The sequence below is a fragment of the Hibiscus syriacus genome, unplaced genomic scaffold, assembly GCF_006381635.1.
Source record: "Hibiscus syriacus cultivar Baekdansim isolate YM2019G1 unplaced genomic scaffold, ASM638163v2 tig00000329_pilon, whole genome shotgun sequence".
Taxonomy (NCBI): Eukaryota; Viridiplantae; Streptophyta; class Magnoliopsida; order Malvales; family Malvaceae; genus Hibiscus; species Hibiscus syriacus.
The window spans coordinates 1,709,770-1,774,987 of NW_024061782.1; the positions used below are offsets into that span (position 1 = coordinate 1,709,770).

The 65,218-nt window shown below is 35.8% G+C and overlaps 1 long non-coding RNA gene and 3 pseudogenes across 1 annotated transcript; 2 read left to right on the forward strand and 2 right to left on the reverse strand.

Annotated features, from left to right (window-relative positions):
• Nucleotides 1-9,618: 9,618 nt before the first annotated feature.
• Nucleotides 9,619-9,891, reverse strand: LOC120167925. Its single transcript, XR_005520087.1, has 2 exons — nt 9,759-9,891; nt 9,619-9,662 (listed from the first exon to the last, which is right to left on the reverse strand). It is a non-coding gene; the product is annotated as an uncharacterized LOC120167925 (long non-coding RNA).
• Nucleotides 9,892-17,185: 7,294 nt separating this feature from the next.
• On the forward strand, nt 17,186-27,205 carry LOC120171592 (annotated as a pseudogene).
• Nucleotides 27,206-27,900: 695 nt separating this feature from the next.
• Nucleotides 27,901-46,265, reverse strand: LOC120176322 (annotated as a pseudogene).
• Nucleotides 46,266-48,097: 1,832 nt separating this feature from the next.
• On the forward strand, nt 48,098-57,037 carry LOC120176421 (annotated as a pseudogene).
• Nucleotides 57,038-65,218: the final 8,181 nt, after the last annotated feature.

Below are 65,218 nucleotides of genomic sequence, written 5' to 3' on the forward strand. Positions count from 1 at the left end.
TAATAAAATTTATATTTTTATATAAAAACACAAAAAAGTGATTCAACTCATTTACCTCTAAGATTACTATGCACCCTTTGAGGTATCTCTGGCTGCCCTTTTTAAAGGTGATTATTGATTCAATAAATCTCGAATGGATATATTCAGCCCAATTGAATTCACCCTTCAAGCCTTCATCGCAAATGAGCTTCATATATTCCTTGTTCGTTGACGTATCACCCGTTGGACAAAGAAATATCCCGACAAGGTACAATAGAACTCGGGCCTTCAGCTCATCCCCCCAGTAAGATCCACTTTGATATCCTCTTCAACTTCAGCATATGTCACCTTATGATTCAAACCATATTTGGAGGCAAGTGCTTTCCAGTTCTTACTCCTACAGACTTCTATAACACTTTTGCCTTTGTTTTGTACCCCCAAGTCGGCTGCAGCAGTCGATACCCCCAGAGGGAATGAATAATCACCATACTTAGCCATACATTGACTGACGTCAAATTGTGCCATCAAGGATCGACACAATTCCCTCCGAATAGGTCGATCCCTTACTCCGATCAACGATCCAAAACCTATTTCTCCCAGCACATTCAACTGACCCTTCTCCTTAAGGTGTTTAATTAATAAATTCACCCTTTTAATGCTGCATCTTGTCGACACTTCCTACATTTTTTAACAATATATAATGTTATAGTTCTTATATATTTTGTATCAACGTATTTACAAGTTTAATGAATACCTTATTTTCATGTGCTTTCCTCCGTTCTTTGTATTCTTTACTATCATTCCTTGACTGTGTGATGTAAGGTTCCTTTTCAGCATCACTCATTGAATTCCATTTGGACCTCACATCTTTTTTCACCTAATATTAAACATAAACGTTTCTTAATCAATACATTAACACTAAATACTAATACTACTCAATGTCAATTTCATTTTACATACCGAACCGCTCTGTGTGCCATCTCCCTTCATCCTTTTGCATTCGGCCATACTGTTAACATTTAAAATTTGTAATCAATTTAAAGTTTATCGATACTTTAATCCAATTATCATTTCAACAATAATAACAAAAGGACATTGATACTTACTAGAAGTACATATATCCACCCTTTGGTTGCTTTCGAGTCTCGGCCTCAATTTCAAAGTCATCTGCTCCACCAACAATTTTCCAACCCATTGACTCCATTTTTCCTTCATATATCAGTTTACGCAAATCAAATTATTTTGTTACATACACTTTATTCAATATACAAATATAGATAACTACTCTTGTGGTAAAACGGTTTTCTTCAAAAGAATTTGAATGACCACACCAAAATGTGTCGGCACAATTATACAACCTATAATATCATTTTCTACCTATAATATTTAATAAAAGTATCGACATTTATATTTTTCCTTGAATAACTATTTCTACCTGCAATCGGTCCCAAATGCTTCCTTACTCCAAAACCCCAAACAACACATAAAAAACCCTATCGCGATTACTGTAATAATAAAAAAATTAGGGTTTCGACAACATACTTTTTGATTCGACTGCAGCAACAAACAAACAAACTTCGCTTTAGAAACGCCTTCTGAAATGCAGCAACAATTACGCTTCGATTTCAAAAACTCGTCCGTTCTATCTTTTTCAGAGGATATTTAGCTATGGCCTTTATATTTTCATCGGATATGTTATTTATATTTAATCGATACAAATACAAAAGTGTCGATACTTTTATGTCAGGTGTCGATACTTTCGAAAGGATAATTACCTATTTCTTTGAAAGTGTCGATAATTTATTACACGTACTTACGAAAGTATCGACACTTTCAATATATCCGGTATCATTTTACCGGTTTTATCATTTTGATACCGGTTTTATCATATTTTTACTGTTATATCGTTGTGGATCGATATATTTTTTTAAAGTATCGACACATTATAGGCGCTATAACTGCTTCTCTTTTAAATTCACAAAGTGTCGATCCTTATATAAAGTATCGACACTTTTAATATATCCGGTAATGTTTTACCGGTTTTATCATTTTGTTACTGGTTTTATCATATTTTTACCTGGTATATCGTTTTGGATCGATACATTTTTTAAAAGTATCGACACTTTATAGGATTTAAAACTGCTTCTCTTTTAAATTCACGAAGTGTCGATCCTTATATTAAAGTACCGACACTTTAAATGTATCCGGTAGCGCTTGACCGGTTTTATCATTTCTATACCGATTTTGTCATAGTTTTACCTGTTATATCGTTTTGGATCGACACATTTTTAATTTGGATCGACACGAACCGGTAGCACAATTTTTTAATATTTCTTCATGACTTAGACCTACTTTTATAAGTATGGACACTTTTATAAAATGATATATACTTCTTTGAAAGTTATGTAATTTATGTTTCAATTTATTTAATAGTGTTTCATGTTTTCCACCTACAATATTAATTTAATAATTTCATTTACACAAAAAAATTATTTGATTGTTTTGATATTTTATAAAATATTATTTAGATTTTAAATTTAACAATATTAATTAAAGATAATAATAAATATATTTTCACAGTGAAATAAGTATGGACACTTTTATAAAAAGGATAGATAATTTACAATATAACAGGTAAAAATATGACAAAACCAGATTCATTATGACAAAACCGGCAAAATTTACTTGATATGTTAAAAGTATGGACACTTTTATAAAAAGGATAGATACTTACCGATAACCAAAGTTTACCGGTTACCAAATTTTTTAATAGTTTTTCATATTTTCTACCTAAAACATTATTAGTTGTCAACATAATAGGTACCGCTAAACCGAATTTATTAAATACATTTTAATGTATCCGGTAATGCTGTATATTAACCGTATATTAACCCGCCTTTCCTGAGACATTCCCCCATAAATCGCCAAGGAGAGCTTATTAACTACCCAATTTGCAAACCTATCTTGTATCAAAGTAGGTGGATTCTGAAATGTTTTTTAAGGCAGAGATACATATATTAACAACATAAAAAATTTATACATAGAATGAATATAAATAAAATTAAATTTTATACATAGAACGAATATAAATAAAATTAAATTTTATACATATAATGAATATAAATTAAATTTAGATTCTAGAGTAGATAGAACACTGACGTAAATGTGGCTCTGCCATTGTTATGAAGTGTTGAAACATGAACTCTTATAAGATAAGGTGTTAGCATTGGGTCATTAATTGAAAGATATAGAATAAGATATGTAAATGGGACGAAATCAGTTTCCACGTATATAATCGCTACAATATATAAATGATTTTGAAAGTTAATACAGTTCTTTAGATTTTATGCACGTGGGAAATAGAGTCAACATAAATGATTCCGATTGTTCAAAATTTTATATAAAAACATAAAAAGAAAGTTCAATTTTTTTTTCAAAAAATCACGAAAACATTAAAAAAGGGGAGTGTTTTAAAGCAATTATTGTTTATTTGGGATAATATCAAATTAGAAAAATTATTCACTATTTATAAATTAAATAGCGAAGACAAAAAAATATAATTCAATTCCACAATATTAAAGTGCTTTGAATCCGACTGCTTTAAAACCAAGTGCTATCAACACGGGGTGCCTGCCAGCATATCTTTTTCATGGAAACCCTAATATGTTTCCTATATCATCCCCTGTAGTAAGTGAAAAGAAGTAGATCATTTACAAAATATAAATATAAAACTGGAGAGGCCATTACGACAAGGCTCTATAGCTTTCAAGTCTTGGAAATAATGTTGCTCCGAATAGACACTCCATACATTAAAAAAAAAACTAAATAAAAAGATAAAGGGGACTCCCTATCCCAGCCCTCTAGAAGGAATAAAAGCTTCAGTAAGCTCTCCATTACATAACACTATAAAAGAAGTGGATCAAATACAACTTATGATAAGCGAAAGAAGAGTGCTGTTCAAACTTATCTCCAATAAGGTTTCCTCAAAACTTTGATAAAAATGAAATTTCCTTCTCAAAATCCCTCGCCCATTACTTTTAACGTATGCACATCTCTTTTTCTTTGTTCAACAATATGCGTGTTTGTTAACTCAATAATCATCAAACTTATAGTAATTTTATAAAATAAATTCCTAATTAATAAGAGAGAATAATATAATTAGATGATTATTATTTGATACACTTAGAGATTAACAAGCAGACAAGTGTTTTTCTAATATCAACTAAGAGCATATATAAGTAACTTTTTAATTATGCTTGTGAGTAAAAAAAAATCCACCATCGAAATATCAAATATCTATCTCAAATTTAAACATGTTTAATTATTATTGTATTACTTTGATAAATATTTTATTCTAAACTATTTAATTTTATTTAATATTTAAATAAATTGATTTCTCAAAATAAATTATTTTTTTGTTGCCCTCCCAGTTTCACCACGTCGCACACCCAACTTTAGTGGGTGAGTCTCCCAGTAGAGATTTTCTGCATTCACAAAGACTAAAAAGCAATATCAAGTTTTTTACCACTTGAACCAACTAATATTGATTAATATAAATTAATTATCTAAATACTATTTCAAACTAAAATATTTATAATTTATACGTTCGGATTTAACCCTAATATATATTTATAACACTTATCAATTATAAATTTACTTCATAAATTTATTGTGCATGTAAGTTTGACAATTTTTTTTTAAAAAAAGTATTGTCTAATATTTAATTTCATAATTTTTAAAAATAAATATTTATTTATAAAAAGTCATTTGTATTATATGTATCCTAATTGAATTATATATCCACTTTGAAATTAGGTTAACGGGAAAATATATCCATTTTCTTATTATTGTACATAATTTTTTTAATTAATACTTAAAACTCTTTTATATGTCAAAAGATTGGAGACCAATTTAGAATCTAATTTATAGTTCAAAGGCTTTTGACGTAATTAATCTTGTATGTGCATGCTATAACATTTTATTTTATCGAATTAAAAAAATCCTCTATTTAACCCATTTAAAAGGTGTTAAACTGTTAACCCCTTGTACGAACCACCTCATAATATATAAATATTTCTTTGGGTAAATTACATAGTTAATGATCTTGAAGATTATTACAATGAAATGATGCTCATATTACTTATTTACAACCCAAATTCAAGCTATCATCGATTAAATCATATTTAAAATGCCCTTGAAGATTATTACAATGAAATGATGCTCAGTCAACGACTATGAACATCTATGTTTCTGCAGTTAATGTGGGTTCTAAAATGAGAGGTTGAACCTCCACAAGTCCCGGTAGAGAGACCGACATTCATGTTGTCGGCCATTGTTCCTCCAAGATAGCTAGGTTGCTAGTTCACTGGAAGCTGATTTACTTGTACAAAAGAAATTAGATAACTGGAGAATGAAGATTGATATAGTCTGGGATTTGGAAAGCTTCCCGTGAAAGATAGGGTGCTGCGCTGAACGTCCACTTATTTTTCTTTTTGCATATTCGGATAATCCGAGATTGGGATATCCATGATCCGATTATCCTATTTTTATTGGATATGTGATTCGAATTAAAAAAATTCAAATCATATTGTCGAATAAACAAATCAGATTATTCGAATCAAATATTTTTGTACACATAAGAACATTAGCGATCCAGAAATATTTCTCAGGATGAACATATATATTAATAACAAAAGATTTTGTATATAATGGATACAATAAAATTTTAATATAGATACATTGAATAAAATGAATAACTAACATAAAATAATTTAGGTTTCAGAGCGACTACGTGCCACCTGACTCATTCAATTTAGGTTTCCAGTGAAAGATAGGGTGTTGTGACGAAGGTCCACTTATATATATATATATATATATATATATATATATATATATATATGTAATTTGTCCTATTTCTTTTGGTGGGTCATACGTACCCCCACAATGGCGGCAGTGGGGCCAACCTTAAAAAACAATAAAAACAGAGAAGTGAAATGAGAGATACCTCAAAACGACGACTTGGGTCAGATTAGCAAATTCTTACTCGTAATGAAAGCTTGATGGTTGAGGTCACAAAGGGTGAAATAAAATCTTGCATTCAAGGAGAAGCAAGGACAGAAAGAGATAAATAAATACAAGGATAGGTTATCCATCTGCTTGAAGAAGAATATACTACATTTATAATAAGATTATTATTACACATCAATTTGCCTTTACACACAAGCACTTCTTCTACTCTTTGCTCTTCCCATTCATTAAAGTGGAATCATTCTTAACGAATATAAATAAAAGTTTCAATTCCAAATATCAATTCATTTATTTGCTGCGTCAAAATATATGAAATCATACCATGACATACGGAAATTGAATCAAAAATTCAAATCCATTGAATAATGATAAGGGTAATAATCATAAGACAAATGATGAGATAAATCAAGTGAGACAGAGAGTGTATCTGATCAAATGGTTGATTAAATTCGTCTATCCACAACACCCCGTCTCCACCACCCTCCTCATCTCGTTCGGTGACGCTTTTATTACATTATTTCCCAACCAAACCATAAATCCATTGACGACAACCCTCCAACCCCTTCCCATTTTCGACCTGCAACAAATGCATTATGCAAACGTTAAAACATAGAAATGTGCCTTTTAGTTTTAGACAAGATACTTCAAAACATATAATGCCTAAGCTTCATGCATGTACTTATCAACTCGTACTTCCCCTTGCTTAACAAGAATTAGTCTTATGTCCATTGATATATGAAGAAGCATACTATAAAGATAATACGTTCACATAGTTACCCAAGCTGTAGCTCCTATTGCAAAATGTGCAACTTGCTAGGGTGTGTAAGTTCAACCAAATTTGATATTCAAATAAAACGTTTTAGACTTATCAATTATGAAAAAAAACTCCCTTTAATAGTAAGCAAGGAGCTATTAAGCAGCTTTTTAGCCCTAATCTTGTCGGCTAGAGTCGACTTAACCTACAACTATGCTAATAGACTGACATCATCATACAAGCTCAACCTGGTAAACAAAACTCTAAGATCAGATACGGTCTTACGGCTCAAGGCATCGACCACCACATTGGCCTTGCCCGGATGATACTTTATCTCACAATCATATTCTTTCAGAAACACTTTTCTCCATAGAGATAATATCTCCAAATTTTCAGAGTAAAAACCACTGCAGTTAACTACCGGTCAAAATCTTAGCTTACGAGGTTAAGCAACTAAGGAACAAGACTATTCCACTAGTTAAAGTCTTGTGGAGGAATCACAAGATAGAGGAAGCAACATGGGAGCATGAAGAGGACATGAGGAATCAACTATTTGTGTAATGAAAATTCGAGAATGAATTTTCTTAAGGGGGAGATTTGTAATATCCTCGATATAGGGTTAGTGATTAAATTGTAAAGTTTCAGAATTTGGTGATTAATTAGAATAATTGAATATTTTAAGGACTTATACGAGAAATATTGTGTATGATTAAATAGTGAAGAAAGAATAATAGAAGGGGTAGAATGGTCATTTAGTAGAAAAGATAATTAATTTGAAAGGGGATATATATATGATTCCACGTGGGTTGGGGAATGAGATATCAAAATCTCTAGAGTTTTCTTTTTCCTTCTCCCAGCCGTGAACTCCAACTTGTACAGGTAAGATTTCTTATTAGTTGATTATTAGCTGAAATTTAAGTTAGGTTTTGATCATTGGGTGATACTTAAGCTTAAGGAAAGCTTAAGTTGTCTTATAATCAAAAGATGAAGAAGTTATAAGAGATTAAAGAAAAGGGGTGTCTAAATGAATTTCTGGAAAAGAATGTATAAGTTGAATTTGAAACTAAATTTGACTTGTCAATAACTTAATTAAGAGATATGAAGTGATAGAATTGAATTTAGAACGTGTTGAAATTTGAGTATGATTCTTGAATTTCATAAAGAGAAGAGGATATTGAGGTTAAAGATGGGATAAATGGATATTAATGATGCTAAGCATGTGTATGTAAGTTAGGATTATAAAAGGGGATGAAATATGAAGTATTTGAGTTGAATTGAGTGATTTTTTGGGCTCAAGAGGTAATTTCTGGGCAAGATGTATCGGTACACATTCAATATGTACCGATACATCAAGGGTAAAATGCAAAAAAAATATTCAAAGTGTACCGATACATAGGAAGTGTATCGATACACCCCTTGTAACGAAAAACATCGAATGTAATTTGTGTATCGATACATAGGTAGTGTATCGATACACACGTTAAGGGATGTACCGATACACTATAGATGTACCGATACCTACCTTAAATAAAAGATAAAAGTAACATTTCTTTTAGTTTAAGAAATGGAAGATTATAATATATCTATTAGTATATTGATATGTATCAATGTATTATTATGTAGATATAGAACATAATCATGTTCTGGAACAATCAAAGAATTAGGATCAAGTCAAAGCAAGCAAGGCTAAGGTGAGTGCATACCCTAGATAGAATGGTACGGAGATAAGACTTGTGATAAGTCTATCTCTTATAGTGGAATTTATGATTTTATATTCATGTACATGCATATATTTATATATATATATATACTACTGTCATAGTGATTTCATGCATAATTCATTTATGTTTTAACATAACATTATATAAATGAACGCAATTAAAAGAGAATCAATCCAGGTATTTGAAATAATGGAAGTGATTATATGTGTCCATGTAAAGTGAATTTATATGTTTATATGAAAAGTGATAAAAGAGAGACATGAAAATGAGAAATGTATTCATATTTAAGCCCATGTTATATGATATGAGATCTGTAGGTATAATTGGCATGCCAAGAGTCGAGGGTTCTACGTGGTCCTTCGGGACATATATGTAATTCTGTGGAACATATAGGTGATACTTCGGTACACATAATTGGACCATTGTATTATATATATAGTTCTTAAGGAGTGGTCCTTCGAGACATAATGGTCCTTTGGGACATAGTGGTCCTTCGGGACAAATATTCAGTGCCCCTAGTGGGAATTTTTTCGAGCTGTGGTGACAGCATTTGTGCACAATCTCAGTGTACTCACGTACCTCTTGTTCTTAGTAATATACATGGGCATCCAAAGATAAATTGAATGAAAACTCTTATAAGAAGTTAAAGTTTAGTTGTACATACCACATTTATATATGTTATAGTGTAGTATATATATGTACATTGCAATGTCATAAGGGATTAATAATAGTACATGCTCATGATTTATTGTTATATACTCATTTTATGCCTCACTAAGTCTATGAATTAGCGTGTAAGTGATTTACACGTATGTACAAAGAAACAAGAAGAGCAGAAATAGGAGTGGCAATGACAATATCACTACTAGAAAATCATATCAGAAGTAATTGACAAAGTATGTCTTTTGTTGTATATAGAGTGTTGGCATGTAACAAGTTGTTAGTTACGAATACTCTGATCGATTTTGTATTATTTTGGTCAGCTTATGTAAGTTAACAACTTTTATTCTAATGAAAATTTAAAATTTCCTTGATTTTCTTAAGAGACAAAGTTTGAAAAGTCAATGTGACACCTCGGATTAGTATACGGGTCGGGTACGGGTTGGGGGTGTTACATTCCAACAGCCTCATATTTTGATTTCTTGTTAGCCTCATAAACTTCTTGGAAGATATCCTTAAATCTTCATCAAATAAACAAGAATGCCTATAGGAGTCAAAATTTGGAAAATAATGTACTTCCACTAGAAAAAGTTATACGTATTATGCACGTCACATACCTTCCATCATACTTCTTAAGAATAGTATTTTTTGTACTAAGATAAAGAGGACACTTCTTCTAATAAGCAGTGTTCATGGAAGCCTCAGCAAAAGCATGAATGGACTTCATTTCCATGTCAAACATAAAGCAAAATAATTCAACTTGCCCTTGCATCCAAATCTCAACACCTTCTTCAACGGAGATGCCTTCAGAAATACTTTATCTCCAACCTCGAACTCGATATCCTTCCTCTTTTGGTATGCATAAGATTTATGTCTATCAAAGGCCTCTTTCAGGCGATCACGAATCAATCTGACAGGATCCCCAGTCTCCTGACTAAATCTAGACCCAATGTCATCCTTTCATGCAACTCAGTCCAACATATAGGAGTATGACATTGACATCCTTATAGAGCCTCATACGGTGCCATGCCGATGCTAGCCTGGTAACTACTGTTGTAAGCAAACTCGGCTAACGGTAAAAAGTCCTCCCAACTACCACGAAAATCAATCATATAACCCCGTAGCATATTCTCAAGAACCTGAACCACTCTCTCAAACTGACCATCATTTTGCGGATGAAAGGTTGTACTGAGCCTCCTGAAGAATAGTCTACCTTAACTCATAATCCTTAGGAAAACAATAATGACCATGGAAGAACAGAATACCATCATGACCAAGAGTATACTCCAAACTCAATCCCTGATCAACTTGCTTGATAATATTAAGCAATGAGCTATCAAGCAGCTTTTTAGCCCTAATATTGTCGGCTAGGGTTGACTTAACCTACAACTATGCTAATAGACTGACATCACCATACAAGATCAACCTGGTAAACAAAACTCTAAGATCAGATACGGTCTTACGGCTCAAGGCATCGACCACCACATTGGCCTTGTTCGGATGATATTTTTATCTCACAATCATATTCTTTCAGAAACACTTTTCTCCATAGAGATAATATCTCCAAATTTTTAGAGTAAAAACCACTACAGTTAACTCCAGATCCTACGTGGGGTAGTTACGCTCATGCGACTTTAACTGACGAGACGCATAAGCTACAACATTCTCATCCTGCATCAGAACACATCCCAATCCAGAGTTAGAAGTGTTACTGTAAACTGAAAAATTCTTCCCTGACTCAGGTTGAATCAACATTAGGGCTTCAGTGAGAACCGTATTCAATTTTTTAGAGCTAGATTATCGAGCTTCAGACCAGACAAATGGGACATCCTTCCTCAATAGCTTCTTCAATGAGCTGCTATGATGGAGAAACCCTCAACAAAATGATGATAATAACCAACTAAACCTAAAAAACTACAAAATTCTAAAACTTTCTTGGGTTGCTTCCAACTCAGAATAGCCTTTACTATACTCAGATCCACCTAAATACCCTCAGCAGATACGACATGTCCTAGAAAAGTAACCTCGCTGAGCCATAACTCACACTTTCTCAACTTGGCAAACAACCTATGCTCCATCAAGGTCTGCAGAACAATCCTCAAATGCTCATCATGTTCTGCTTCAGTCTGGGAATAAACCGATATGCCCTCTATGAACAGGACCATAAATTGGTCCATATAATGTCAAAACACCCTATTCATCATGTCCACGAAAGAAGCATGGCCATTGGTTAACCTGGATGACATCACCAAGAACTCATAATGCTCATATATAGTATGAAAAATGGTCTTGGGGACGTCAGAATCTTTCACATTGAGTTGGTAATAACCAGATCTCAAGTCTATCTTCGAAAAGATAGTAACGCCCAAAGTTGGTCCAACAAATCATCGATCATAGGCAAAGGATATTTTGTTTTTAACCGTGAGCTTGTTCAACTTTCTATAATCAATACAGAGTCTCAATTTCTTCTTGACAAAGAGAATCATAGCACCTCACGGTGAAACACTGGGATGAATAAATCCCCTATCCAATAACTCCTAGGGTTGAACTTTCAGTTTTTTAAGCTCTTTAAGGGTCATACGGTAAGGAACCATTGATACTGAAGTCGAACATGAATAGACTTCAATATCAAACTCAACTTCTCTATCCGTGGTAAACCAGACAACTCCTCGAGAAAGACACTGTGAAATCTTTTAACAGTCTAGATTCTTTCTAAATCTGATTGGGAACCCCTGGTATCCAAAATATAAGCGAAGAACACCTTAGAACCCTTCCTAATCATCATTTCAGCTACCAAGGCTGATACGACATCCGTTAGAGACCCATAACTTTCCCCAATCATCACTATCCTCATGTTATTAGGAGTCTTCAGAACAACTCTATTAGTCTCATAGTCGAGATCAACTTGATGCTCGTCAAGCCAATCCATGTTGAGAATCAAGCCGAACTCTTCTAATAAAAACTCCATTAGATCCTCCAAAAAAACCTCCCCATGGATCTCTATAGGGCACCATCTAAAAATTCAATCTATGTCAATAGATTATCCTATGAGGCTCAGAACTGTCACATGACTCTTGGTATTCAAAATCGGGATGTCAAGACCCCCATATACAAAATACGATACATAGGAACGAGTAGATCCAGGATCAAATAAAGTAAAGTATGGAATTGAGTGAATAGTAACAATACCTGCAATCACATCAAGTTCATCACAATCCTGTCAACGTCTAGCAGCATTAGGTTGCCTAGCCTCAGTTCGAGTTGAACCCCTGTGTTGAGAAAGTTGACCTCTATTAGAAGACCCAGATCCTCTCGACTGACTACGACCCCTAGTTGGTGTCTGAATTGTACTCTGAGTACGAGTAGGAGTCTGAACTGATATCTGGGAGGTGGGAACCGGCTAGATAATCCATCAAGAAATGCTCGTCGGACCCACACTTGAAATAAGTCCCCATCATATTCCTACACTCTCCAAAATAACAACTCCAACAATATTCACAAATGGGAATCTACGATACTCCTGAAGAACCACCCTGACTAGATGCTGGAACTATCAGAGTGGCTGAAGTTGTAGGGTTAAAACTCGCACCACCTTTATGAGAAGACTCACCCTTACCTCTCTTGCTGGGACGCGCACAAACATCGCTAGAACCAAAAGGTTTATTGAATCAGTCTCTATCTCAATCTTAGTTTGTACCTCTATCTCGGTCCCTCTTACGCTCCAGACCCACTCGCTCTATCTCCTCAGCAGTCTTGGCTATCTCAACCAAGGTACCAAATTTCCTCTCTCGGTGGATAGCAACCCTATAACATCCTCAATATCGGGTTAGTGATTAAAGTATAAGATTTTAAAATTCAATGAACAAATTAGATAAATTGAAAAGTGAAGGAATTAATTGAAATGTATTGTGTAGGATGATTTAACAAATGAAGGAGAAAGAAATGGGCAAAAGGGTCAATAAAAAAAGAAAATAATAAAATAATAATTAATGGGTACTATAATACCCATGTGGAGCATATGTTTGAAAATCAAGTTTCCATACTTATCTTCTTCATCTTCTTCTCTTCTCCAACATGAAGCACCCCAAGCAAATGTGAGTTTCTTAATTAGTTGATTATTTGTTGAATTAAAGGTTGAGTTATGATCCTTAGGTGATACTTAAGCTTAAGGAAAGCTTAAGTTGTCTTATAATAAAAAAATGAAGAAGTTATAAGAGATTAAAGGGAATGGGTTTCTAAATAAATTTCTGGAAAAGAGTTGATAAGTGGAATTGGAAACTAAAATTGACTTGTCATAGGTATGAATAAGAAGTTATAAGTGTTAAATCAAAGTTTGGATTACATGGATAATTTAGTAAGATTTTTGGTTTTAAGAATTTGGATGAGATATGGGAGATAATAAGATGTTGAAATGATAGAAGTTAATTAAGATGGTTGTAGATGAGTTTGGTGGTATAACAGGAGATTTTATGATGAAATTTAATGAAAAGGTGTGGAATTTTTAGGTGAAACCAATTTATTATTGACATGTGCATCGGTACACAATGAATGGGTGCCGATGAACTAAGACCAATTTTGTAAGGTGCATCGATACACACCGACAGGCATCGATGCATGAAAATTTCAAAGCTATTTTGGGTACCGATGCACCCATAGTGCATCGGTACACTCACCCATAGTGCATCGGTACACTCCTAAAGGAAAAATTGAATATGGGTCTATTAAATTCGTTTAAGTTATTAGCATCAAATTATAAGGTGTAGATATATGATAATTACATTAAAAATGTATGATTGTGTAGATATTGAGCACAAGCAAGTTCTAAAACGACTGCAAAGTTAGGATCAATCCAAGGAGATAAATCATAAAAGCGGCTTTGGATATATATAAAGTGTCAAGGTGAGTGCGCATTATTTAGTATATGATGTTTAATGGAAAATAAGACTTGCGATAAGTCTATTTCCAATAGTAAAATGCATGAATTCATAGAAGTATGTGTTTGCTATGATTTATATGTGTGCATAAGTATATTTTAGTGTGATAAGTCATATTGAAACAATATAAATAATCTATAAGATTATATAAGAATATGAAATATGTTATAGAAATTACATGATGACATGTTTGTTCCTTGGTGTAGTGATATATATGTTATTTGATATGAATAAGGTAAGTAAAAACGATTAATGGTGATGATAAGAATAATAATAATAATAAGGATAATGAAATAACATGTATATGTGAATATATGTATATATGAAGACATAAGAATAAGATATAAGCAATGTAATAAGAAGTGTGAAAGGACATGAAAAGTTGATATAAGCTATGCAAAAGTGATCTACGTGACTATATGTATATTGATCCAAGTTATGTGAACATATGAGAATAAAATATGAGATATGTGAATCTAATATATGAGAATACATGCCTATGTTATGAGTTATGTGATGTATATATGAACATATGTGAACAAGATATGACATGCGTACATGAACAAATGAGAAATTATATAAGCCATATGAAACGATCTATGTGATTACATGTAATATGTGATATATGTTATATGATATGAGATATATGCTTACACATACAAGTGGTATGTGACAGAAGAGAAAGAACATGTGATTATAAGAGAAATGATATGAATACAAGAATATTATACAATGATCTATGAGATCATATAAGAATGATACAAGTGATGTGAACTGTTATAAATGATTATGCCATGTTATGTGATATGAGAGCTAGTGGTATAGTTGGCATGCCAAGAGTCGAGGGTTACTTATATCTTTCGGGACACATGGACAGGATTACCTATGTCTTTCGAGACATATGGACAGTATTACCTATGTCTTTCGAGACATATGGACAGTATTACCTATGTCTTTCGAGACATATGGACAGTATTACCTATGTCTTTTGGGACATATGGACAATATTACCTATGTCTTTCGGGACATATGGACAGTTTACCTATGTTCTTTGGGACATATGGACAGTTTAACTATGTTCTTCGGGACATATGAACAGATTATTATACGAGTTGTGGTGACAACATAAGTGTGCACAACCTCTATATACTCACATACCTTAAGTTCTCAACAGTATACATGGGCTTTAAAGATAATAAAGAACTTGATATGATATTATGTGTGTTCCTTTGTGAAATGGTATCTGTGATATATGACGTGCATAAATGATAAGTTTAGGATCATAGGATATTAAAAATGAAGATAATAATATAATTACATAAGTGTATTTATTATATGAGATGATATGTGTTTGTATATGATAAGAGATTGGTAATGGTTTATACATTGGTGTGATTTAGAATTTACATTATATGCTGTTATGGTATAAAAAGAAATTAGTGATGATAAAATAAGTAATGATAAGCATGTTAATGATGGGATTAATTATGTATATACGTATGATGTTAACTTACATGACATGTGCATGTATGCATTCTGTTATATGAAATGTTTTATGGTTTTATTATATGTTTTATATGGCTCACTAAGTCAACGACTTAGCGTGTGATTGTTTCACACGTAGGTTCCGAGAAGAGGAAGACTTATAAAAGTTAAGCAAGACATGTCAGTTTCTCCTTTCCAAAGATCAGATCAGAAAAGAATAGAATAGAATAGGTTGTATTTTGGTAATATTGATTGTGGTTGGCATGTAAATAAAGATTTGAAATCCGATATGTTTTAATCGGTTTTGTAAAATCATATGTTTGAGTTTTGTAATGGTTTAAAAAGCATTTATGTAAATGGTAACTGTATAGCAATGGAAGGTTAAATTTTTATGAGTTTTATTTATTTTTACTGAAGTTACTGTAGCAGTACATCGGTACATTATACCAGTACATCGATACACAATTTATATTCGATGTTTTTGTGCATCAGTATACTGTAGCAGTGTATCGGTACACTATAACAGTGTTCATGGTACTATTCATAAATTCGTTTTTGCCTTAAATTTTTATAACGAACATAATTCAACGGTATATTATTGTATTTTCTTAATATGAGTTCAAATATTTTGTTATTTTGTAAGAATATTGTTTTAAAAAGTCAATGTGACATCTCATACTCGTATCCAGGTCGGGTACGGGTTAGGGTGTTACATTTAATGGTATCAGAGCTACGGTTTAGCCGATTCTAGGCTAAAAACGAAGTAAAAAGTGTTTTAAAAATTATACATGCCAACACAAAGTGAAAATTTTTCTGATCTGATAGTGCAAGGAGTATGATATCTTGTTAATAGAGTTAAAGTGTTATGTTATATTAGATGTTTGATCATGAGAGCTTCCAAAGTGAAGCGGAAGATGGTAGACCTGAAGGTAATAGTAATTCACCTGCCCTGGCCAGGCAGGGAGAAGAGCGAACACCTCAAGGAGTGCCTGTATAAGATTAGATAATGTTTACTGATGTTGAATGATATTATGTTGTGTTTTCAATTTTATACTTCTTTAACTCATAGAATGAATGTATCGAAATAGTTAAAAAGGTTAAGAGCACCCGAGTTCAAGGGTGAATTTGAGGAATGTTCTGTTGTTACAGATCTTTGGTTAAAGGATATAAAGATAATGTTAGACGGTTTTCATTTCTCTAAAGTAGAGAAGTTAAATTGAGTAGTTTCGTTACTACGTTGGCAGGATAAAGTATGGTGGGAAAATGTCACTATAAGAATGTTAAAAAAATCAAGTGATGTGGTTAGAATTTGTAGAAGGGTTCAAGAATAAGTTCATCAGTGACAAGTTTATAAGATTAATGAAACCAGAGTTATGAATTTGAATTAAAGGGATAGTACCGTGTATAAACAAGAGTGTGAATATGATAAGAATCTGTAATTTAAAAGGAAAGAGTTATCGTTGGCTAACAAGATTTCGTGATGAAAATGTATTGGATATAGTTGTATATCCTGATTATGTAAATGTGATGTAGTGAAAAAGATAAGGATTTGCATGTTTAAGAGAAGATAAAGAGTAATAGAAAAGTTTAAGAATGAGTATATCGGTGATCAGTTTATAAGACAAAGAAAGTTACAAAGTTTGATTTTGAAACAGAGGAATAGTACTGTGTATGAGTAAAAGTCTGAGTTTGAAAAGTTGAGTACAATACCGTGGAGGAAAATTTCGACGGAAAAGAAGGTATATGATTGGATGATTCGGGCTTGTGCCCTAGCTTGATCAGTTGATATTTACTAACGGAAAAGTCATGTGCAGTACTGTAGCAGTGCATCGGTGTACTATAGCAGTGCATCGATACACAATTTATATTCGATGTTTTTATGCATTGGTACACTCTAGCAGTACATCAGTACACTGTAGCAGTACATCGGTATACTGTAGCACTGTTCACGGTATTGTTCATAAATACGTTTTTGCCTTAAGTTTTTATAATGAACATAATTCAACGGTATATTATTGTATTTTCCTAATATGAGTTCAAATGTTTTGTTATTTTGTAAGAATGTTGTTTTAAAAAGTCAATGTGACATCTCATACTTGTATCCGGGTCGGGTACAAGTTGGGGGTGTTACAAACCCAATCCCTGATCTAATACCTTGGTCTATTTTTTAACCTCAAGCACCAATCCACCTCATCGTCCACTAACCCCAGAGCATAACGACTTTGCCTGATGAACTCAATCTCATAATCCATAACATATATGTCACCCTACTCCAAACTCTAAAACTCTTGACACCACTCCTGTAAGTATCTCTCCCCGATGTAACAACTCCGAAAGTATTCATTGAAAAGATCCCAAGTTAATTGATATGTTGGGATACTCTTGGCAATCGAACGCCACCATCTCAATGTCTCTATCTTGAGCAAAGATAGTGCTCCCTTCAACTTCTACTTGGGCCTCAGCTTTATCTCATCCATAGTCCTCTCGGTGTCATCCAACCAGTACTCGGTATTCATCGGAGCTCTCCCATTGATGCCCTCAAACGAAAATACTCTAGTAACCACCAAAGATGTAGATATATTCACAACAAACATATTAGTTGGAGCTCTAGTTGTTCTCTGAAACATACGATAAATAGCTTTATTAATGACACTCTGATCCAACTCAAAATGCTCATCCTTATAAATAAGAGGGTCTATAGTAGGTGTAATTGGATCATCTTGGGAAGAAGATGAATGGACAAGCGGAGCATGAGGATCTCCCTCTAACATTGGATCATCAAAAAAAATCGAAGGTTGGGTCGCTCGTCTATGACCTAGCTTATGACCTCGAGCGCTCATCGGATCGGATCTACTGGGCTCTATAGAAGAAATTTGAACCTAAGTTAGATTGGCATAAAAATCTTGTATTTATTTAAAAACTCTTTATATAAGGTGACATGATATTTGAAAATTTCAGAAAATCTTCGAAAATATAGTATTTAAGACTCATCCACAATCTAAGTGTTTAAAATTGAAAACTCTGATGCCATCAAATTTAAACCCTTAAACCTCGCCTGGGAGTTACAACCAAATCTAGATGATCACATGTCGTGTTCATAAGTTTTTTTCATATTTAAAATGCAATCCAAATCATTTCAGTAAATAAGGACAATGTAACAGTAAAATATTGAAAATAACCATCATAAGAACCCATGCGGTAAATATACAGTGATAACGACGTCGGGCTACAAAATATCGATAATACAGATAAGTATACAATAATAAAACACGTGTCACCCAAAATATAATAGAAGAGGCAAGTAGAAATATACAAAGATACAAAACGGGGAATAGTAGATCCTCCTGATGTCAAAGTCTGCTAGCTTATTATCGAGTAGTATCTGAAAAGTTAAAAGAATTTAAGAATGAGCTAAAAGCCCAGTGTGCTCCTTATAGTGCATAAAAGCATACAAATAAAATACTTTGGTAAAAGTTACGTATAAAATAGGTTTTGAAAACATGAACACTACACCCTTCCAAACACCAGAATGTGTAGGTTCCCCTGAACCATGCACCTACCTGTATAGCCGATAAGGACTTTATATTGATAGTATAAGGGCCTACGGTAAGGATTTACCCTTTGCACAAAGGAAAAAGAGCATACGATAAGGTCTTACAAGTCATAGATTGAGCCTGATATACTTCCTCCAATTATACCCCCAATGATAGTAAATGTGCTTGTATTTGAGTGAAAATGGTAATTTTAATTATCTAAATATTAAAACATGTAATTTATCATAATAATATACATAAATTCGGAAACCAAAGATAATGCTAGAAGCATTCGGTAATGCAGATATCATGTAATCGGAATATAAAATTAGAATTTTTAAACAGTTTATATAGATAGTCAAAACAATACTGTAACAACAATAAGAACACACTTGAATCGATCTGAGCAGTTTGGGACGGTCACTTACTATCAGGTCTGCCTATCACGGTCGGTTGTAGTTATGAATCGGAATAACTGAAATCATAATCATAATAAAATATATAATAAACTTTAATAGAATAATTTACGAAAACCTAAGAGTAGCTCTCGAAGAACTCGGATCGAACGAATCTACGAGGCGGGTAGTGTCAGACCTAGATGGCTCTCAGTTAGGGGTATATCATGTGCCTTCATAAAAATATAGCCTCAGATTAATTACATAATCAAATCTTGAATAAAATCGTAGAAAAGCTAAAAAATACTAAGCATTTTCATATTAACGGGCTCGATTCGAGGCTTTTTGGTCAGAATTTGGCAAAACATAGCACAAAATCAGACTCAGGATATCGAAAAACATCAAGGGGAGGTTTTCAAAAAAAATCAAAAGCAGTCAACGGTCAAAGTCAACGGCTCGACGAGGCTCGGCTCAACTCGATCTGGTTCGGTTCGGTTGGACTGATTCAGTCTGGTTCAGAAATAGACTGGTCTAGTTGGGCCAATTTGGTTGGGTATGGGTTTGGGCTAAATGGGTCGAGTCGGATAAGGTTAAGGATCAAATAAGGTCAGCGCGTTGGGTTGACCTACTTTAAGGGTTTCTAGTAGGCAATGGACGATCCCCACGCGTAGAGGCTCGTGTGGCAGCGATGGGCGACAAAACAACTTCTAAAAATTTCTAAATTTTTTTAAAGCGTTATAAAACACTTACCTAGTTCAGTTCACTACGGTGAACGACGGAGAGCCCGTTTACGCTTCGCCGAAAACTTATTTCATGTCACCCCTCCACACACCGACGACCTAGACTACAAGACGATCACCGTTGGACTCGAGACGATGCAAGGATTTAATTAGTACGATAGTGTTAAAAACGGAGCAGCGGTCAGCGATGAATTGATGGTTAAAGTTTCTTTGTTAAAACTTGCCAAAAAAAAGGAGGAGAGAGAAAGGGAAAATGTTGGTTTCCAGAAATGGAAAATTTCAGGGAAAAGGGATTTATACCCAACAAAAAAATGGTGTAATTACACCATAAGTTCTCCAAATTTTAGAACTTTCTAGTTTGGACATGAAATTTATTAAAGTTTTGTTTTGGTCCATGAGTTATAATCGAATTTCAATTTAATCCATTAAATTAAAATTAAGAAAAATCTAAGCCCTAATTTGGGGTGTAGCAAGGTTTTTACATGCAAAACCCAGTTAGCTACCAAGACATAATCCTACAAAAACAGAAATAGAGGAAATATAAACAGCTACAATTCAGCAAAGCGAAGATGAAAAAGAAAGAATCTACTTTTCGAGTCAGAAAAAAAAATAAAACAAACCCAAAGAAAGTTTAACTATGAAAAGGCAGGGAAGAAGACTCGTAAAAGAAAACATATAGAATATAATAATGGTGAAAAACAAAGCTTGACTTCCTCTTGCGAATTTGAAATCCACCACAACTACAAGCAGAGTTCCCAATACCCAAAAATGTCTGGGAGTTGGTCTTCAAATAAAGTCCAATTACAAGAAGATATAATGGGGCAGAATTAGAATTTAGAAAGGCTGGAATTAGAGTTGAATAGCTGGTGAAATTTTAGTTGATAAATTGTCTTACGCACAAATGGGTTGGTAGCTATTATTTAAAGATATATACATTTATGAAGAAATTTTTTTAAAGTGATTCTAGCAAAAAGAGTCTTTGATTTACCTGACACAAAAGGATGCCAATGTGAGAAATAAATAAAAATAGATGTCATATAAAAAATTATTTTTAAATGAGATATATTTAGGTAAAAAAAGCTTCATCCACAATAACCATTGAACATTATTATAAAAATCTATGATGTTTTTGAAACTATTACATGTAGAATTACAAGTGAAATTCATACAATTAAAATGATTGCCATTTAAAACTAAAAGAGAAAATAACCTCAGTAACTAAAAATGCCTTATAATATACGATTTTAACCAACTTTTTTTGGATTTGCCAAAATGACCAACTAAATCGCAATGCAATCGATAATTCGCAACGCGATCTTCGGTATCGCAAATCAGTTTCCAGATTCGCAACGCGAACTTCGACTATCGCAACGCGATTTACATATTCGCATTGCGATAGTCCAAGTTCGCGTTGTGATCTCGCAATGCGATTTTCCAAATTCGTTGCGATAGTCGAAGTTCGCGTTGCGATTTTCCAAATTCGTTGCGATAGTCGAAGTTCACGTTGCGATTTTCCAAATTCGTTGCGATAGTCGAAGTTTGCGTTGCGATTTATTCCAAATTCGTTGCGATAGTCGAAGTTCGCGTTGCGATTTTCCAAATTCGTTGCGATAGTCGAAGTTCGCGTTGCGATTTTCCAAATTTGTTGCGATAGTCGAAGTTCGCGTTGCGATTTATTTCAAATTCGTTGCGATAGTCGAAGTTCGCTTTGCGATTTTCCAAATTCATTGTGATAGTCGAAGTTTGCGTTTGGATTTATTCCAAATTCGTTGCGATAGTCGAAGTTCGCTTTGCGATTTTCCAAATTCGTTGCGATAGTCGAAGTTAGCGTTGCGATTTATTCCAAATTCGTTGCGATAGTCGAAGTTCGTGTTGCGATTTATTCCAAATTCGTTGCGATAGTCGAAGTTCGCGTTGCGATAGTCCAAAATCGCAACGACTGGTGGTATTGCATTTGTTTCTTAAGAATTTTCTCTAAAAAGATAGTATTCGTGCGGACGTGTCGAAGACACGTATTACCACGACCACGACCCGAGACGGACGGACGGCGACGGCGCGTGAGAGTCCCCCTTGTTCTCTATCACTCAACAGGGAAGTGGGAAAGCCAAGCCTTAAATACCATTCCTAATAGTGTTTCCAATACTATGTGGGATTGAGCATTACCAACACTTGTTTCCAATACAATTTGATTATTCAGGAAATAATTAACAATCATGCACCTTAAAACAACTGAATCAGCAACCAATTGCATTAGTATTATACGATTAAATATGTCATAATTAAAAGTTAATCTACAATCAATCGCGATTATTGCAATTTTAAGCAAAACATTCAAAAATAATATCACTATTTAAGGCTCAATCCCACATAGTATTGGGAACAAGTGTTGGTAATGCTCAATCTCACATAGTATTGGAAACACTATTGGGCCACTTCCTTGTTGAGTGATAGAGAACAAAGGGGACTCTCGCGCGCCGCCGTCGCCGCCGTCCGTCTCGTCTCGTCTCGGGTCGTGTCGTGTCGGGTCGTGTCGTGTCGTGTCGTGGTCGTGGTCGTGGTCGTGGTCGTGGTCGTGGTCGTGGTAATACGTGTCTTCGATACGTCCGCGCAAATACTATCTTTTTAGAGAAAATTCTTAAGAAACAAATGCAATACCACCAGTCGTTGCGATTTTGGACTATCGCAACGAACTTGGAATAAATCGCAACGCGAACTTGGACTATCGCAACGAATTTGAAATAAATCGTAACGCGAACTTCGACTATCGCAACGCAACGCGAACTTCGACTATCGCAATGCGAATATGTAAATCGCAATGTGATAGTCAAAGTTCGCGTTGCGAATCTGGAAACTGATTTGCGATACCGGAGATCGCGTTACGAATTATCGATCGCATTGCGATTTAGTTGGTCATTTTGGCAAATCCAAAAAAAGTTTGTTAAAATCATATATTATAAGGCATTTTTTGTCACTGAGGTTATTTTCTAAAAAAATCAGGGATTTTATAATCAAGCTTCAATTTGGGTACAAAAGTTTGGTTGAACGAACCTCAAGTTCAATCAATAAATAACAGAACATTAATTTATTCAAGATTTGAGATTGCAGTGGAATACGGGCCGCGGCTTTTAGGCCGAAAGCAATAATCGTGAGCTTTGTTGTTGCTAAAGTGAATTAAAAAAAAAAAACATTTGGTATGTGCGGGCAAGGCAAGGCTTGCCAATTTGGCGATGGCATTAGCCAAGTTGGCGTGTGGTGGAATCCGAAACCGGCAATGATTCCAAGATTCGCCAACCCCAACGTGAGGGGCTCGGCACATTGGTCGTAAAAACCCGATGGCCTCGATGATCCTGACTTTTTAATATTCATCTTTGTGACAGCCTATGCTCATTTGTAGATTCCCCATGCCAAGCCAGGTACTATGGGTCCCCACCTCCCATGTGCACTCCTTTCTTTCTTTGATCTTTTCCTTTCTAAATTATATTTCTTCTTCAATTCTCCAACCTGCCTCTTCCTCTTGACCCCTTCCCGTCTTTCTCCATTTTCATTTCTTCTTCTTCTTCTTCTTCGTCTTCTTCCTCCTTTGCAGCTGCTTTGCCTTTTGGGTGTTTCAGTTTCGCAGTTCCATTTCAGTTCTCCTATACTATCTATGCTTTATCCATCTAATGCCTACTAAACAAAGTTGCTGTATCGTTTTCCCGGAAAAATAAAAACTAAAGCTTTGCATTTTTAATCTCTCTCAACATGAACTACAAGCCCAGACTTGGTTTTTGCTTCAAGCTTCTTGCTTTTATTCTTGGTTTCTCTTCAATTTTCGTCGCTGTTAAATCCCAGGAAACTGCAAGTGATGATGTTGCTGCCATGCTAGCCCTTAAAAAGGCCCTCAGTCCACCAGAATCACTCGGATGGTCCGACCCTGATCCATGCAAATGGAACCACGTTGTCTGCTCAGATGACAAGCGCGTCACCCGAATCCAAATCGGTCACCAAAACTTGCAAGGTACACTTCCTCCCGATCTTCAGAACCTTGTTGAGCTTGAGCGTTTAGAGCTACAATGGAACAACATTTCGGGTCCTGTTCCTAGCTTAAGCGGGTTAAGCTCACTTCGAGCGGTTATGCTTAGTAACAATCTCTTCACTTCATTCCCCGCTGATTTCTTTTCTTGTTTATCGTCTCTTCAATCCCTGGAGATTGATAACAACCCTTTTTCTGCCTGGGAAATCCCTTCAAGCTTGCAAAATGCTTCAGCTTTGCAGAATTTATCGGCCAACTCTGCTAACATTACTGGGAAAATACCAGACATCTTTGGATCTGATGCATTTCCAAATCTAAACATTTTACATTTGGCCTTAAATAGTCTCCAAGGAGAGCTGCCCTCAAGCTTTTCTGGGCTATCAGTCCATTCTTTGTGGCTTAATGGTCAGAAAAGTACCAGTAGACTTACTGGTTCCATTGCTGTAATCCAAAACATGACACTCTTAGAGGAGGTTTGGTTGCAGTCAAACTCATTCTCTGGTCCTATACCAGATTTGTCCGCGTTGGAAGGCTTGCAGGCTGTGAGTCTGAGGGACAACTCGTTTACTGGCCCAGTTCCTGTTTCTTTTATGAAGCTTGAGTCATTAAAAACTGTGAATTTGACCAATAATTTACTTCAAGGACCAGTGCCCGTGTTTAAGGATTCGGTTTCTGTGGATATGGTTAAAGATTCCAATAGGTTTTGCTTGCCAAGCCCTGGTGAATGTGATCCGAGGGTGACTTGGTTGCTTAATGTTGTGAAGTCCATGGATTATCCACAAAGGCTTGCTGATAACTGGAAAGGGAATGATCCTTGCATTGATTGGCTTGGGATTACATGCAGTAATGGCAACATTACTGTTATTAATCTTAAGAAGATGGGCCTTACTGGTACCATATCTCCTGATTTTGCATCCCTCAAGTCTTTGGAGAGGCTGATTCTTGCTGACAATAATCTAACTGGTCCCATTCCTCAGGAGCTCACTACATTGGTTGCACTTCAAGAATTGGATGTTTCCAACAATCAACTCTATGGGAAAGTCCCGTTTTCAAGAGCAATATCATTTTGAACACAAATGGTAATCCTGACATTGGCAAGGAGAAAAGTAGTTCTACTTCTCCAGGTTCCGAATCCGGCAACCCCAGTTCCGGCTCAGGATCTAAAACTGGTGGAAATTCTGGAAATGGCGGCAAGAAATCTTCGGCTGTCATTGGAATGATCATAGTTTCTGTATTTGGGGGTCTGGTAGTTATTGGCTTGCTCGGTTTGTTGGTTATCTGTCTTTACCAAAAGAACCAGAAACGGTTCAGCAGAGTGCAGAGCCCGAACGCAATGGTGATTCACCCTCTCCATTCTGGTTCAGATAACGAAAGTGTTAAGATCACGGTTGCTGGTTCAAGTGTTAGCGTTGGTGCGGTCAGTGAAACTCATACGATTCCAAACAGTGAGCATGGCGGCGATGTACAAATGGTCGAGGCGGGTAATATGGTAATCTCTATCCAAGTTCTAAGGAATGTGACCAACAATTTCAGTGAAGAAAATATATTGGGACAAGGGGGTTTCGGGATAGTTTATAAAGGTGAGTTGCATGATGGTACAAAGATTGCTGTGAAGAGAATGGAATCGGGGTTATTAGCGGGAAGGGTTCGGCTGAATTTATGTCTGAGATTGCTGTATTGACAAAGGTCCGACACCGGCATCTCGTTGCGCTTCTTGGATATTGCCTTGATGGAAACGAAAAGCTTCTTGTGTATGAGTACATGCCCCAAGGTACACTAAGTAGATATATCTTCAACTGGGCAGAAGAAGGATTAAAACCACTTGAATGGACAAAGCGGTTGACCATTGCCTTAGATGTGGCTAGGGGTGTTGAATATCTTCACGGTTTAGCCCATCAAAGTTTTATACATCGAGACTTAAAGCCTTCGAACATTCTACTAGGAGATGATATGAGGGCTAAGGTCGCAGATTTCGGTCTTGTGCGTCTAGCCCCCGAGGGGAAAGCCTCCATTCAAACTAGAATTGCTGGAACCTTTGGATACTTGGCACCAGAATATGCAGGTATCTTTTGTTTATTTGTTTTTCCCTTTAATTTCATATAGTTTCTTCATGAAGCTAAATGTAAACAAGTTATGCAGTATTTGGTATGAATTTCACTTGTCCCTTTAAGCATATAACCATAGCCTGATAGAGACCACGACGCCAATTTTGTTCAACAGTTAACATACACAATGTTCCCAATATTGAAACCATTTTTGTCTTCGAATACCGCTTGCAGTTACTGGACGTGTTACTACTAAAGTCGATGTGTTTAGCTTTGGTGTGTTACTGATGGAGCTGATCAGTGGTAGAAGAGCACTCGATGAGAGCCAACCCGAGGAAAGCATGCACCTAGTTACATGGTTCAAGAGAATGCACATCAACAAGGATTCATTCCGCAAAGCCATTGACCCCAAGATCGACCTCAATGTGGAAACACTCGCCAGTATCAGCACCGTTGCTGAGTTGGCCGGTCATTGCTGTGCAAGAGAACCATATCAAAGGCCTGATATGGGTCATGCTGTAAATGTGCTATCTTCTTTAGTGGAGCTTTGGAAACCAACCGATCAATGTTCAGAAGACATATACGGGATCGACCTTGAAATGTCATTGCCTCAAGCACTAAAGAAATGGCAAGCTTATGAAGGCAGAAGCAATTTGGAGTCTTCATCTTCGTCGCTTCTTCCCAGCTTAGACAACACACAAACTAGCATTCCCACGCGACCTTACGGATTTGCTGAGTCATTTAAATCAGCTGATGGAAGATAACAAGCAGTTGTACATTATTGAATCAATTGCTCTGATGTTCATTCTGATTGCTTCTTGCTTCTTAGTAGAACTTGTGTAGCCTGATTATTTCCCCGAACTCTGTATTTTGCTTGGAATATGATTTGGATGTTCTATAGTTTTGATACTCTCGAATCCGAACATACAATGTTCTGTTTCATTCACGCAAATGTTATCGTTCTTAATCCTGCCGGAGGACCACGGATTATATTCATGTTCAAGTCAATACGACTTTGAAAGATGTTGTAAATACAAGGAAAGACTTGGAAATATCCGAGTATAATAGTCATGGCAGATAATACAAAATTCAGTAGCTTTGAATACCAAACTTGGAGCAAAGTGAAAACAGGCACAGAGTTCATGTGATGTTGGGGGATTCTGCAAATGAAAAACAGCTCAAGGCCAACCATTGGAGAAACAGATGGGTTTGGGGTCTTGTGATGTCTGTAGTATTTAAGTAATATGCGCTGCAGGGTGAGGTGTAACTGTCCCATTCCCAGTTTCCCATACACATGCCTTGCGTTCTTCTCCCTATTTTCAAAGCCATCTGTCCGTCCTGCCACTCTGTCTCGCGCCCATACTTGTTTTCCTCTCTTTTTCTATTTTTTGTTATGTCTACCCATAGTTGTTTTCGTGTCTTTTATTTTATGTCTACACTTTTATTCTATCATCATGTAGGGCTACTTTTCAGGGGCAAAATTAGAAATTTTGTTCCTCGTACATAACTTGATCAAATACTCCTTAACCAGATGCCAATGCCATATTGATTTTAAAACTTGATCTCATTCTGCCTATCCGCAGGTGCGACACACTATGATCCAATACAAACAAGGTATGCAATATACAGTTCAATACAATACAAACAAGATAGATGGAAGGATTGCAAATTCTAGGGATGGGATTCTCACCTGAATATCAAGAAATAATTGCATGCAGATTTTGTCAGTATCGGACACACTATGATCCAAGACATCTGAGCTTGCCCCAGCCCGTCTTTGTGCACCTTGCCTTATTCTCTGAAGTGAAGACTCTGTCTTCCGTGCCTGGACGTGATAATTTAGAGGGTTTATTCAAAGCACGTTTGATATCAAGAGAAAAACTAAGGAAAGAAATTGTTTGTGATACTAACCACACTGACGACGTCAGCAGCTAATTCACAATAGCGAGTGATTATGTCTGTTGCAGCACCTAGCAGTAGATTATTCCACGCGTCTTTTGTCAAATACTTCGTAGCTTACTCACCGTCCAGGAAAGACTGAAAGCTTAAAAATGGCGCTTAAGAAAAAGTAATATCCACTACTTGCCAACGTGGACAGCAGACACAAAGCCTTTAGGTAAAGATATACACACATTCTCCATGGGAAATACAGGCCAAAGAAGTACATAGTCTGGTCTGCATCTAAAATTGTTATATTTCTAAACCAAAAAAAAAAATCATTTCTCAGTTTTTGTATTTCCATTTTATGTTCCTTGGATTGAGATGCTTCCCTTTAATTATTTGTGCACAAACATATTTATCACCTCAAATGGACATGCAAGTATTGACCCTCCGAATTGAAATATGTTACAGTTGGAGGAGATGAGCGGGGAGGGAAGCGTAGAAGAGAAGAAGAATGTAACACCCCCAACCCATACCCGACCCGGATATGAGTCAGAGATACTACATTGACTTTAAAACATAACTCTTAATAAATAATAGTAAAATATTTGAACTTATATTAAGAAAATACAATAATATACATACTGTAATGTAAGTTTACAAAAATATTCAGAGCATACACAACTTAACCCTTTAATTACATGCCAACTGCTATTTACATAACAAAATGACCTACTGATAAGTTGCTTCTGATCTGATGGTTGCAGGAGTAATACTGTCAAGCTGCTTCACCTGTCTCGTCTAATTTCCTCGGATCCTACGTGTGAAACACTCACACGCTAAGTCATCGACTTAGTGAGGCAATAATACTAACAAGGCAATGTCATTTAATGAAATTATCAGGATCATATGAGATGATATGCAAACATGTAACTAATCCATGTAATATACTTCATCAATATCCATACCTGTAAGCGTATGACTGTAACATTCATTATTCTGTATAAATAAATTTATTTGCCCATGATATCATATTGAGAACCTAAGGTATTTGAGTAATGTGAGGTTGTGCACTATGCTGTCACCACAGCTCGTATAAATGCACCGAAGTGCCCGTAGAATTGCACCGAAGTGCCCGTAGAATTGCACCGAAGTGCCCGTAGAATTATGTCCATAAGGACCACGTAGAATTCCTTAAGAATCATATACATATACTATGGATCAAGTATGTGTCTTTCAAGACTTCACACAGGTTCCAAAGGATATACATATGTCCTAAAGAACCGAGTATACCCTCTACCCCTTGGCATGCCAACTATACCTATAGTTCTCATCTACATAACATGGGCTTATACATTTCCCGTAGTTCATATCGCGTAGCCATAGTATTTTCATACCTTTAACACATAGGCATATCATTTACATACCTTTATCACATAGCGCATATAACGTTTTCTGCATATTCATGTCATGTAATACATATAATATGAATTCATGTCATGTAATACCTTTAATACAAATTCATGTCATGTATCATAATATGGAATGTAATCATATGTCAAAATATGGAATCTAGACTTATCACAAGTCTAGAACTGAATATACTACTATATTCATGCTATGCATATGCACTCACCTATACTTCTTTGCCTTTTCCTCGATCGATTCTACTTGTAGATTGTTCCCGAACTCGAGTAGGCTCGGTATCTACATAAACATAATTTTTAAGATGATCATCAGATGTCTATGTCTTGCAATTAAGCTTTAATAGCTTACTAATTTAAAGAATTAATAGCTTAGTCTTGCTTTCTTTCTTTCTTCTTCTTTTTCTCATGGGGGAATCGGTTCCCCCCCCCTAGGGGTATCGATTCCCCTCAAGCAATCTGGAATTTCATATACGATGAGGGGGTATCGGTTCCCCCCCCTGGGGGTACCGATTCCCCTCTAGCATTCTGGAAATCATATTCGTTGAAGGGGTATCGGTTCCCCTTGAATGGGTACCGATTCCCCTAACCCAGAATTCCTAATTTGAGCTCGGAAATCATCCCATTTCAGCTCAAACATACATATTTCAATCCCTTTACTACTCTTAGCTCTCATACACTCACTTAGACTAATTATTATCCATTAAATACCTCTAAAACTTAGAAATCTAATTCTCCATATAGCATTTAAGAATCCAACCCAAATTCCAATATGTTCTAATTTGAATTCTAACACCTCCTACTTCTTAGTTAGCTTCTTGACAAGTCAAAAAATCTGATTCAAACATCAAAAACTCATCCATATCAGAATTTCATCTAAAACTCATTTTCCAAATCATTCTCTAAAACACTTCTCTTGTTGTTTTAATGTCATATAAGTTTTCCTTTAGCTTATATAACATCTAAGCTTCCATTTCCAATCTTAAAACATCAAAGAAACTACCAAGTTCAGATTCTTACCTTAATTGCAAGCCACACGTTGAAGAGAAGAAAATGAGGAAGAAGGAAGAAGAAATGGGAGAGTTCTGGAACCAATGTCACACGTGGGTTCTCATATACCTCATAATATTTATTTTAATTAAAATTCCTTACAAATGACCATTTGGTCCCCACCTTAATTTCATATTTACTAACCTTATTTTTTTTAAAACTATATAATTATTCTACTTTGATCACCAAATGTTGAAACTTTGCAAATTAATCACTTACCCGACATGGAGGATGTTACAAATCTCTCCCCCTTAAGAAAATTCGTCCTCGAATTTTCATTGCACGAACAAATGAGGGTATTGATGTCGCATATCCTCTTCACGCTCCCACGTTGCTTCTTCTACTCTGTGATTTCTCCACAACACTTTGACAAAAGGAATGGTCTTGTTCCTCAATTGTTTAACTTCATGGGCTAAAATTTGAATCGGTTCTTCCTCATAAGTCAAGTCAGGACGAACCTCAATCTCTTCTGGTGTCACGATATGAGAAGGGTCAGATCTATATCTTCGAAGCATTGAAACGTGAAAGACATCATGTATCTTTTCCATCTCAGGTGGTAAAACTAGCTGATATGCTACCGGTCCTACTCTCTTTATAATCTCGTATGGTCCAATAAACCGATGACTCAATTTTCCTTTCCGACCAAATCTCAACACCTTCTTCCATGGAGACACTTTTAAAAACACCTTATCTCCAACTTGAAATTCAATTTCTTTCCTTTTAAGATCCGAATAGGACTTTTGCCGATCAGAGGCCACTTTGAGGTTATGCTGAATTTCTCGAACTTTCTGTTCTACATCTTGAATTAAATCCGGACCAAGAACACTTCGGTCTTTGAGTTCATACCAATTTAATGGAGTACGACATTTTCTTCCATATAATGCTTCATATGGGGCCATTTTTATACTAGACTGATAACTATTGTTGTAAGCGAACTCTGCCAGCGGTAAATACTTTTCCCATGATCCTTTAAATTCCATTACGCACGCTCTCAACATATCTTCCAATATCTGAATAGTTCTCTCTGATTGCCCATCAGTCTGAGGATGAAAAGCCGTACTAAAGTTTAAACGAGTCCCCAACGCTCCATGCAAAGATTTCCAGAATCTAGAAGTGAATCGAGGGTCCCGATCAGAGACTATAGAAACAGGTACTCCATGCAATCTAATAACTTCTCTAATATACAGCTCTGCATACTTTTCAATAGAGAAATCCGTTCTAACAGGGAGAAAATGCGCTGACTTAGTTAATCGATCAACAATTACCCAGATTGATTCTCTTTTGTTCGGAGTCAAGGGTAACCCCGAAACAAAATCCATCGTAACATTTTCCCACTTCCATTGAGGAATGAAAAGCGGTTGCAATAATCCTGATGGAACTTGATGCTCGGCTTTGACTTGTTGACATATCAAACACTTAGACACAAATTCTGTAATGCTTCGCTTCATCCCTGACCACCAAAATCGATCCTTCAAATCCATATACATCTTGGTTCCACCCGGGTGCATCGTTAACGGACTGCAATGAGCCTCTGTTAATATTTCTTTCTTCAAGTCTTCATTTTCGGGTATTACAATTCTTCCTTTACAATATAGATTTCCATCTGACTTAATCTCAAAGTCTTTAATCTCTTTGTTCTTTACTTGCTCAATTCTTTTCAAACATATTTCATCTTTACCTTGCAATTCTCCTATTCGTTCCACCCATGCTGGTTTAAGGGTTAATTCTGCACAAAGACCACCATCTCCCGTTAAAGATAATCTTGCATCCATAGCTCGTAAAGCTGCAAACGTCTTTCTACTCAGAGCATCTGCTACCACATTAGCCTTTCCGGGATGATAGTCAATTATCACATCGTAGTCCTTTAAAAACTCTACCCATCTACGTTGCCTCAAATTCAATTCTTTTTGAGTCATCAGGTACTTCAGGCTCTTATGATCCGTATATAAGTAACAACGTTCCCCATAAAGATAATGACGCCAAATCCTGAGAGCGAATACTACAGCAGCCATTTCTAAATCATGAGTGGGGTAATTCCTTTCATGTGGTTTCAACTGTCTCGATGCGTACGCGACCACTTTTCCTTCTTGCATTAGTACACACCCCAACCCGTTATGGGATGCGTCACTGTATACTACAAAATTCTTGCCAGATTCTGGTTGAACCAATATCGGAGTTTCCGTCAGAATTCTCTTTAAAGCTTCGAAACTTTCTTGACATTCAGAAGTCCAAACAAATGGTACGTTCTTTCTCATTAGCTTTGTTAGAGGCAGCACAATCATAGAAAAATTCTTAACGAATCTTCGATAGTAACCGGCAAGTCCAAGAAAACTCTGAACTTCAGACACATTCTTAGGAACTTCCCAATCCATTATAGCTTTAACTTTCTGAGGGTCTACTCTAATCCCAACTGCCGAGATCACATGCCCCAGGAAAATTACTTTCTTTAACCAGAACTCACATTTGGACAATTTGGCATACAACTTTTTATCTCTTAAAATTTGCAAGACGATCCTCAAATGTGTGCTATGCTCTTCATGGGATTTCGAGTATACCAGTATGTCATCAATAAAGACAACGACAAACTGGTCCAGATAGGGCTGAAAAATCCTGTTCATAAGATCCATGAAAGCAGCAGGTGCATTCGTTACTCCGAATGGCATTACGATGAATTCATAATGACCATATCTCGTTCTGAAAGCTGTCTTCGGAATATCTTTCTCCTGGATATTCAATTGATGATAACCCGAACGTAGATCGATCTTCGAAAATACCGAAGCTCCTTTTAGTTGATCAAACAAATCATCAATGCGCGGAAGGGGATACTTGTTCTTGATGGTCACCTTATTGAGCTGTCGATAGTCAATGCAAAGACGCATTGATCCATCCTTCTTTTTAACAAATAACACCGGAGCTCCCCAGGGCGATACACTTGGTTGAATAAATCCCTTCTCTAGCAATTCTTGTAATTGATTCTTTAATTCTTGCAATTCTTTCGGAGCCATTCGATAAGGTGCCATTGCAATCGGAGCTGTTCCCGGCATTATTTCAATTTGGAATTCTACCTCTCTATCCGGAGGTAATCCTGGCAATTCAGCAGGAAAAACATCAGGGAACTCTCGAACTATTGGAATTTCCTCTAACCTTTTCTCTTGAGCTCTTGAATCAATCACATTTGCAAGAAAACCCTGACATCCTTGTAGCAATAATTTCTTGGCAGACATCACTGATATTACATTTGCTAAAGGATTAAACTTTTCACTGCTCACACTTATCTCTATTCCTTCTGGACTTTTCAGAGTTACCTTTTTCAATCTGCAGCTAACATCTCCATAATACCGAAACAACCAATCCATTCCCAGAATCACTTCAAACTCATCAAAGGGTAATTCCATCAGATTAGCAGGGAATTCAATTCCCTGAATCTTTATGGGACACCCCTTACAAACTTTATTCACCCTGGCACTTTGGCCTAACGGAGTCGTTACTATAATCTCATTACTCGTAGCTTCTAAGGGAATCCCCAACTCCTTTACTAACTTACTTGTAATATAAGAATTATTAGAACCCGGATCAATCAGTACCAATACTAATTTATCATACAACTGAAAAGTACCTGCTATAATATCGGGGTCATCACGGTCTTCACTTGTCTTTAGGTTGTATACTCGAGCAGTGGATCGAACTTCAGGTTGAGCAGAGAATTCAGACGGGTTCCTTCCTCTGCCTCTTCCTCGTCCTCTTTGTGAGAAAGAACCAGCTCTTCCAGATGGTGCCGGCTCACCAATAATCAATGGACAATCACGGACAAAATGTCCGGCCTCTCCACATCGGAAACAAGTCCCAGCTGCCATACGACAAGTTCCATAATGGTTTTTCCCACACTGCTGACACTGTCTCCCTTGCCCCGGAGTAGATCTCCCAGCACTAGATTCCACTGACTGCGTCTGTCTAGGTCTTGCCTGACTTGCTCCCCTAGCAGACGATGCAACTGATTCTGATCTAGCTTGTGATCGAAATCCCGAGTCTCTTCCCCTTTTTGTTGGTGTTGAACCAGAATAAGTAGTCGTCCTCTTTGATGTCTGCACTCTCGAGTCCCCAAATCTTTCATTCTGAGCCCTTCCAAGAGCTTTTGCACGATTGATCACCTCCTGGAACGAGGACAGATTTAATACTATCAACATTTCCTTAAGCCTAGGGCGCAAGCCCTCCACGAACCATTCGCAAGCATCTTTCTCAGTAGGCACAAGCTCGGCTGCAAACCTGCTCAGCTTGTTAAACTCACATTCGTACTCATATACCGAGCGGCTCATCTGCTTCAAATTCATAAATTCCTGCTTCATTTGGCGGATAAACTGATCTCCAATATACTTGCTTTTAAATTCATCTAAAAACAAAGACCAAGTCAACTGGTCGGTTGACATCCTCATGGTGACATTCGTCCACCATATCCTCGCCTGACCCCTTAGTAAAGACACAGCTCCATCTAATTTCTCCACTTCAGAACAGTGGAGACCATCTAACATGATTTTCAAATCATTCAACCAAAGATCCGCTGACACCGGACCTTCCTCAGCTTCTCCCTTAAATTCGGGAGCTCCTAAACTTCTCAATTCTTTTGCTACATTAATTCTTGGAGTTAGTGGAGCAGGAGGTTGAAGACGCGTCAGAATAGCGTCTAACGTTCTGAAGAACGTATCTTGATCTTGCACAGGCACTCCTTGAGATGTCTGTTCTTCACCGTGCCTAGCCAGGGCAGGTGAATTACTGCTTTCAGCATGCCTATCTTCTCCCGCTTCACTTCGGGAGCTATTATGTCCGGACATCTAATCAAAATAAACACATTGTTCTATTAGCAAAACAGCATACTCATACTATACCAGATCAGAAGTTTTCGCTATTTGTTGGCATGTATTCCATTTACAGACTCCATAGACTCTGGTTTATGCCTAGAATCGGCTAACCATAGCTCTGATACCATTAAATGTAACACCCCCAACCCATACCCGACCCGGATATGAGTCAGAGATACTACATTGACTTTAAAACATAACTCTTAATAAATAATAGTAAAATATTTGAACTTATATTAAGAAAATACAATAATATACATACTGTAATGTAAGTTTACAAAAATATTCAGAGCATACACAACTTAACCCTTTAATTACATGCCAACTGCTATTTACATAACAAAATGACCTACTGATAAGTTGCTTCTGATCTGATGGTTGCAGGAGTAATACTGTCAAGCTGCTTCACCTGTCTCGTCTAATTTCCTCGGATCCTACGTGTGAAACACTCACACGCTAAGTCATCGACTTAGTGAGGCAATAATACTAACAAGGCAATGTAATTTAATGAAATTATCAGGATCATATGAGATGATATGCAAACATGTAACTAATCCATGTAATATACTTCATCAATATCCATACCTGTAAGCGTATGACTGTAACATTCATTATTCTGTATAAATAAATTTATTTGCCCATGATATCATATTGAGAACCTAAGGTATTTGAGTAATGTGAGGTTGTGCACTATGCTGTCACCACAGCTCGTATAAATGCACCGAAGTGCCCGTAGAATTGCACCGAAGTGCCCGTAGAATTGCACCGAAGTGTCCGTAGAATTATGTCCATAAGGACCACGTAGAATTCCTTAAGAATCATATACATATACTATGGATCAAGTATGTGTCTTTCAAGACTTCACACAGGTTCCAAAGGATATACATATGTCCTAAAGAACCGAGTATACCCTCTACCCTTGGCATGCCAACTATACCTATAGTTCTCATCTACATAACATGGGCTTATACATTTCCCGTAGTTCATATCGCGTAGCCATAGTATTTTCATACCTTTAACACATAGGCATATCATTTACATACCTTTATCACATAGCGCATATAACGTTTTCTGCATATTCATGTCATGTAATACATATAATATGAATTCATGTCATGTAATACCTTTAATACAAATTCATGTCATGTATCATAATATGGAATGTAATCATATGTCAAAATATGGAATCTAGACTTATCACAAGTCTAGAACTGAATATACTACTATATTCATGCTATGCATATGCACTCACCTATACTTCTTTGCCTTTTCCTCGATCGATTCTACTTGTAGATTGTTCCCGAACTCGAGTAGGCTCGGTATCTACATAAACATAATTTTAAGATGATCAGATGTCTATGTCTTGCAATTAAGCTTTAATAGCTTACTAATTTAAAGAATTAATAGCTTAGTCTTGCTTTCTTTCTTTCTTCTTCTTTTTCTCATGGGGGAATCGGTTCCCCCCCCTAGGGGTATCGATTCCCCTCAAGCAATCTGGAATTTCATATACGATGAGGGGGTATCGGTTCCCCCCCCTGGGGGTACCGATTCCCTCTAGCATTCTGGAAATCATATTCGTTGAAGGGGTATCGGTTCCCCTTGAATGGGTACCGATTCCCCTAACCCAGAATTCCTAATTTGAGCTCGGAAATCATCCCATTTCAGCTCAAACATACATATTTCAATCCCTTTACTACTCTTAGCTCTCATACACTCACTTAGACTAATTATTATCCATTAAATACCTCTAAAACTTAGAAATCTAATTCACCATATAGCATTTAAGAATCCAACCCAAATTCCAATATGTTCTAATTTGAATTCTAACACCTCCTACTTCTTAGTTAGCTTCTTGACAAGTCAAAAAATCTGATTCAAACATCAAAAACTCATCCATATCAAAATTTCATCTAAAACTCATTTTTCCAAATCATTCTCTAAAACACTTCTCTTGTTGTTTTAATGTCATATAAGTTTTCCTTTAGCTTATATAACATCTAAGCTTCCATTTCCAATCTTAAAACATCAAAGAAACTACCAAGTTCAGATTCTTACCTTAATTGCAAGCCACACGTTGAAGAGAAGAAAATGAGGAAGAAGGAAGAAGAAATGGGAGAGTTCTGGAACCAATGTCACACGTGGGTTCTCATATACCTCATAATATTTATTTTAATTAAAATTCCTTACAAATGACCATTTGGTCCCCACCTTAATTTCATATTTACTAACCTTATTTTTTTTAAAACTATATAATTATTCTACTTTGATCACCAAATGTTGAAACTTTGCAAATTAATCACTTACCCGACATGGAGGATGTTACAAAGAAAGTGAGGAAACAATTGGGGAAAATAATGGTCAAGGGTTAGGGTTACAGAAGGAGAAATTGGGAATCGGGGTAAGAGAGGAATAATTGGGAATCGGGGTAAGAGAGGGGATGGAATTTGGGAAATTAGGGATTAAAACAAATGGAGAGGGAGATATGTATTTACCTGGTGAGCAAATAGAGCACGTGGGTCAAGAGGAGGTGGACTAGCAAGCATTTCCAGCCAGGAAGAGATGCCTTAGCCCAGTTCGTGGCCCAATACCTGAGAAGAGAAGATAACATTAGTTTGTTATATCTGTTATGCAGTACAACAGCTGGCATATTTAATTTACTATTTTAGCCCTGTAACTAAATAAAACATTGGCTGAGAGGTTTTGATTCCTCAAGTAATGAATGAAGCATTTCTTCTGAATTCTCTAAATTCTCTATTTCATCTTCTCGATTCTATTTCTATTTCTAAATTCTACTTCTATTTCTCTTGACTATAGCAATTGGTATCAGAGCCTCGGTTTTTGGCAAGTTGGTGGCATGCCCAAGAAAAATTAGAATATGGCAGAAGACTTAGCAGGGTTGCAGAAACAGATGGAAGAATTGACAGCACTGGTAAAACAAGGAAAGGATGAGTCTAATCCTCCTAAATGGTGGGAAACTCAGGAAAACAAGATTTCTGCATTGGAGTCTAGGATGACTACGAATCACGGATATGTTGAGCAAATCTTGAAGATTCTGACTGGTAGGAAGGAGGACCAAAACTAGTCTGCTGAGGATCAGGTACAGACTCCTAACTCATCTGATATGAGTAGTAAACAGCCTGTTAAGGTGACAGTGATTAATGATAAGACTCGGTTTACTTATAACCCTGAGGAGCCTGGAATTTTTAAGTCTAAACCAGGGGATTTGCCTATCCAAGTGGCTAGCTTAAAAAATGACAATCTAATAGGGGAGAACAATGTTGTTAGAAATCAGTTAATGGCAGTAGATGTGGATAATAGAGGTAATGGGGGGTCTTCTAACATGTCAGGGGTAATGTGGCATAGACCAAAAATTGAGCTGCCAAATTTTGAAGGAATTAATCCAAGATGATGGTTACAAAAATGTCTTAAATATTTTTTTCTTTGTAATATTGCTTATGAGCAAAGAGTTGAGGTGGCTACAATGTATTTAGCGGGAAAGGCTGAAGTATGGTTTGATGGTTACATTATGCAAAAACATCATGTTACTTGGCATGAGTTTGAGGCAGACCTATGTCATAGGTTCAATGACAAATTTTTTGCTGATATAGTGGAGGAGTTTACTAAGCTAGTGCAAAAAGGGATAGTAGAAGAATATCAGGACAGATTTAAGAAATTACAACCACATATGTTATTACAAAACCTTACATTAGGAGAAGAATTTTTTATTTCTCTGTTTGTTAGTGTGTTGAGGGAAGATATTAAAAACAGAGTTAAGGCTTTGAAACCTAAGTCACTCTCTGAGGCATGTAGGCAAGCTAAGTTATATGAGCTGTCTATGGAGTTTGAGAGCAAAAGATTGAGATCAGCATTTAGAAGTTCAACTTATCCAAATCCTATATCTACTTCAAAGTCAAACCAGCTACCAGTACAACAGAGAAATTCAGCTAATCCATCAACAAAGCAGAATTTAATAGATTACAAAAGACAAAACAATTTATGTTTTAAATGTGGAGATAAATTTGTTCCAGGTCATCAATGCAAAATGAAGCAATTAAACATGATAATGGAGGATGACATTGTTTTACCCCCAGAAAATTCACCAGCAGATTCTGAGCAAGAAATTATGCCAGAAGATGAGAGTCTAGAAATATCAATCAATGCTATTAATGGATGTATTGGTCATAATACATTGAGGATATAAGGAACAATTCAAGGGAGACCACTTAGTATGCTGATTGACAGTGGTAGTACCCACAGTTTTTTAACACCTAAGTGGGCTGAAGCTGGTAAACTGATTAATATTCCCTATCCTTTGGCTATTACAGTAGCTAATGGACAACAACTTTACAGTTCGACAAGGTGTAATGAGATGGAATGGAAGATGCAAGGGCACTCTTTTATACATGATTTTAGACTACTTCAGCTGGGGGCAGTGATATGGTATTAGGTGTGGATTGGATGAAACTGTTCAGTCCAATTTTGATGGACTTCAATAATATGACACTGAGTTTTGAACATAAAGGGGAGCATATTATTATAAAAGGTCAGCAACAATCTAAATTTCTACAGCAGATTTCAGGAGCTACCCTATTGAAGATGACAGCTTCTGACTCATCTATTTTGGGACATGTAGTATTATTCAATATGTTGGAGGATTCCAAGACTACTCCTACAACTATCCAGCCCCTTTTGGACCAGTATCACTCTGTTTTTGCTGAACCTACAGGATTGCCTCCTACAATGAATCATGACCATGCTATTCCCCTTAAACCTGAGGCTACCCCTATCAATTTAAGGCCCTACAAATTTCCATATATTCAAAAAGCTGAGGTAGAAAAGCAGATTGCTAATATGCTTTCCTCATCTGTTATTCAACCAAGAAAAAGTCCTTTTGCTTCTCCATGTCTCTTAATAAAAAAGAATAATGGTACTTGGAGGTTTTGTGTAGATTACAGGAAGTTGAACAGTATGACAGTGAAGAATAAATTTCTTATTCTTGTGGTAGAGGATCTATTGGATAAATTATATGGAGCAGTCTATTTTTCTAAAATTGACTTAAGGTCTGGTTATTGGCAGATCAGAATTAAGCCTGAGGATATATACAAGACAGCTTTCAGAACTCATCAGGTCCATTATGAGTTCAAGGTAATGCCTTTTGGGCTGACTAATGCCCATGCTACATTTCAAGCCTTAATGAATGAATTGTTTAGTTCATTCTTAAGGAAATTTGTCTTGGTATTTTTTGATGATATTCTAGTTTATAGTACTTCTATGGCTGATCATATTATTCATTTAAAATTAGTTTTGGAAGTTTTGAAGACTAATCAATTATTTGCCAAGATGTCTAAATGCTTTTTTGGACAGACTCAAGTTGAGTACTTGGGACATATTATTTCAGCCTCTGGGGTTTCTACTGATCCTACTAAAGTGGCAGCTATGAAGAATTGGCCTGTGCCAAAATCTTTAAAATCTTTGAGAGGGTTTTTGGGATTGACAGGTTATTATAGAAGGTTTATAAAGAATTATGGTACCATCAACAAGCCTTTGACTCAGATGCTCAAGAAAGACAGTTTTAAGTGGACTACTGAGGCTCTAACTACTTTTGAAAACTTGAAGCATGCTATGTGTAGTGCCCCTGTGCTAGCATTACCAGATTTTGCCAAGAGTTTTTATTTAGAAACAGATGCAAGTTCAGGAGGAATTGGAGCTGTATTATCACAGGATGGTAGACCTATTGCCTATCTTAGTAAGGCTCTTAGTACTAGACATGTTGCCCTATCTATATATGAGAGATACCTTGTTATTCTTATGGCAATATCTAAATGGAGGCATTATTTAGAGGGCAACCCTTTTATCATCAAAATTGACCATGAACCCCTTAAATATTTGTTGGAGCAGAAATTAACTACTACTATTAAGAAGAAAGGATTGACTAAATTATTGGGCCTAGATTATTCTATTCAGTATAGGAAGGGTAAGTCCAATGTGGTTGCTGATGCCCTTTCTAGACAGTGGGAAGATCAAGGTCAGTATATGGCTATGGGTACTACCTTAATTATCCCTAGTTGGGTGCAGGAAGTGGAGGGCAGCTACAAAGGGGATAAGATGGTAACTGATTGGCTATCTATATTACAAGTCAATCCTAATGCTGACCCTAGATGGACATATTTTAAGGGTATTCTTAGATTCAAGGGAAAAGTCTATATTGGAGCTACTGGATCATTAAGATTACAAATTCTTCAAATCCTATATGATTCACCTCATGGGGGACATTCTGGAACACAGGCAACTTATCAAATGATTAAGGCTAATTTTTATTGGCCTAAGTTGAAGGCTATGGTGGCAAATTATATTAGAAGTTGTACAGTTTGTCAGCATATTAAAGTAGAACATGTTGCTAAGCCTGGGCTCCTACAACCACTGTATATTCCTCAACAGGCTTGGGAAATTATAACTATGGATTTCATAGAGGGTTTACCTACATCTCAGAAGAAGAATTGCATTTTTGTGATAGTTGATAAGTTTACTAAGTACAGCCACTTCCTAGCCTTATCATATCCTTATACAGCTGTTGATGTAGCTAAATTGTATTTGGATATTGTTTATAAACTTCATGGCCAGCCTAAAATGGCTATTTCTGATAGAGACAAGACATTCACTAGTCTCTTTTGGAGAGAACTAATGAAGCAACTAAGTACTAAAACTCTTTTTAGTACTGCTTACCATCCAGAGACTGATGGTCATATAGAAAGGGTGAATCAGTGTGTGGAACACTATTTAAGGGCTTATGTTTCTTTCAGCCAAAGCAGTGGGCTAAATGGCTACCACATGCAGAATGGTGGTATAATACGACCTACCACACTGCCCTAAAGCTTACACCGTTTGAGGCATTGTATGGCTACAAGCCTCCTACTATGGTTTGGCAAGAAGATACTAATGTGCAGTCTGTGGGTGACTTAATGAGACTTAGGGAGAATATCAAACAGTTACTAAAGCTACAACTTGAGTATGCAAGTAACAGAATGAAACAATACACAGACAAGAAAAGAACAGAAAGAGTTTTTGCAGCGGGAGATACTGTTTACCTGAAATTGCAACCTTACCGTTAGACTTCCTTGGCCCTGCGCAAGAATTTAAAGTTAGCAGCAAAGTACTATGGACCTTATAAAATTATTGAGAAGATAGGTGAGGTCGCGTACAAGTTAGACTTACCAATTTCTTCGAGGTTACATCCTGTGTTCCACGTAAGCCTTCTGAAGAAGCACGTCGGGGATTCAACTGTATCTTCAAAGGATCCTCCTGACATGGACGGTGATGATCGGATTAGAATTGAGCCATATAAGATTGTGGGTAGAAGAATCATCAATCGACAGAACAAACCTGTAACACAGTTGTTGGTGCGTTGGAATAATCTCGATGACACCAGTGATACATGGGAGGATTACACGGTTCTTCGAGGCCAGTTCCCTGAATTTGATCATTGGGGACAAGTATCCTTTCCAGCGGCGGGTATTGTTACAGTTGGAGGAGATGAGCGGGGAGAGAAGCGTAGAAGAGAATAAGAAAGTGAGGAAACAATTGGGGAAAATAATGGTCAAGGGTTAGAGATTATAGAAGGAGAATTGGGAATCAGGGTAAGAGAGGAATAATTGGGAATCGGGGTAAGAGAGGGGATGGAATTTGGGAAATTAAACAAATGGAGAGGGAGAGATGTATTTATCTGGTGAGCAGATAGAGCACGTGGGTCAAGAGGAGGTGAACCAACAAGCATTTCCAGCCCAGGAAGAGATGCCTTAGCCCAGTTCGTGGCCCAATACTTGAGAAGAGAAGATAACATTAGTTTGTTATATCTGTTATGCAATACAACAGCTGGCATATTTAATTTACTATTTTAGCCCTGTAACTAAATAAAACATTGGATGAGAGGTTTTGATTCCTCAAGTAATGAATGAAGCATTTCTTCTGAATTCTCTAAATTCTCTATTTCATCTTCTCGATTCTATTTCTATTTCTAAATTCTACTTCTATTTCTCTTGACTATAACAAAATATGAGGGTAAACTAAAGTATTTAAAAACACTGCTATTGAATGTCATATGCAACATATAGCACGTAGCTAAATGACATAGCATATTTATACTATTAAATAAAAAGGTCTCATTTTTAAAAAAATTATAGGAACATTTATGATTATGAAAATAAAAAAGAAAATTAAAGGTGGGATCAGGAATGTCTCTAGGGAAATATTAAAAGATCACAAACCTTCAATGGGCGCAATACCCCTGCCACGTAAGGTGAATGTCTGACAGGAGAGGTTTGTTTGTCATCCTGTAAGTTGCAGTTATACCCTTAAGCTGTCTCAAATCCTGTGGAATTTAAGATAAACGAGAATGAACATAAAATTCCAGAGTAGAATGAAAATGCAGGCAAAAGAATTACGAAAGAAACCATAAAAACTTCTCATGATGGTTTCATAGAGCATGGTGACTAAAGGCGGTAAACAAGAAGAAGAATTAGAATAGATTAGTGAGGCACAATGCAGATGTGTGTATAAAATGCACTTCAGATGCATAATTTTGTTAATAAACCCTAAAGAGTTTGTCATTTATCCTAACAAAAGATGCAAAATTTATCCCCCCCCCCGGTTTTGGGCAGTATACAATTTGTTTATGATATTAAGTATGTTTTGATATTGAGAAGTAGGGAGTTTGTTATTATACTCATTTTTACCATTAAATGTACAGCTAATGTAAAATAAAACAAAACAGATGCAAGAGAATTTTAGTTAGATGGTCTCTTTTGCACTTAATGCATTACAGAAAAGCATGCCTTGGCACACCAGGCATGTCCCTCACTCGAAAGGTTATGAGCCACTTTCGTAGTTGGCCTAGGCACGGCCTTACAACACTTACGCAAATAAGTAATATGCAAAAATCGTAATGCTTACCTCAACAGACTTCTGAACTACAGCCTCTTTAATTGTGTTGATAACTAAGGGTAGCAAATCATCCAATGATTTTCCACAGTACAAAATGCTATGCATTACAACGTCAAGGACTTCAGTGGAACATGAAGATAGAACATGAAGTACATGATCCAGGTAAGAACCAGAAATCTCCTTGGTCAGACAATTTATGTCATGAATAACCTTCAAGCACCAGTGTGTTCATACATATGCTGCACAAAAGTCTGGATCAACAATAAGTCAATAATCAATTCTACATTATATATATTTATATTGTGCTTGACTTGGAGAATGAAAGCAACCTATCAACAATAAGGTCCGTAGAAGATTGAACTTGGAGACTGAAAAAAGATAGATCTGAAGCAATTGCATAACAACGTTACTTATTTTTCCATGATTTAATAATGAAGCTTAGGAATAGTTTTTTATGTTATGAGAACGTATAATTACCAGTTTTAATTTCTCTCTAGATCTTTCTAAGTTAGAAATAATCAAGTGGATATGTGGAGAACTAATAATTTCTCTAAATTTATTTCCCCATTAAGGTACCTCTGTGTGTTAAATAAGGCTCAGAGAATTTAAGTTGGAAACATAATCAAATTAAGACATGGGCATACATAAACAAAATCATCTGGAGCAGCTGAAAGAGCCCACTCACATCCGGGGTTGGAGCCAGAAATACCCTTCTTCCGCGCATCCAATCCAGAGGACAACCAATTTGAGTATCTATCAAACACAAAATACAATCTGATGTGGTAAGAAGAAAAACAGAAGTATGACAATGGAATTATGGCTGAATACAAATGTGGGTCAGTAAAACTTAAGTTTAACAAAAACCCCTAATTCCCTATTAATTCAAAGGAAATACTAATAATTTGTGGCTGTAATATTTTACAGCTTATTTATACTAGGGTTACAAAGATGATTAAGCCTAGCCCTAAATCTAAAGCATAAAGGAAACTTATAATCCTAACCATCCAAAATATTTCTAATATTTAATAAAACTGAAATAATTAAATATTATAATAATACAATAAGCTCATGCATCACAATCAGATGATGATATTTAGTGTATTAGACTCCACAACTATTTGATCCAAGGAATGCCCTTTAGAGTAGCTGCAGGGACAAGCGAAGAAACTTGTCAGAAAAGAAAGGACCAGAACTTTGTCATTCCAGCAGGATCTCAGGCTATCCAAAAGAGTAACACTTTGTTTAAGTGTCAAGTTATGGGAATATTCTTCCCCAGAACCAGAATTCTGGACAAGAACAATACTGGGTGCTGTAAGTGCAGAGTCTAGAGCACCTGCTATTTCTTGAAACCTAAGCAGTTAAAAATAAGAGCAGTTCATATCTAAGTAAAACACAAAATTATATCAGTTATATAAACACCGAATAGTTCCACTCAATACCTTAAAGAGAAATATACACCAACATTCCACTGCTTCATGAACTCAACATAAAACGGTGTTGCTCGAATTTGACAACAGCAGCTCTGGTTGGGCAATAGCCTGACAGTGGAAATTTCTTTATATAATAATAAAATGGACTATAGTTCAGACACTTTGATTCTTTACCAAAGCAGGCTCTGTGAAGTGTTTAGTCTTAGATGCAAAATGAAAGGTCAGATGGCTACCTTCAAGATAAGCCAAGAAATCTAGGCTTGATTTGTAGTTTTTGAGGAATTCCTTAGGTCTTCCTGGAGAAAAAGCACCAGGTTTTCCCTTTTGGATGACTTCTAGAACCTCTTTCAGAATTGAATTTGCCAAGAAGTCAAATACATGTAATCCTGAGTTTTCTGAAATAAACAAACGTCACGAAACTTCAACAGCCTTTACATGTGGCAAATTGAGGTTTGATATGCAAAACGATGAGAAGACAGATATCATGCACCAAACGGGCGATGAGTTTTAACAACCATCATGTCTATATTCAACAAGCTCAAACATATTCTTGACAGGGCACAAACCTATTTCCAGCGCCAAATGCAATATATACAAAGTAGTATTTGTTCTAAGTACTCTTAATCATTTAATAATAAACGCTGAATCACCTTTATAGTAGTATGATTCATATATATATATATATATATATTTAAAAAACAAAATTAAAGAAGGCATTTGTTCCATTTATTTGTATATTTATTATTTTTATATTGCCTATTAGAGTAAAAGAGAATATGCAGCAAAAAGTTTAGATTTACGAATTTATTTCATTTTTCTTTTAAGTTTAAATCCAATTTAGTCTTTGCCACTTTCCGCTCCGTTTGGTTTTAAGGGTGCGTTTGGTTCACGAAATGTAAGATTACCTGTGGGAATAAAAAATTACCAGTGGGAATAAAAGATTACCAGGGAATAGGATTACTGAGAATGTTATATTTTATGATTGGTTGGTTTAGCAGGAATGTAAGATTACTGTGTTTGGTTAAAGGAATAAAAGATTATTGGAATGTATATTTGACCAAATTGTCCTTATTATATATTTGTATTTTTAACAAGTTGGAAAATATTTATGTATTTTCTTTAAAAAAAATTAAATTCATAAAATTTATATAATTTTTTTTTACAAAATTGAAAATATAAAAAGGTTTAATGAAAGGGTAAAATTTTATTTTAAACTCTGAACTTCATATAAAATTGTAATTATAGATTTTTTTTGTAAATCTAAAATAGTTTAAGGATAAATTTGTAATTTAACTTTCGTAGAATTTTTATTATTCAATGACAGAATAAGGATATTTTTGAAAGAAATTTTTTTAAGGGCATTTTAGTCCAAAACGCAGGTAAACCAACAATGCCTAAAGAAAGGGATGTAATGACATTCCCGGTAATATACCTCAAAAAATTCATAGTATCACAAGCTTTGAACCCAATTTATTACAAGTAAACTACATGTTTATTATCTTCACTAATATTTTTTTTTTGCGATTTACACATTCAATTATCATTTTTTAAAATTATATTTAATATTATATTTTAATTTGATCACCTACCATTAAAAAATTAACATAACTATTAAGGTGTTTTTTTAAATAACCAATGATGATGTGATATTATCTTTTGGTGACACATCAATATCATTATTAATTTTTTAACGGTGAGTAACCAAAATAAAACCAAAACATAATGTTAGGTATGATTTTAAAAGCCATAATATCAAAATTAACTCAAACATTTACGAAAATTGTCATTTTGGTTCTTATTCTTTTTATTAAGTATTTTAGCCCCAACATCTCATTTTAGGACAAAAAGCCCCTAACGTTTGATTAAATAGTTACTTTAGCCCTTATCCCTTTTTATAGAAGCATTTTGGCCCCCAAAGTTTTATTTTAAGGTAAAAAGCTCCTATTTTAGAATGTTAATTGTTTGTTAACTAATGGTTTCCATCTATGGAGGGTCCTTTTTACTCCAAAATAAAATGTTGGGGTCAAAATGCTAAAAGAGAAAATGAGCCAAAGTATCATTCTGGTAAATGTTAGGGGTTAATTTTGATATTATGTCATTTTGGAAAAAAAATAGTTAGATGATCAAAACGGAATAAAAGTAATAATTGAGATACCAAACTTGTAGTATACCCTAGAGTATAATATGTAAGCTTATTGGCCAACTCTAAATTCAAAGCTTTTTCATTAAGTAGCAACATGAAGTGAATTAGGATTCCCTTTTAAAAAAAACACACACACAAAAGTAGATTTCTGATTTCTTTCTTGGAAAGCCAACACAAAAGAGGAGGATTGAAGAAGCAAAAGGGTCGGTGTCTCCATGCCCGACTCACCCCATCTCTTCTTCTGCTTCCTTCCATCTATTTATGTCTGATGCTCTTCTTCCTCCTCAACAAGAGAAAACAAAGAAGGTATAATCTTCCACCTGGGAACATGGGTGGCCTTTTGTTGGTGAAACCATGGGTTACTTGAAGCCTTACTCTGCTACATCGGTTGGTGAATTCATGCACCACCATATATCCCGGTAATCTTTGAGTTTCAACCCTTTTTTTAGAAAACAGAAACAGAAACTTTCTCTTATGTTTTTGAATCAATTCAACGTTTTTCCAGGTATGGGAATATCTACAAATCAAACTTGTTCGGTGAGAAGACAATAGTTTCTGCAGATGCTGGGCTGAACAAGTTCATATTACAAAACGAAGGGAGACTATTCGAGTGCAGTTACCCGAGGAGTATCGGTGGCATTCTTGGGAAATGGTCGATGTTGGTTTTAGTTGGAGATATGCATAGAGACATGAGAATTATATCACTCAATTTCTTGAGCAACGCAAGGTTAAAGACTCGGCTTTTGAGAGAAGTGGAGAAGCATACTTTGCTTGTTCTAAGTAGTTGGAAAGAGAAGTGTGTATTCTCAACTCAGGATGAAGCAAAAAAGGTGCGACTTTCTTTACTGGAGAAGAAAAATCGAAGTTGGTAGCTTGTGAATTTGTGTGTTTTATTTTTTTTTTTTTTTGCAGCTCACTTTCAATTTGATGGCAAAAAACCGACCCTGGACATGCTGAGACCGAGCAGCTGAAGCAAGAATATGTTACTTTCATGAAAGGAGTGGTTTCTGCTCCTCTCAATTTGCCTGGAACTGCATACAGAAAAGCCTTGCAAGTAAAACTATGAAACCCAGATATGTTCTTTTCTAGTTATAAACTGTGGAATCTGATGGTTCATTTATGTTTATTTGGCAGTCTCGATCAACAATCCTGAAATTTATCGAGAGAAAAATGGTGGAGAGGAAAAGGAAGATGAAGGAGGGAAAAGAAAACGCGGAGGAAGATGATCTTCTTGAATGGGTTTTAAAGCATTCCAATCATTCGACAGAGCAAATACTTGATTTGATTTTGAGCTTGCTTTTTGCTGGACATGAAACTTCATCGGTAGCCATAACCTTAGCCATCTACTTCTTGCCAGGTTGCCCATGGCCATTCAACAGTGAGAGTAAGCAACCCACTGCTTGTTTTACTGCAAAATCTTTCATTTTTTCCTTATAATTCTGTTTTCTAAAAATGTAATCACAGGAAGAACACCTTGAAATTGCCAGAGCCAAGAAGCAATCAGGGGAGATTGAGCTCAACTGGGATGATTACAAGAAAATGGAGTTCACACAATGTGTAAGCTAAGCTAAGCTCTCTCGCTTTTAGTTAACCATATATATATTTTTTATGGTAAAAAACAAAAATATCCCCGACTATAAGATATTATTTTGTTAAGTCTCTCGAATATTATAAGTTACAAAATGGTTTTTTAATTATAGGGTGTTATCGACTATTAAATGTTACAAAATGATTTCCTAATTATAGGGTGTTGTTTTGTTAAGTCTCTAACTATTAAAAGTTACAAAATGATCACTCGACTATTTATATATTTCAAATTCATCCTTTTTTCGTTAAAAATTAGGTGGTCATCCAAGCTAGACGTTAACCTATTGACTGAGATGTGATAAAATTAATCCCAAAACCGTTTATATTATTTTATCGAGTCAATATTTGAAACATTATGTCGTTGAGTCAGTGCTTGAAAACAACGCGATACTAGTATACATCATTAAAATATGACTTTATTATATCTAAGTTAACAAATTAACGTCTAACTCATACAATTATCAATTATTTTAACGAAAAAGAAAAAAAATTGGAACATTTGAATATTCGGGAGATTGAACAAAATAGTACCCTGTAATTGGAGGATTATTTTATAACTTTAATAGCTGTTGGACTTAACAAACCATTATATGATAGTTGGATACTAAATATGTAGTTTACCATTGAATCTAAAGTTATTTTGGGTCATTTTATTAATGTTGCACAATTTTGTATAGGTTATTAATGAGACACTTAGGCTTGGTAATGTGGTCAGATTTCTGCATAGAAAAGCTCTAAAAGACGTTCGGTACAAAGGTAAGCTAAAAACATGCTACTACTTTAAATAGCTGGCTTAAACCAAGCAGCTTTTGATTTTAAAAAATTGGAGCTTAAGAACAATAATTTTATTTTTGGGGTGGTGGAAAAGGTTATGATATTCCATGTGGGTGGAAAGTGCTCCCGGTGATTGCAGCAGTGCACTTGGATCCCTGTTCAAGACTTCAATCCATGGCGATGGCAGGTCAGTCCATAGTTTATTTTATTTACAAAAATGATTTTAACCCATTTTAAAAAAAAAAAGAAATAGTATGTGAAATGGATTAAATCTGATCGTATATATAACTTATGAAGGATCAATTTTTATCACTATTTTGTAACGAACAACTATATTATACATAATTAATTAATGTATTAACGTGTTTTGCATGGATTGCTGCTTATTATTGTATATAATTTTGGATACCTTGTCAATTTTGATTTATCAAATTCATAAATTGTGAGACATCAACTGTATTGAGGATGAAGTTAACAATACTTCGATTGCTTTATCTAATTAAGAAGAAAATAATATAAAAGGATTGATGTGCGTAGTGGAAAAAGAAGGGCTGGCGAGGACTCAATGAATTATGAGAAAAGGGCCCCAAAATAATCAAAAATTCCAAAACCGTTACAACTCCATTTTTCAAACGGGGAGGATCACAAAACAAACATCCTCCCCTCCATTAATTTTTTGGGTAAACTACACGTTTAGTGCCAAAGTATCATTTTTATTCTGTTATAATCATCCAACTTTTTTTCAAAGTACACTTAACATTTGGTCCTGATTTTATTTTGGTTACTGCCGTTAAAAAAATAATATAATTATTGGTGTGACATATTTTATTTTTTCAATGATGACATAGCAATATCTGATGGTGACACATCAGCATTCCCATGAATTTTTTAATTGAATGTGGCCAAAATGAAATCGAAACTAAAAGTTAGATATGATTTTAGAAAAAAATAGTTGAGTGACCAAAACAGAAGAAAAATGATAGTTGAGGTACTAAATGTGAAATTTACCCAGTATTTTTATCAATATCATTTATTTGAATCTTAGTTGATGTACTAAATGTGAAAAACGTCAGACATTCTATATATTCATTTATTTGAATCTTAGTTTTTTTCCCTTTCTAAAATCAATATCAGGCTTTAATTATTGCACTAATTTTATTAGTTTATTCAATTCATTCTAAATTTCTTTATCCCATCCCACCTTTTACTTTGTTTTGATAAAACAAAATGTATAAATAATGTTAAAAAATAAGTAAAACAACCTGAAAAATGAAAACAAAAAAAAAATATATAAAATAAAAAATAATAATTACTAGACAAAATAAAATTAAAATTTACATTAATACGCTTGATGCGAATATAAATATATGTACTTTGAATATGTTTGTCTTGCCCTTTTTCTTCATGTGATATACTATATCCAACACGAGCGGCAGAGCCTTCTATTTTATGACTTGAACTCTGATGGGAAGGCCTTTAGGGAAGTCTACAAATGGGAAGGCAATGTTAAAAGTTTCAAAGTTTGGCAACCAACTTTGGAAAATGTTTTTTTCAAAGTTTGGTAAATGTTTCTTTGAAAAATGTTTTTCAAAGTTTGGTAAAATTTTGGTAGATGTTTGTTGAAAATAGGAATGGGTAAATTCACTTTAGTCATTGCACTTTAGGGTATTTTCAAAGATTAGTCCCTAAGTTTCTACTATAAATACCCTTACCCATTTAGCTTCAAAATCATCCCAAAACATTTCTTTCTTCCTATACTAGAGAGCTTTCTTGTGAGTAGTGAGTGTTTTGTAAACACCTGTAAATTTTCTCTCTTAGTAAAAGATCTGCAGCAGCCCGGAGACGTAAGCACAATTGGCTGAACTCCGTTATCAATTTTCGGGTATTATTTTTCCGCTTTTATTTCGCATTCTCACTAATCTGGTTATAGGGAAATTACTTGTACTCGGTTTATTTTCCTAACAACTGGTAATCAGAGCTTTTGGTTGTGAATTTTGTCAATTTTTCTGTGAGGTTACTATTCATTACTATTCACGTAAATAGTGAATTTTGTGAATAGTGAAATTTCGGTCGGCGATACGAGTTTGTCGACGGTGGTGTTCTAATACACGGTGGTTCGCAAGAATTGTCAGAAACGATCCAAAAGAAGCCAGATTCGAGTGGAAGCGATGGCTGCAGACGAAGGGAAGGTGAAAATTGAAAAGTTCGATGGTGCGGACTTTGGCTTTTGGAAGATGCAGATTGAAGATTTTCTGTACCAGAAAAATCTTTATCAACCTCTCTCAGGAAAGCAACCAGAGGGCATGAAGAATGAAGACTGGGCTCTTCTCGACCGACAAGCCCTCGGAGTCATCCGACTGACGTTGTCCCGAAATGTTGCTTTCACATAGCAAAGGAAAAGACCACGGCGGGTCTTATGGCGGCTCTCTCCAGTATGTATGAGAAACCATCGGCCTCAAACAAAGTTCATTTGATGAGGCGATTATTCAATTTGCGGATGACGGAAGGGGCATCGGTGGCACAACACCTAAATGAACTCAACACAATCACAACCCAGTTGAGTTCAGTGGAAATTGAGTTCGATGATGAAGTTCGAGCTTTAATTCTCTTATCATCTCTACCAGACAGTTGGAATGCTACTGTTACAGCAGTCAGCAGTTCGTCGGGAAACAGCAAATTAAAATTCGACGATGTTCGGGATCTGGTACTGAGTGAAGAAATTCGACGGAGAGAATCGGGTGAAGCATCAACCTCCTCAGCCTTGCACACGGAGTCTAGAGGAAGAACTTCAGAAAGATATTCAAATCGTGGCAGATCAAAATCCAGACGGGAAAAATCTAGAACGGGAAAGAAAGATTTTACCTGTTATAATTGTGGCAAGAAAGGTCACTTTAAAAGAGATTGCCGAGCACTGAAGAAAGATACCGGTGCACAGGAATCTGCCAACGTGACAGAGGAGACAGGTGATGCCATGATTCTAAGCGTCAACAGTCCGATTGAATCATGGATCTTGGATTCAGGGGCATCTTTCCACTCCACCCCATGCCAAGAAATCATGGAGAACTATGTCAGTGGTGATTTTGGGAAGGTTCATCTTGCTGATGATGAAACCTTAAAGATCGTCGGAAAAGGAGACATCCGACTAAAGTTGCCAAACCAGACCACCTGGAAGCTGACAGGAGTGAGACATATTCCTGGCCTCAAAAGAAATCTGATTTCTGTTGGACAGCTTGATGGAGAAGGATATAGCACAACCTTTTCAGGCTGTGAATGGAAGATTACCAAAGGAGCACTCGTCATTGCTCGTGGTAAGAAGACTGGTACTCTCTATGTAACCTCAAATTTAGAGAATATCATTGCAGTAGCAGATGCTGATGGAAAATCAACCTATGGCACCAAAGGCTTGGCCATATGAGCGAGAAAGGGATGAAGACACTTTGTCAAAAGGGAAGCTGCCGGATCTAAAAAATGTAGATGTCGGACTATGTGAGGATTACATCTTTGGCAAACAAAAGAAAGTCAGTTTTGCAAAGATTGGCAAGACACCCAAGGCAGAAAGGTTAGAATTGGTTCATACTGATGTATGGGGACCATCCCCAGTTCCATCTCTTGCAGGCTCACTATATTATGTCACCTTCATCGATGATTCAACAAGGAAGGTGTGGGTTTATTTTCTGAAGAAGAAAAGAAGTCTTCGATATCTTCAGAAAATGGAAGGCCATGGTGGAAAATGAGACTGGTTTGAAAGTCAAGCGGTTGAGGTCTGACAATGGAGGAGAGTACAGAGACAGTAGATTCAGAGATTTCTGTGAAAACAATGGGATCAAGATGGAGACAACAGTTCCCAAGACACCGCAACATAATGGTGTAGCAGAGCGCATGAACAGAACTCTGAATGAACGTGCCAGAAGTATGAGGATACATGCCGGCTTGCCCAAATTTCTATGGGCTGAAGCAATCAACACTGCAGCTTACTTGATCAACCGTGGGCCCTCAGTTCCTTTGGATGGCAGAATACCAGAGGAAGTTTGGAGCAAGAAAGAAATAAACCTTTCACACTTAAGAGTGTTTGGTTGTATTTCTTATGTACACATAGACTCTGCTGAAAGAAGTAAGCTTGATGCTAAGTCCAACAAATGTGCCTTTGTTGGTTATGGCGGTGATGAGTTCGGTTACCGGTTTTGGGACTATGAAAATCGGAAGATCATCAGAAGCAGAGACGTCATTTTCAATGAAAATGTGATGTACAAAGATAGATCAACCGCAGAATCAAGTAATGAAGCTGAAACAAAGGAATTTGCTGAGTTCGAGGAGATTTCTGGAAATGATGTTCAGATCAATCCTGAAGCAGTTCAAGAAGAACCAGGCACACCAGAACTGAGACGCTCCTCCAGAATTCCTAAACCAACCCAACGGTATTCTCCTTCTTTACACTACTTGTTGCTGACTGACAATGGTGAACCAGAGTGCTATGATGAAGCAATGCAAGTGGAGGATTCAGTCAAGTGGGAGTCTTCCATGAAAGATGAGATGGACTCGCTTATGTCAAATCAGACATGGGAATTAGCTGAATTACCACCAGGCAAGAAAGCGCTCCACAACAAGTGGATTTACAGGATCAAAGAAGAGCACGATGGGAGCAAACGCTACAAAGCAAGATTGGTTGTCAAAGGCTTTCAGCAAAAAGAAGGTATTGACTACAATGAAATTTCTCTCCAGTCGTAAAATTGTCTACAATCAGACTGGTGTTGAAAATTGTAGCTGCAGAGAATTTACATCTTGAGCAGTTAGATGTAAAGACAGCTTTCCTTCATGGTGATTTGGAGGAAGAAATCTATATGAGGCAGCCAGAAGGCTTCATAGAGGCAGACAAGAAAAACCTGGTATGCAGGTTGAAGAAGAGCTTGTATGGTTTAAAACAAGCTCCTAGACAGTGGTACAAGAAGTTCGATAGCTTCATGAGTAGCAGTTGTTTTATCAGATGCCAAGCAGATCATTGTTGCTACATCAAGAGGTTCGACAACAGCTTCATTATTTTATTATTGTACGTTGATGACATGCTCGTTGCAGGCTCAGACATGCAAGAGATTATACACTTGAAGCAAAAATTGTCGAAGCAGTTTGCTATGAAGGATCTGGGCGCTGCAAAGCAGATTCTTGGGATGAGGATCAAGAGAGACACAAAGTCGGGGACATTGATGTTATCACAGGCTGAGTACATCAACAAAGTACTCTCCAGGTTCAACATGCAAGATGCTAAACCAGTAAGTACACCTTTAGGTGTTCATTTCAGACTCTCCAAAGACCAATCACCAAAGACGGAGGAAGAACGTGCACACATGGTGAAGGTGCCGTATGCCTCAGCAATTGGAAGTCTGATGTATGCCATGGTTTGTACCAGACCAGATATTGCTCATGCAGTGGGAGCTGTTAGCAGGTACATGAATAATCCGGGCAAGGTACACTGGGAAGCAGTCAAATGGATCCTCAGATATCTTCGGGTACCACAAACAAAGCACTTTGTTTCAAAGGTGGAGATATGATACTGACAGGCTATGTAGATGCTGACTTAGCCGGAAATGTCGACATCAGAAGGAGCACTACAGGGTATGTCTATACTCTAGGAGGCACTGCAGTGAGTTGGGTTTCTCAACTACAGAAGATAGTTGCTCTCTCCACAACTGAAGCAGAATATGTCGCTGTTACGGAAGCCAGCAAGGAGATGGTTTGGCTCCAAAGTTTCTTGGAAGAGTTAGGCAAGAAACAAGAAAACAATATCTTGTATTGCGACAGTCAAAGTGCTATCCATCTAGCAAAGAATCCGTCTTTTCATTCCAGGACAAAGCACATACAATTGAGATATCATTTTATCCGGTCTCTTCTGGAAGATGGGATTTTGAAACTTGAAAAGATTAGTGGAGCTCAAATCCGGCAGACATGTTGACAAAGACGGTGACTACGGACAAACTGAAGTTGTGTTCAACTTCAGTTGGCATGCTAGAATAACAAGACCAGACATGCTGCTGCATTGATCGAGGTGTGAAGACATATTAAAATCAGTCTTCAAGTGGGAGATTGTTAAAAGTTTCAAAGTTTGGCAACCAACTTTGGAAAATGTTTTTTTCAAAGTTTGGTAAATGTTTCTTTGAAAAATGTTTTTCAAAGTTTGGTAAAATTTTGGTAGATGTTTGTTGAAAATAGGAATGGGTAAATTCACTTTAGTCATTGCACTTTAGGGTATTTTCAAAGATTAGTCCCTAAGTTTCTACTATAAATACCCTTACCCATTTAGCTTCAAAATCATCCCAAAACATTTCTTTCTTCCTATACTAGAGAGCTTTCTTGTGAGTAGTGAGTGTTTTGTAAAACACCTGTAAATTTTCTCTCTTAGTAAAAGATCTGCAGCAGCCCGGAGACGTAAGCACAATTGGCTGAACTCCGTTATCAATTTTCGGGTATTATTTTTCCGCTTTTATTTCGCATTCTCACTAATCTGGTTATAGGGAAATTACTTGTACTCGGTTTATTTTCCTAACAGGCAAAGGCTTCATCCGTGTCGGCTAACTCCCACTGGTACTTGAGGACCAAATGGTGGATGAATACCGCCATTTCCAGTTTAGCCAATTCCGTTCCTGCACATAGCCGCGGTCCTCCCCCGAATGGCATGAAGTAATTGCTTGGAGACGACGATGACGATGTCGCCAACCCACGACTGCCGTTATTTTGCTATACAAAAGGTGAATATTATATCGATAATCCACTAACATAAAAATTCGTGTTCAACAATAAAATTAAGATATCAGAATTAGAATTTAAAGCTTACAATCATATATGAATATATATAACATGACCCTCTGTGAGCATAACCTATTGGATATATACTCTTAGAGAGTTAACACTGCAAACATGCATTATCGACCAAAGTTGTATATATTTGTATTAAAAAATATTAGTAAATAACTCATCAAATTATATTAATGATAGAAGAAAATATTATGTTTTTTTAAAAGAATATGTTTAAATAATTATATCTGGAAAATATATATTTAACTTTTCAATAATTAAAAAAATTCTGAATAAATCTTGTGATATAATGAGGGGGAAAATCTAAAAGAAGGGATTAGTCATTAATTACAAATGTGTATAGCTATGAACTGTGATTGACACGCCGGAAAGGGGCCACCACCCTGCACGTGCACGCGGGAACCCCACAGCCCACATGGAGGGCTTTAATCATCATCTTAAAACCCCCCACACGCACTAGACTAGAAGCCAGACCTCGACCCCAAACCCCAATAGCAATGCCCTCCTCTGCTCTACTTTTATATCTTACTGTCTGGGTTTGCCTCAATATCTTCCCATTTTTTTTCATTTTGGGGAGAAAGAAATTGATCCAGGGACAATTTAGGGGCGTGAGATGGTCTTCTTTTTTAAATTTTACATTTTTAGATATTTTTATATTTTATATTCAAAACCTACTTTTATTCTTCAAATTTTATAAATTTATTTTCTCTTAAAATTTTATAAATTCATCATTCTAATAAAAAAATCATATACCCGTCGTCTTTGAATAGATCTAAGATTCTAAAGACACGATCATTATTGATTATTTAATTTTATATCTTTTAAAATTTTATATTTTTATATCTTTTAAATTTTTAATATAAATTGTAATTTTTTAATATAAAATCATGCACCTGTGTCCGTTAACTATTACAACAAGGAGCCGTTCATTAATGATGAGTGATGACGGTTCATGGGTTTAGAGAACCGTTGGATCATAGCTTAGCTTTCAGATATCTTTGTGTATGCCTATTTGCCTTATCCTGATACGACAGTGATCAACGGCTCTGATGAAACTTCAAGTGCCCCACATGATTTAAATGTTTATTTACAATTCCCCATATAATTTCAACACCATGTTTTACCAAAAAGGAAAAATAAAAGCTTATGGGTAATGCTGCCATTCAATTAAACATATCAAGTTATCTTAATGTCAAGTGATCTTAATGTCAAGAGGAATATTATTTTGTTTAAATGTCATAAGTTCAAACAATTGTGCGAAAATTATTAATGATTAAATAAAAATTATAAATAAATAATAATTTAAAATTATAAATAAATAATAATTTAAAATTATTAAAAAATAATATAATTAACCAAATAAATTAAATAATTGAGCCGATAAAAATACATACTGTTATCACATTTTATCTGTGTAAGGTCAAGTAGGAGTTTAGACGCATCTTTCATATTTTGTAACATAGACTTGTTTCTGTGTCTTCTTCGAATACAACAGAATCCAAATCTAATCTTCAATCAATCTGTAATTAATTAATTAACATATTTATAGTAATCAATCAAATAAGAAAGGACATACATAACCACCACATAAATAGTTAATTAGTCCCGTTTAAGAGTTCAAAACAATATTTTGGTCTCATGTTCCCTATAATTAGTTTAGCATACACAAGATTTGCTTGTGTATAGTTGTTGATTATTTTGTGAATTTGTTTACATCCTCTAAGCATATGATTGATGATTCTATTATTGATGCTATTGTACTTGTTATCACTCCTGATATGAATCGTGCATTATGTTCGGAATTTACTTTTGATGAGATTGTTGCAGCATTCCGTGATATCAATCCTAGGAAAGCATCAGGTATTGATGGTATACCTGGCAGCTTCTATCGAATACATTGAGACCTTGTTGGTAATGATTTGGTGTGACTCTGTTTGCAATTATTGAGAGGTGAATTGGATATGGAGTTGGTGAACAAGAGAGCGTGATTGTTCTCATCCCTAAGGTGCTTGACCCTCAACAGATGAGGCAACTACGACCTATTAGTCTATGTAATGTGGTCTATAAGATTGTTTCAAAGGTGATGATTCGTCGTTTGAAAGGGATTATGAGGACTTGTATCAGTGAGAATCATATTGTTTTTCTTTCAGGTAGGCAAATATCCGATAATATATTAGTGGCCCATGAGCTTTTTAATTATCTGAATTCATCTAAAAATGGTCCGAACAAATGGGTTGCACTTAAGTTGGACATGGAAAATGTGTATAATAGAGTGAAGTGGCATTTGCTGCGACAGGTGATGTTACAGTTAGGTTTCTATTCTACCTAGGTTGGTACTATAATGAGATGGGTAGAATCAGTTACTTTTTCAATTCGTGTAAATGGTAGTTTTACTCGTGAGTTCAAATCTAGTAAAGGACTGAGACAATATGATCCTCTTTCTCCTTTCTTATTCATTTTTTGTACTCAAGTTTTGTCTGTTTTGTTACACAGGTTACGGAATCAGAACAAGATAAGGGGTATTAGTGTAATATCCCAAAATCAGGGCTAGTGACTAAAATGGAAGTTTTGAAAACTATGTTTAATTTTGAAAAATTGAAAAGTTCAGGGACTTAACTAGAAAATTTTGATGTTGGATTTAATAATAAAGTTTGAAAGTAATAAGGGTATTATGGTCTTTTCTAAGAGAAGATTTTTATTTTCTCTTTTTAAGGGATATAAACACGTGGATAATGGTATAAAGGAAAAGAAAAGTCTGAAGACTTGGTTATCTTCTTCCTCCCGTGCCTTCAGTGATAAGGTGAGTTGGTTTCAACTTGATTGATTCTTTCATTTTAAAGTTGGTTTTGATTCTTGGAGTGTTAAGAAAGCTTAAGGAAAGGTTATAGTAGTGTAAAACTAAAAGATGAAGAAGTTATGGAAGATTTAATATAAGGGGTGGTTAACTGAAATTGTGGAAAGAAGTTAATAAATGAGTTTTGAGATTAAATTTGACTTGTCATCAGTTAGAATAAGTAGTTTAAGGTGTTATAAATAAAATTAGAACATGTTGAAAATGTAGTGAGATTTTTGATTTTAAGATTTGTGTTAAAATATTGAAGACCATGATGTGTTATATAGATATAAATTGATTTAAGTAAGTGTAATTGAGTTTTATGGCATGAAAGGTTTAGGTTGGTATTGGATAATTTTTGGGTTAGTGAAGCATACTCTGGGCTAGTAGTATCGGTATCGGTTGAGTAGGTACCGATACTACAAGATAAATTATGTGATAATTATGCGTAGAGTATCAATATTGCATGAACAGTATCGATACCAAAGGCAAAAATGGGATAAATATTCATGGGGTATCGATACTGAAGTGGTAGTATCGGTACCATGGGTATCGATACCAATGGGGAGGTATTAGTACCATTTCTTGTAATAAAATTTCAGAATCGAAAATGGGTATCGATACCGTATAAGGGTATCGATACTACAAGTTTAGAGGTATCGGTATTGTGCTTGTAGTATAGATACTACCTAAGTTGGAATTAAGGAATCAGTGCTTTGTTTAGTTTATATGGGCAAGAATCTTTCTAAGTATTTCGAATTTCGATATTTATTGAATTGTATAATTGTGTAGATGTCGATCGGAAGCAAGTATCTGATGAGTCAACGAGATAAGATCGAGAAAGAAAGAGATAAGTGCATGACTTGGACTAGTGAGACCAAGGTGAGTGCATGTTATTATGTATAGGGTGTTTTATGGAAATAAGACTTGCAATGAGTCTATTTCCACTATTAGATTGTAAGAGTCCATGAATACAAGTGTAGTATTGATATGATTTCTTTATGGACATGAATACATGCATATGTTTATATGTTAAATATGTGATTATTAGTCATGAGAATACATGTATATATGATACATGCTATGTGACCATGATATATGTGTTATGTGATATATGTGACCACATGATAATATAATATAAGTTATATGATACTAAACTAATGGAATATATGAAAAGGTGGTATGAGCTATGTGATAAGTATCTATATGTTCATATGTCCATGAAAAGATATAATAACAAGATATAAGCCATATGATATGTGATATGTGAAATATATGGAAATATTCTACGTGTAAGTGAACTATATGTCTATGTGATATGATTTATAAGAATTGTGATAAATAGTAAAGCCCATGTTATGTGATAAGAGAGCTAGAGGTATAGTTGGAATACCAAGAGTCGAGGGTTCTACATGGTCCTTCGGGATATATATGTAATCCTTTGGAACATATATGTGGTTATTCGGGACACATATTTACTCATTTGGAATATATATGTGATCCTTAAGGAGTGGTCCTTCGGGACATCTATGTGGTTCTTCGGAACATTTCTACGCGGTCCTTTGGGACAAATTCTATGTTCCCCTAGTGAGAATTTATACGAGTTATAGTGACATCATATGTACACAACCTTAATGTACTCACATATCTTTAGTTCTCACAAGTGTACATGGGTAAATAAAAGATATAACATAAGAAACTTTATGTAATGTTATGTGTTTTGCTTTGTGGAATGTATGATATGATATGCATGAGTGTTAAGGATAAGATTACAAGATTAAAGGAATTGATGCAAATAATATTGGTAATAATAATAATGTGAATGATGATAATGATAGTATAAAAATATGTGTGTGTGTGTGTGAGTGTGTGTGTGTGTGTGTGTGTGTGTGCAATGGTCATATGAATTATTAAATAATTTTTGCATGATATTAGTGTGTGAATTGTCCGTGTATTGTTAGATAATTAAGGTTTTCCGTAGTCATTTTATATGCCTCACTAAGTCATCAACTTAGCGTGTGAGTGTTTCACACGTAGGTTTCGAGAAGATTGAGGAGAAAGACATGTCAGCTTCTCCTTTCTGGATATCAGATTAGAAAAACATTTTATTAAATTGTCCGTGTATTGTTAGATAATTAAGGTTTTCCGTATTTTATATGCCTCACTAAGTCATCAACTTAGCGTGTGAGTGTTTCACACGTAGGTTTCGAGAAGATTGAGGAGCAAAGAGGAGAAAGACATGTCAGCTTCTTCTTTCCGGATATCAGATCAAAAAAACATTTTATTAATATTCATTTTGTTATATGAAATGTAGTTGGCATATAAATAAAAGATTTGAATTGTATACGCTCTGATAAGTTTTGTAAACTCTTTTATATGGAATAATATGAATTATGAAGTTTTATATAATATTAGTGGGAAATTTTCATTATTGTGTACAAGTAAAGGTTTTGAAAAGTCAATAAGACACCTAGGACTCGTGTTCGAGTCGGATACGAGTTGGGGGTGTTACGATTAGTGCTAGTCAGAATTAGCCTAAAGTGACTCATCTACTTTTTGCAGATGAAAATATTATCTTTCTTCAGAATTCCTTATAGGAAGCTAAGCAGATCAGAGAGGCTTTGTATATTTCTGAGGATTCTTCTGGTCATAAAGTGAACCTTGACAAATCGGTTCTCTATTTCAGCCCTGACATGATCATTTTTCTATCTTGGACACTACCTCGGCATGCCTCTATATATTGGGAAGAATAAGATAACTACCTTTGGTTATTTGAAGGAAAAGATGCATGACAGGATTGATGGCTGGACTAAGTAACTACTCTCGTATGGTGGTCGAGAGGTGTTCCTTTAAGTTGTGGCACAAGCATTACCGTAGTATGTGATGTTGTGTTATTTGTTACCTGGGTGTTTGATTAATGATATGACTAATGTAATTAGACTTTACCGGTGGTCTGGTTATGTTTATAAATATGGATGGCCTTTAGTTGCTTGGAAGACTTTATATAAGCCTAAGTGTGTTGGTGGGTTGGGGTTTTTGGATCTTCACAGCTTCAACATGGCACTTCTGGGTAAACATGTGTGTCGATTTATACGAGAACCTAATAGCTTGGTTGCACGAGTGTTTCGAAAGAAGTATTTTTCGGATGGAGATATATTGAATGATTCTCTTAAGGATAAAAGTTCATTTTCTTATAAAGGTCTTCATAAGTCTATTCAAGTATTGCGTGGAGGGCTCTTTTGGATAGTTGGCATTGGGAGCGGTGTTCGAGTCATTCTGACAGATGGGGGGACTAAAGTTGTATGTTTATCAAGGATTTATATTGATTCTTCTCATAATCTTATTCTTTTCCCTGAGTTTATGTTGCATGGTACTAATTTTGGAATGAACCTTTGATTTGTAGGGTTTTTTTTCCTAATATAATGTTAGGCAGGTGTTGGTGGTTCCCATTGCACCTTGTCAAGGGGATATGATTGTTTGGAGCAACAATGATTCTGTTATGTATTATTTTGTTCAGGTTACTAGTGGTTACAAAAAAGTGCATACGACAATGAGCTTAGTCTAGGGTATGGTCAGTCATTTCAAAGATGCAGTTGCTTCCGAAAATCCGTATCTTTGTTTGGCTTTTAGCTTGTAATATACCTTAGCTATGGGTAGTCATCTCAAAGATGCTGGGTTGGTTGGTGGTATTTTCCCAATGTGTTCTTCCGCTAAAGAAACAACATTGCATGTTGTTCGTTGTTGTTCTCGAGCTCAAGAGATTCTGCGTCTTGCCGACATTCCTACTAATGTTGCTCTTAGCATGGTGGATGATCCTTTAGTTTGATTGGAGCATTCGTTATCCATTTTTGTGCATGATGATTTTGCTATCTTAATGGTTATTTTGTAAAATGTTTGGAATAATCATAATTCTTTTGTTCATAATTGAAGTCACCTTGGGTTCCGATTACAAATACAAAGATCCTTTATCAAGAGTATTTGAGCTCGATTATTAAGGAGAAGATGGGTCAACATGCACATGGAAGGACGACTAACAATGATGTTTTGAGAGACGCTGTGGATAAGTGGTAACCTCCAGCGGCGGGGTGATTAAAGTAAATATAAATGGTGCCTTTGATGATATGCGTCGTATTTTTGCAGTTGGTGTTATTGTGTGGGACAAGAGAGGTCAGGTTCTTAGAGGCATTGCTCAACCATCTATAAGATGTTTGGAAGCTAAGTTATCAAAGTATCATGTTATTCTTACTATACTCTGACTTGTTTATGATAGAGGGTGGAGAATGTTAATTTTGAAATAGATTCGTTGATGCTTGTTCAAAAGATTATGCTTACTGATGATATTTCTACCTTTAGCCTTTTTGTCAAACAAGCTCGTGCAATCTTTCAGTCTAATCTTGGGTTTTATATTACCTTTGCTCACCGTGCTTGTAATACTATTGCTCACAAATTAGCTGTAACACCCTAATTTAGGGGCCAAATAATAAGTTTTCAAAACTTATATTTGGTTTTAAAATGTATAGAAAATTCATAGACCCAGTCCTGAATTTGCCATTTTTGTTGGATGTTGAAATTTTAAACCCCCTTCCCCTATTAATCTGGTTTTTCCCTAAAAATTAACCCTAAATCCATCTCCCAGCCGACCCTCCTTTGTTACCACATTCTATCGCTGTCCGGCCATTATTCGTCGCTCCGACGCCACCTACAGACTCGTTTTCGAACGGTGATCAAAACATGACCCCTAGCCCGTTCTGAATCGACGTCGTTCGCTGTAAATCACACCAAAAAAGTTCATCAAAAACCCACCGATCACCGCTCATTTATGACGTTTCCGGCTGCCACCGGTGTTGTCTCGCCTCACCGCTTGCACCATTGAACTCACCATCGTCATGCACTCAAAACCTGACCAGTTTTGTTCACTGTGGATGTGTCGTCTTTGGTCCACCGTTTGGGTAAGTTCCGATCCGTTTGTGAGTAAGTTTTGATATGGTTTAAGTGTGATATTGGATTGGTTTGGGGTGTAAATGAATTCCTAGTTGTGTTTGGAGTGATCGGTCAGTAGAAATGGTCCCAGATGCCACCGTACGCGTTGCTACACGTTGGCATTTCGCGTGGGGGTCTCCGTCTAGTCCAAAAAATTTCTGGAACCGGTTCAATCGATCTGTATAGGCCCTAATCAGTCCATGCAGAATAGACCCATCTTCTCGACTCGAACTGTTG